Source organism: Bidens hawaiensis, unplaced genomic scaffold (assembly GCF_021521415.1).
Source record: "Bidens hawaiensis isolate Kalapana, Puna unplaced genomic scaffold, B.hawaiensis_p1.1 tig00041444_1, whole genome shotgun sequence".
Taxonomy (NCBI): domain Eukaryota; kingdom Viridiplantae; phylum Streptophyta; class Magnoliopsida; order Asterales; family Asteraceae; genus Bidens; species Bidens hawaiensis.
The window spans coordinates 10511-82599 of record NW_027497336.1 but is presented as its reverse complement, the minus strand read 5'-3'; the positions used below and the strand labels follow the sequence as shown (position 1 = coordinate 82599).

General features: G+C 33.8%; 2 protein-coding genes, 1 non-coding gene and 1 pseudogene across 4 annotated transcripts; 2 read left to right on the top strand and 2 right to left on the bottom strand.

The window, feature by feature from the left end:
- The first annotated feature begins 12655 nt into the window (after positions 1–12655).
- Positions 12656–18910, top strand: LOC143592933 (putative pectin methyltransferase QUA2; annotated as a pseudogene). The gene is made up of 9 exons (XR_013146012.1): positions 12656–12931; positions 13637–14320; positions 14859–14994; positions 15080–15319; positions 15411–15636; positions 16187–16362; positions 17351–17654; positions 17737–17875; positions 18352–18910. The product of XR_013146012.1 is annotated as a putative pectin methyltransferase QUA2 (transcript).
- A 5444-nt stretch (positions 18911–24354) lies between these two features.
- Positions 24355–24427, top strand: TRNAV-UAC (transfer RNA valine (anticodon UAC)). The gene has a single exon. It is a non-coding gene; the product is annotated as a tRNA-Val (tRNA).
- Positions 24428–25050: 623 nt separating this feature from the next.
- LOC143592930 (uncharacterized) lies at positions 25051–52594 on the bottom strand. The gene is made up of 6 exons (XM_077072708.1): positions 52372–52594; positions 49615–50112; positions 49384–49522; positions 48833–48873; positions 47420–47523; positions 25051–25668 (listed from the first exon to the last, which is right to left on the bottom strand). Exons 1-6 carry the CDS (start codon positions 52592–52594, stop codon positions 25051–25053), a joined length of 1623 nt encoding a protein of 540 aa, XP_076928823.1.
- A 13455-nt stretch (positions 52595–66049) lies between these two features.
- On the bottom strand, positions 66050–69979 carry LOC143592932 (putative protein phosphatase 2C 10). The gene is made up of 5 exons (XM_077072709.1): positions 69728–69979; positions 68347–68586; positions 67341–67617; positions 66513–66667; positions 66050–66401 (listed from the first exon to the last, which is right to left on the bottom strand). The coding sequence occupies exons 1-5, from the start codon at positions 69749–69751 to the stop codon at positions 66264–66266; spliced, it is 834 nt and encodes a 277-aa protein (XP_076928824.1). The 5' UTR covers positions 69752–69979; the 3' UTR covers positions 66050–66263.
- Positions 69980–72089: the final 2110 nt, after the last annotated feature.

Sequence of the window (72089 nt, the reverse complement as noted above, 5' to 3'; positions counted from 1 at the left end):
AGTGGTCCTAGCGGAGGGTGCGAAGCACCCGACGCGCACAGCGCACGCGCACGCGCTCGGGCGATGGGCGCAATGTGGCGCACTTTGCACGCTCGCATCGCTGCGAGCCGCTTGAGAGCCGCCTTAGTATTTTTAGACAATGGAAGTTAGGCCTAGAAATGACAAGCTATCAAAGACAAGGGACTGAAAATGAAAAATGGTATATAGGGACCCATCGCGCTACGTGATGAGTCCAAGAACACGGCCATCGCGGTATGCGATGACCCGTGATGACTCAGGGACACATGGCAGCAGGGAAGGACACGTGGCGCCCATGCAGAAATAGTGGCGTCGCGGTACGCGACGGCCCAAGAAGAGGACCATCGCGTACCGCGATGGGACCCAAAATCAGCCTATAAAGGGAGGGCTCACGGCTCATTCATTCTCACACCAAACTCTCTCTCTAGATTATCTCTCTAGAAATCACTCTCTCACTACCTCGGTTTCTGTGCCAATCCGACAATCGTCACCCCGTAATTCGTGCTATATACCGACGATACCTCGAAGTGCGTGCTACACGAGAATAACCCGACAATCTATATCGAAGTACGTGCACGACACGACGAACACCATATGTCGCCTCGTTTTGCGTGCCAACCTTGAAGTTCGTGCCAAGCTCTAAGGTTCCAACAGTCTAAGCTCTAGAACGCGATATATATCAATCAATCAATCATACCCAGTAAAATCCCACCGACAGCAAAGCTATAAGTAGGGTCTGGGGAGGGTGGGATGTAGGCACACCGTACCTCTATCCAAAGGAATAAAGAGGTGGCTTCCAGAGAGACCCTCGGCTCTAAGTACATGTGTATGAAGCAAAATAAAGGAAATCAAAGTTTAACAGCTATATAAAAACTACTACTAATTATAATAATATTAATAATAATATTAATAATAAGATCACAGTTTAACAGCTATATAAAAGCTAATAATAATTATAATAATAATAATATATGTAAGGGAAATACCATTATGGTATGTGACCTAAATAAGTTAAGTCTAAGCCCTAAGGTATTCAATTCTCTCTAAAAATCCTTAACTTTAATTCTACTTCTCCACGAATTCCTATCATTAACCATGTCCTCGGAGAGGTTTAGGTCTATCAAATCATGCCTAATCCTCTCATCCCAAGTCAATTTCGGTCGTCCTCTACCCCTCATTCCCTCTATAGTAATGTTGTCTACGGATCTAACAGGATTCGTCGTCAGTCTTCTCTTTACATGTCCAAACCATCTCAATCTCCACTCTCTTATCTTGTCTGCTATATTCGCCACCCCTAATCTCTCTCGAAACACAACGTTTCTTATTCGGTCTAGCCTTGTGTGCCCACACATCCAACGTAGCATTCTCATTTCTGCTACCTCCATCTTCCGCACTTGTGCCTTCTTGATGGCCCAACAATCTGTTCCATATAGCATTGCAGGTCTAACTGCCACCCTATAGAATTTTTCCTTTAGTTTAGTCGGGAAACTCTTGTCGCACAATATACCTGTGGCTGCTTTCCATCTACACCATCCTACCTGAACTCGGTGGGTCACATCACTGTCTAATTCCCCATCGCTCTGTACAAAAGATCCTAAATACTTGAACTTCGTTACCTGCGGGACTACCTGCCCTTCAATTGTGATCTGTGCGTCTTCATTGTCGTTTATCCCACCAAAATCACAGTGGAGGTACTCCGTCTTAGATCGGCTAATCTTTAAACCTTTTGTCTCTAAGGTTGTTCGCCACTCCTCAAGCCTCATGTTTAGATCTTGTTTTTTCTCAGCAAGTAACACAATATCGTCTGCGAACATCATGCACCACGGGAGAGTCCCCTGAATCGACTTTGACAGCTCATCCAAGACTACTGCAAAGAGAAACGGGCTCAACGCTGACCCCTGGTGAAGACCTACCTCTACAGGAAAGAAATCAGTATCCCCCACTGGCGCACGGACACTTGTTTCACTCCTGGTATACATATCCATAATTATCTCTATGTATTTCCTGGGCACTCTTCTACCCTCCAAGCACTCCCAGAGCACCTGTCGTGGCACACTGTCGTAGGCCTTTTCTAGGTCAATAAACACCATATGTAGATCACGCTTCTTCTCTCTATACTTTTCCATTAATCTTCTTATAAGGTGTATTGCCTCTGTGGTGGAACGCCCCGGCATGAAGCCAAATTGGTTGACCGTAACCTGAGTTTCTCGTCTAAGTCTAACCTCAATCACTCTTTCCCATAGCTTCATAGTATGACTTAGTAGTTTGATCCCTCGGTAGTTACCACAACATTGGGCGTCTCCTTTGTTCTTATAGATAGGAACTACAACGCTGCTCCTCCACTGGTCTGGCATCTTACCTGATTTGAGAATACTATTGAACAGAGTAGTTAACCACATGACTCCTTCCTCCCCCAGACACTTCCACACCTCGATGGGTATGTTGTCTGGGCCAACCGCCTTAGACCTTCCCATCCTCCTCAGTGCATCCTTCACCTCTTTTCGTGTGATCCGTCGGCAGTAGCAGTTATTCGATTGTTGTCGTTGAAAGTTTGTGTTGTCATGTTCTTCTTGGTAAGCTCTCCCATTGTTAAAAAGATTGTGGAAGTAGGTTTGCCATCTTAGCTTGATGTCTTGCTCCTTGACCAGTACATGTCCATCTGTATCCTTTATGAACTTCACCGGTCCTAGATCTAGAACGCGATAGAGAGTGGAAATGCTGCTCGTACAAACTTAGGTATCTAACTTCGAATACCCGTGTAAGGTAAGGGTTCTGACCTAAGTCATTATTATATTATATGGCTTAGACCATAGTCATGGGTATAGCCCAAATCTTGATCATAAATATGTTTACATAAGCTTTAACATACAAGGATTATAGTAATGTTTCTTTTCAATTAAGAAACGTATACTTTTCATTCATAAGGATATAGTCAAAATATAGTTTCTTCGCGATTAAGAAACATAGCATTCGTATACAAAGAATATAGTTAAAACATTGTTTCTTCATATGTAAGAAACATAAGATTTTACATGCATAACAGTCAATGAATGATTCTTCTTGAAGAAGAAACAGATTATAGATGTTTCTTCATGAAGAAGAAACTCATCATATGATTTGGAAAATAAACAGAAAGACTACGGGTCTAAATATTTTATTCAAACAAATGATCAATCAAGGTTTAAAGCTATTTAAACCAGACTAAAGGTCTATAGCCGGATCAAGAGACGTTCCGGATATTTATATACCTATTTTATTATAGGTCAATCAATCAGTCAATCATTCACAGTCAAGGTTTCAAACGCACACCGACGGACAGGTGAATACGTCAACCTTTTTAATCAGTCAAAACATATTATACTCAATGAGACGAACGGGAGTTTGTCATAGCGAGTCAATCAATGTTTACATGAGATCGAGTAATCTCTAAAACGTTATAATACAAAGTAGAGAATAAAATCAACTCAGACCGAATACACATGTGTCTGGATCCAAACATAACCGTTCAGCCTAATCATTTTAAGGCTACGTGGCCGCGGGTTAATGGTCATAACTAGTCTCCCGGAAAAAGGGCTACGTGGCTCGGGAACAATTGCGTGTGTAGGGCAGTGGTACATAGACCAGAAGTAGAAATGCTCCTGCTGAGCTTGTAAAGAAAACTATATTTGTATTATAATGTCATTCAAAATGTTTTATTGAGTCATATGTGTTCAACAGCATATAGCTGACGTTTTTTTTCCCCACATTTCAGGGAATACAGATTAGTACAGGTAGCAAGACATTCATGGAGTTAGATGCTCGCAAGGTAATGATGGCTCAGTTTTTAATTATTAAAATATTACAAATGGTATTTCAACAAGCTTTATAAATCAAACACCGGATATTTATTATCCGAGAAGTTTTCAAATAAATAAATATTCTATTCAACCAAAGTCTTCCGCTAAAATAACCCGCAACTCTGATGTATTTACAAAACAGGTACCAACTATTGGTCATACGCCTAGGCCCTAAGCCGGGGTGTGACAAAAACTCTTGATTTTCTTGATTTGATCACAACGAAGAAGCTGATGTGATTTTTTTAACGAACAACGAATAAAACACGGCTACTCGAAGTAACCCAATGGCAAAAGGCTACCCATATGCATGTGATCGTAGACAGCGCTGGCCGACCTACCATCTCATGTTCCATAGGAAAACCCACCGCCCAAATGCTCACTTTGATGAAACCCAATTGGGATCATACTCGAAAGTTGGGATCATACAGCCCCATTCCCAGATCTTCATTTCCCCTCCAGTAACAATTGAGCTAAAGTTCTTTGGCTGAGTTAACTAACATCAATTATGTCAATCTAACTGAATATTAATATACCGATAGTATAAACCTTATAGGTATCATATCCCCGATTATTGGTGGTTAAAGGCATGTTTTTATAAAATACAAGCGATGGATTGCTTTAAGTTGTAAATGACCTTAAATATTAAAATTTATCTAAATAAAGACCGTATACAACAGACAAATGCTTTAAAGAACGCGTTTGGAAACCAATAAAATGTCAAGGATTCAAGATATGGTTGTTTTGATCGTTTTGGATATATTTCATGAGGGAGATGACATGTTTACAAGTAAGTTTTAATTGTGAGAGTAGCAAAGCCCGAACACTATGTTTGTAGCCACAATGACCTAATGGTCATGTCTTAGTTTAAGAGTTATGCTATTTATCATCAAATTATGCTAACTAGGCTTGTATAATACATTTCATCATGGAATATTTATGACTCTTGATTTGACAAGCCAATAAGCAGATTGGATAGAGAATCTTTTAATGGAAACAACAAGTGTCAGCTTCCTATATTTTGTTTCACATGAAATTAACTATTGATATTGATACAAATAAAAGAAACACATCAATATAGACATGACATTGCACTATTGCAAACTAGTGAATGAATGGTCTCTTTTCACTATGTGAAGTATGAAAAAACCTTATCCACTTTAATATTTTGTAAATAGTAACAACTAGTAGTTTTAATTTAAACCATAAAGTTTTAACATATACAATGTAGTTAAATCTAAAACTTTTTAAGTTCAATCCTCAACTTGAAACTCGATCATTATGTATCATCCACTTGAATGCATTTTATTGAAACTATACATAAAACACAATTCGAAAGCACTTGAAAAACTATTAAAATCAAAACCCTATTCGGTTGTTAGACCAACATACATAGGCCCTCTAAATAACTCGGTTGGATGTACTTTTAGCGTAGGATACGTGGAACTCAAATTCTATTTTTGTGTAGATTTTAACGACCATTTGTAACAAATTCTTTAGACTTGATTTAAAATCCTTGAAAACTAGGGATGAGCAAATGTTACCAGTACCAAGGGTTTAAAAAAACCGGGACCAGGAAATTCGGGATCAGTATCGGTTGGCACATTCTTGGCACTTACTGGTAGGTTTTAAAGGAGTTTACAAAGGAATTTTAACTCAAATTACAACGCGGCACATGTTATTTAAAAGATATTTTAATGGACCTTACTCTAAAGGACTAAAAACAACGTACAAATTTATATAAAAGATAGTAACTGCAAGTTATTTCGATAAATGATGCATCCTATAATATATGATATTATAAAGGACATATATTTTAGTTTAGTGTTATCAACCCCTATTCTTTATTAGGGTTTTAGACCATCAATAATAAACTAAACTATTTGGAATAAAACCAAGCATGGAATCACAAATATGAATGACAACAAAGATCTTTTTATTTACATGTTTTGTGAAGGTTGCTCTTTATTACCATTAGTGGTTCAGAAGCTCTTTTACAGTTTATGATATAAGCTCAAAACCACTTTAGTGAATGTGATGGTTGCCCACATTCTATTTGATCTTTGAGTTGTCTTTCTTTAACATTCACAAATATCCAAGAATTGCACATGGCCAATAAAACCTACTTATCTTGTATTCTAGAACTTGTTTACTTTATCGGATAAACTAAATCTTTATTGAATTTTATTTTTCTATTGGAAGGGGCTCACACATGTTCTGCGGTACCCTTTATAAATACTTCGTCAGTATGTAAAGTTCTTAATGTTCGCACGTATCTCTGCCTAATCTAAGTATGTGGTTCTCTAAGTTATTGCCTTATTTTTATATGTTTCACTTCAAACCAAAGTTACCTAATTATACAAATATATACTTTATTTAACTAAACCATATATTTTATTTTAGTAGCAAATCATTAGTGGGGGGATTGTTGAAATAATATTTAATTTCAGACTTAATCTTCATATTAATAGTTGATTAATGGTGACTACCATTCCATCACTTCACCATATAAGCACATGGGTGGTTTCATCTTTAACAACATAGTACTATTTTGATAATGTTCAATATGACTCTGAATTTATGTAATATATGCAATAGATTATAACCTTATATAAACTCATTACTGCATTCACTTTGTATATACAATACATGATACCTACAAAGAGAGAAATTCTTTTTGTTTGTGTCACTTATGACCGCATTTTCGTTCGACATGGTTTTGGTAGATTTCAAGCCATCCAACACGACTCCACGAGTGCTCGTGTTAGTTAACCTATAGTGTAGTCGTATTGAAAGTCATTTTAAGGATAGTGATATCTTGACACAAGTTTTCATTTTAATAACTTATTTTTTAAACTTGCTTATCATGCACATCTATTCTATTGATGCATGCATTGCCAACAAACATATTCTTTCTTTTTTTTTCAAAAGAGCTAAAAGTTTAATTTTGGAATAAACTAACTATGTTTGTATTCTAACCTTATATATAGGCTAGTTTCTTATCAACATAAATACAATTAGTTATGAACAAATGACGAATCAAGGACGGGTCAAGAGGGTTTACAACTCCCCGACCATCAAAAATCACAAAAACTTGTTATATAAAAAGGTCGAGTGTTTTTTGGGAGGAACACATGAGTAGAACCCTCTTAATTATCATTAGCTTATAATACGCCGTTATTTACTTTTGAGGAAATAGATGAATTTACATGGCATGTTAAACTTTGCGAATTACCGGACATTTTAGAAGAAAAACTTAAGTATTTATTAAATGAAAACGTGGTTTTTTTCTTAAGACATCATATATGTGCGGTGTGCCGACTCTCTTAGTTAAAAGACTGATAAATAAGCAAAATAAAAAGAAGAAATACGTCCACCCCTTACTGATCTAATAAAAGAAACTCATATAACCAACTCTATTAGAATTCCATCCATCACTCGTTTATCATAAAAATGAATGAACTGACTGGTTTTCTCATCACTACAGTTAAGAATACCCTATAAAAGCCATCTATGTAACCCCGATTACATGACCTATAGCATTTTTTTAATATATATATATATATATATATATAGAGAGAGAGAGAGAGAGAGAGAGAGAAAAGATCCAATACATGCTTATCGTACAAATACGTACGCGAATTCCGTTTCGCGAATCGATCCATGAAATCACATCCAAATATCTCAGAATCTTCAATACATATCCAATTAATCATTGCTTCACCGAAAAAAACAGTTTTGGATGGTTAATCGATCAATTTTTATTTTTTTTCACAAAGACGGTTTTTGAGCGTTTAATGAGCGTTTAAGGTTTTGTGAGCGTTTTCTGAGTGTTTTAGGTTTTTGCCTTTGAGCGTCTTGCGTACCTATCGTACGTTAAGCATTAGCGTACAGTAACTGCACTATATATATATATAGGGTAAGGATCCTAAAAGAACCCTTTGCAAATTGAGAACTTTGAGAACCATTTTGGACCACTAAAAACACATTTGAAAAAAATATTTAAAAAATCATAAAACAAAAAATAACAAAAAATTTAAAAAAGTAAAAAAACCAAAATTCTTATATTTCATTCCGGTTTCATTAAAAAATAAAAAATAAATAAAAAAAACATCGTATTATACACATATGTATAATTTTATTTAATATTTAATTACGCAATATACACATATGTACAGTGTCATATATCTTAAATTATACACATGTGTATAAAAAATTCATGTAAATGTACATATATGTATATATTATACGTATGTGTATATAATTTGGCTAAGCCGATTTTTTTTAATGAAACTGGGATGTTAAAATAAGAATTTTGGTCTTTTTACTTTTTTCATTTTTGTGTTTTTTTATTTTATAATTTTTTTTATTTTTAGGTTTTTTGTGGTCTAAAATGATTCTCATGGTTTTCAATTTCAAAAAAGCTCTATCATGATCATGATCCTATATATATATATATATATATATATATATATATATAATTTTTGGAAAAAATCTCTTTATCACTGTTTTTGTTCATTTAGGAACAAAGTATATGATGTGACTGGGGCCGTCTATCTTGGACTTTTAAAATATGTTGTCTTTAACATGGAACTACAAATAAACATGGTTGACTCGTGTTCAAGTATTTTATATGGGATTGATTTGATTCTATTCGTATTGAATTGTATTAATATTAAATAAACTTTTGATACTTTATTTAATATATATAAATCTGACAATACACTATTGTTAGCCCGTGGGAATATTTTTCTTGGCTTGGTATATTTTTTAAAAAGTTGCAAAGTAAGACACAACATCTAATGATGTTTAAAACATATTTTTTTATTAAGGTAAACAGTTTTCAAAACAATTGTCAAACGCATTAACCGAATCTAGACACACTTAAAACTGTTTCGCGTCTTAAATCGACTCATTTAAAGTTCATTTGCGAATTGAGTCGTGTTTAATAACTTTGGGACAATTCAAATAAACATTTAACTCGATCTTTCGTCAACATTAACCTTTTTGTACTTGATATAAAACAAACTAAACGTATATATAGATTTATGTAAAAAGTAAATATTTTGGTGATTTACTATTACAATTTCTTAACATGGAAGTTACCACAAATTAAACAAATTAAAGTGAAAATAAAGATTCTTGCTACAAAAATGAAAATCAAAGCATAAACATAAAAGATTTATTCCACTTTTTATTAAATGCATTGCTTTAAGTATCATTAATAAGAAAATACTACTTAAGTGAACTTTTGTTTGTGCCCAACAGACATATACTTCAACTTTAGTCCGTTTTAATGTGTTTCATTACTAGCAGAGCATCTCTAATGGAGAAAAAAAATGTCTCATGTCGTCTCAACTTTAGTATCATTTCTTCTCTATTCTCTATCCCCTTTTATTTCTCACAAAAACGACTGACAATGTAGACAGTTTCCTCCTTTTATCTTTCATCTCTCTCTCTCAATTTTCGGACAGTGCCATATAGGCACCATTGGTGATGATGCTCTTAATGTTCAATATTCATCTTTAACAAACTTATTAAGCATCATAATACTTATATCACTTAAATGGTGTGACTATTTATTCGATTCACACACTTATAGCAAATGAATGTTTCTGTCGTTACCGATACACAAATGCGGCCAAAATATTATGTACATGTGTCACAATCGTTTAGATGATGAATATCTAACACTTAACTACCATGGAAGTGTCATTTTTAGATAACATACAAAATTGTAAATGATGAAAATACGTATGTATTACAATATTGGTGGACATAAGTGTGGAGCACATATGTATACATAACTATAAACATGACATATGTTTAAATTGACCATAACACCATCCGTTATGGTCCTTTGTTTGGGACGTTAAACGAGCCAAGCCAACATGCTTTGGCACCCACCACCATAACACCTTCAATCACATGTAGCTCTAGTGTCATCACGAGCATTGCCTAAATTTAAATGTCCTTCTAGCCAAATAGATTTAGCTACCTCATCACTTCATTTTTTAATTATCTAAACAAAAGTTCACTCACTCACGTACATTTCCCCATTTGCTAAGATGTTATATGTGTCACAAAAGACCCTTTCATCTTAACATAACAAGTGGTCTAAGGGTGCGATATATGCATCTTTTCTTTCCTAACGTAATATGAACTCTTTGTCATCTATATAAGGCGCAGTGTTGCAAAAATCCCGACTGGACGTCGATTAATCCTTAATTAATCGCTAGTTCCGACTTCACTAATTAATTTCGGGCTAATCGGTAAATTAATCGGTCAATTGTCAAATTCCAGCCAAATTAGCGATTTCCGACAAGATTCCAACCAAAATCAGCGGTTTTCAGTGAGATTCCGACCAAAATCAGCGGTTTTCGGCGAGATTCCAACAAAAACCAGCGGTTTCCAGCGAGATTCCAACCAATTTCCGCCCAAAATGTGTTTGTGTATGTGTAAAACTGAAACTTACATATAAAAATGTGTATATAAAGCTAAAAACTATACATTAAAATCTGATCCGATTAATCCTGATTATTCGCTAGTCCCCATCCCACCGCCCGACTAGCGATTTTACAACAGTGATATGTTATTTTTTTATTCATTTTTCCCATAACCTTAGCTTCCCTAAGGAGGCGGTGTGGTATACATCTTTCGACTTCTCAAAACCGTTAAAAATCCAAAAGCTAAAGCTTATATAAATTAAATTTTAAGTATAAATATTAATTGAAAGAATATATTCTAATGAGCTAGTGGTATGGTGATAAAGAAGAGACTGAGATTTGGTGGTTCATGTGACCCATGTTCAATTCATACCTTCAACATTTAGTTTCAAAGACGAGTATGTGTCTTTCACTAGTTAAATCCTTGAACTAAATGAGTTTGTCTCACCACACTGTCGTACCTTCGGGCGAGTGTTCACGGGCGTTGACATTATGTGAGGGTTTTTTCCCGAATTCAAAGACGAGTGTATCCCGATATAATAAATAAAGGATTCAGTGGTTGTTTAAAAAAGTTCAAATAATATAACTGTAAATATCATAAAAAGGGAAAAAAGTGATTTATTAAAAAAAAATAAAATTATATGAATAATATGATATATTGCCCCATATAGACCCATGGAAAGAGTAAAAATGAAAAGGCTGAAAATCCCTTTATCAAGATTTGGTACTAACATTATTATTAATTAAACCATCAAGTACCGATTTTCAGAACACGTACAATTTCTTTCTTTAACATTTACCACAGAATCAATAATTTCATATTCAACAACAAAAATTATTCAAATTTATTTTTCTTTCTTTCTTTCTAGGGTTTATTTATTTATATATGACGTGGCCGGAGGTTGTGATCATCCATCCTTCAATGCCACCGGTCTAATTATTATTATTTTTTATAATTAATATTAATATTATTATTAATATTAATATCATAACGTGTCTACATTTGCCGGTAATTCCGGTGGTAGATCCACTCGGTGATGTCTACCGACGGGGGCTCGAGGTAACACCTAATTCTATATTAATTCTAAGCTGTGCGGCGTAAACGAGTCGAACTGTTTTAAAGCCCAAGCTTGACTCGTGTTTTCAAGCTAGGTTTTTATATCATACGTTTTTTTTTATATATTTTTAATTACTTTAATAGTCATGATAAGCTAAAGCCCGACTCAAGCTTAGTTGTGCTTACATCATTACATTATTATACGGGAACTCAAATAGGTAAAACTTAAAGACACATCAGGCTCGAGCTTAGCTACTTTATTTGAGGTCCGAGCTCGAAAAAGCTCGCCTCGTTTTGAGTTTTATCATTTCGAGTTTTTATCGGTCTAATTTTGAGTAGCTCGCGAGTGGGTCGGCTCGTTTATTATTGATGAATTTATTTATACATGTTTTTAGTTATTTAATTAAGTTTGATAAAAATCGTAAATGAGGCTGAGCTCATGCAGTACTTAAACGAGCCAAAGCTCGGATCGAACTTAGTTATGTGGTGTGAAATTAATATGCAGAATTTCAAAAGATGTAAAACTTAAATAACACATAAAACCCGTTTAGGCTTGACAAGCCTAAACAAATTTCCCATACAAATATGAGCATTCCAGTGAATCCCCAAAAATCAAAGGCCCGAGTATAGTAGAAAAATAGACCCTGAAATATAACTTTATTAAACAAATTTTTTTAAACAGTTTTAAACTAAAAGACTAAAATTCCGGGGACCATGGAAAAGCGGGCCCAGGAAATTTTTTCACTTTGCCTACTTTTCTGACCTGTCGGTCCTGTATACAAGACTTGAGCTCAGACTCGATAACCAAGCGAGCTTTAGTTGAGACTCAGCTCAAAAAAACTCATCTCATTTTAAATTTTTTATTAATCCGATCTCGAGTCTCATTTGCGCCCCCTATCTCAGTCTAAGTGGTTAGCTAATTAACTAATCTGATGTGAATCACATTAATTAGCTTTCTAATAATATATATAGTTAATTAATTACAGCTTGCTAAACACATGTCCCATTAATGCTTGCTATGTGTTTGTTTGTAATTATGTGAAAGAGAGAATTTTTATTATTTTATTATTTTTATTTTATTTCCGCGTTAAATTTTGTTATTATTATCATTATTATTATTAATTTATTTATCCAAACTTCAAGAAAAAATGATATAATCTGTCACTCTCCATTGCGTGTTACAGTATGCATACATCACATACATACAAATCTGGTATCATTTATCTTTATATATTTAATATAAATAAATAATCTATATATATGTATATGTATATGTTCTCTCTCTCTCATCTTTCTCTATCTCTATCTTTGTTACTATATAGTTCAAATGAGTACTCACTAGTGTTCACAAGCTGCATACCTTATTTGTGATTGGATACACTCACAACTTCTGTTATTATTATTATTATTATTATTATTATTGTTATTATAAATTAAGTTTTAAATTCTGCAGAGTCTGTGTAACAAGATGACAAATTAGCTGTGAGGTTGCTGTATCAAACTATGGAGTTATTAATGATTGCAGAATAAGTGGCTGATATTCTGGATTTTGGTTGAATTTCTTGCATATATTCAAGGTAAAATTTTCAGTTTTTATTCCTTTTTAGCATCAAATTCAGCTGATTTTTGTTGGTTTCTTTATAATATTATTATTAAGTTTGCATCTTTATGTATGTGATATTCATAATATCTAATACCCTTTTGCTTTATTTATTTATTTATTTATTTATTTATTTTGGGGGTTTGGAGATCACTTTCTTGATATTGAATTTTTTTGCTTATAATCAAGATAAATTTTATAGCTTTTTAGTTTTTTAGCATCCAATTCAGCTAAATTTTGTTGTTTTTCATGTATGTGATATTTATTACTTCTAGTTTTTATTTTATTTTAATTTTTTAAGTTTATGGATTTGATGATCACTATCAAGAAATTGAATTTTGATTATGTTTAATGGATCTAGCTGACTAATTACATGAAAAGATCCTATTTTTATAATTTTTTGGGATCTTTTTGTTTTCAAATATAAATTGCAAATTCAAACGATTAAAATAAAGTGACAGGTAAACGGGCAACACGACAAATTACATGAAAAGATCCTATTATTATTATTTTTTGGGATCATTTTGTTTTCAAATATAAATTGCAAATTTAAACGATTATAATAAAGTGACAGGTAAACGGGCAACATACTGTTAATTCAAGCTAACAGATATGAAAAATTATGTATTTTGACATTTTTGTGGTGTTTTTTTTAACATTTTAGTGTGATATTTGAATGTAGGATAATGTCAAGACCACTGCATAGAGGTTTTTCAGGTGGTGGAAGATTATCAGGGAATATTCAAGATTACTTGGAAGATTCCCAGATGAAATTTAAACCCGAAAAAGAAGATTTTGATAAAAATAGATTATCTGTTTTTGCAATAAATTCACCATCAAAACAAAATGTTCAAGAAAAATGTTATACCGTTACCGATCCGTTCAGCCCGGTATCGTCAAGAAAACGATATAAACTAACTTTATTTTTGCTCAAGTTAAGTTTATTCTTGATCGTAATTCTCGCGCTAATGGGTTCGTTTTGGTGGGCATTATCGCTCACAACTGCGTCTAGAAGTCACACGTTTCGTGGGTACAGACGGCTTCAAGAACAACTTGTTTCGGATTTGTGGGACATTGGTGAACTCTCACTTGGTTCTTCCAGAATAAAAGAATCGGAATTTTGCTCGCTTGATGTTGAGAATTACATACCTTGTTTCAATGTTACTGAAAATCTTGAGTTGGGTTTGACCGAAGGTCAAGAACACGACCGCCATTGCGGGCCCACGTCAAAACTGAGTTGTTTAGTTCCTCCTCCTTCTGGATACAAGATTCCGCATAGATGGCCTACCGGACGAGACGTTATTTGGATTGATAATGTTAACATTAATGCACAACAAGTACTTTCATCTGGAAGTTTGACAAAAAGGTTTGTTTTAAATTCGATTGAATTTGAAAGAAAAAAAAATATGATTTTTAGACCAGTGTGGTATTTAGGGGTGTGCGTGGTGCGGTTCAGTTCGGTTTTAGGCTAAAACCAAACCAAAAACCAAAAATTTGGTTTTCTGGATTTTTGAAACCGTTCGGTTTCGGTTTTTAGCATTTGATCTTGAAAATATTGGCTAAAAAAAGTTAGCCGAAAATAATGAATTTAGTTATAAAACAATTTGGTTAATAATTAACTAATTGACTATTATACATTTAGCCAAAAATATATGAGCTACATATTTACTAAATTCTTATAAATTACTTAGAATATAAAATAAAAAAAAGATTTTAGAAATTCGGTACGGTTCGGTTTTTTCAGTTTTTATTACATGCAAAACCAAAACCGAACCGCAAGTTCGGTTTTTATAAAAACATAAAATCAAACCGTCGGTTTTTGTTCCGGTTTGGATTTTTCAGTTTCGGATCGGTTTTTCTGGTTTATTGCATATTAATGTAGAATTGTGTAAATGTGGATGCAGGATGATGTTGTTAGATGATGATCAAATTTCATTTGGTTTTGCATCTTCTATGGTTGATGATAGTATCGAAGATTATTCCCATCAAATCGCAGAAATGATCGGTTTACGAAACGAATCTTACCTTGTTCAAGCCGGAGTAAGTGAAAAAAAAAATACTAATAATTCTTGGAACGAATCTTATTGACACACTTTATAACATTTATTAAAAAAATCATTTTCAGGTGAGAACGGTATTGGATATAGGATGCGGTTTTGGTAGCTTCGGGGCACATTTATTTCAAAAGCAGATTTTAACTATGTGTGTCGCAAACTATGAGTCTTCCGGGAGTCAAGTCGAGATAACGCTTGAACGAGGTCTTCCTGCAATGGTTGCTTCTTTTACTGCTAAAAGTTACCGTTCCCGTCACTTTCGTTTGACATGGTTCATAGCGCGTGGGACGGGATTGTCTGGAATCACAAAGGTACCAATGACATATATTTTTTATAGCATTTATGTTAATCTTATTATTTACTAAAACTGAACATACAAGTTCTTTGGTTTTTATGTTGTAGACGGTATTCATTTGATTGAAGTTGACCGAGTTCTTAGACCTGGTGGATACTTTGTTTGGACCTCACCAATCGTTAACACACGGGCTTCGGTTAAGAACAAAGATTTATTAAAAAAGTGGGATTTTGTTCGTAATTTTGCCAAAGGTCTATGCTGGGATTTATTGTCGCAACAAGACAAAACGGTTGTATGGAAGAAGCCTAGTAGTAAAGATTGTTATGCTTCCAGGTAACAAACTTTAACCATTCTTTTAAATTGCATTTTCTATTTTCTTAAAAACTTATTGTTAGCATTTGATGGCATATCCATTTGTTATAGACGTCACAATTTTGACCCGTTTACTTTAAGGTGTGTGTTTTGGGGTTACATTTTATCTCATGAGGGTAAACATTAAATAATAATCTATTTTTTTATCGGATTTAGATTAATATCTTAGTAAAGTAGTTTTTCAAACGCATTTTTATTAATTGTGTTATGCAAATCATAGCAAAAGAACCAAAAAGTGTTGACGGGTCAACGTCGACCCGCCGTGTTTGATTCATATATAAAAGTTGCTATTATGGCATGACCCCTTACAAAAGCATCCCATCTTTCGACCTCTAATTTTTTGGCTGTTGTGGACCCCATCTTTAATTCTTGGATTAAAAAGTTGTAACTTTAGTGCATAATAGTATCATTGTTGGAGTTGCAAAAATATTAAATAGCTAAAAATAAATAGGACACAAGAGTCAAGACTTGCAATTATATTAATCTTATTGTGAGTTATTTTAATTAATAGGAGCCAAGGATCCGGTCCTTCGATCTGCAAAGTGGGCCGTGACGTTGAGTCCCCGTATTATCATCCGCTAGAGGCATGCATTGGAGGAACTCATAGTCGCCGTTGGATTCCGATTGAAAAAAGACCAAAATGGCCTTCTAGAGCCACATTGAGCTCCAAGGAACTCGCGATTCATGGTATTTATTTTCTTTAATTCTTAAATTTTATATTTTATTTTTACATTCGTGTTATATGAAATGTAGGACTAATTGCATTTGCATATAAGAACTAGCTAACTTATTTTAAGCAAGAAGAAAGCATCACAGGTTATTCTCACATAAAAAGTCAACATGGTCAAATGTCAACATAAATTATTATTTTTTTAAAGTTGGTCTGTTTTATTAAAAAGCATTTTGAACATTCATGGAGTTTTTTAGCCTAAAAAGTTGGTTACCTTTCTTTGTCATTTAGGTAAAACAACATTATGCAACATAAAATGGAACTTTAGTCAACAAAATGAAAAATTCATCTTTATGTGCGAAAAGTATTACGATAATTTATTATCGGGTATAATTGCATTTATTTTGGCTAATCAACTTATTTTGCGCAAGAAAAAACCATAAAACTCAACATGGTCAAAGTTACCAACACCTCAACCATGATCCGTCACGGGTCATATTACCATGAACTCAAACTTTTTTGAATGTCGGTGACTTTACATGACGCATGTTGACCCTCTCTTTTCTGGTCCAAACAAGTTGGTTACAATTACGGGTGTGAATTTTTGACATGACGCTAACCTAAGATGGATTTCACTAGTTTGGGTTTGGTATAAATGGGCTAGGGTCAGTTTCGGGCAGAACCTGTTAGCCCGTTTAGCTAAACGGGTCATGTTCGGGTCAGCAGATTCGCGTGTTGACCCGTTTAACTCATTTTTATTTTTTAAATATATTTTGTCTACTTAAAAAGAAATTAACATAAGATTTAATAATTAAAATGTCGGATGCATGTGTTTGACATGATTTTCTGGTCCGGGATCGTGCTAATTTTTCAGGTTCGTGTCGGGTTAGACCCGCCAACCTACGAACACGACCCGTTTAACACCCCTAGTTACCATTATGCTTAAAAGAATAATATGATTATACATTTTTTATCGTTATTATTATTATTATTATTAATTTTCAGGTGTACTTTATGATGATCTTATTGAAGATGGTCTCAACTGGAAATCAGCAGTCAGAAACTACTGGTCTCTACTCTCTCCACTTATATTTTCAGACCACCCGAAACGACCCGGGGTTGAGGACCCGGTTCCCCCTTATAACATGGTCAGAAACGTTCTCGACATGAATGCTCATTTTGGCGGTTTTAATTCCGCCTTATTGGAAGCTGGGAAATCCGTATGGGTTATGGACGTGGTCCCCACCAGCGGGCCCAACAACCTCCCGCTTATCCTAGACCGAGGCTTTCTTGGTGTGCTGCATGATTGGTATGTATATTATTCTAAACATGATTTTCGGCCCGTTTTGACCCGTACTAAGAAGTTTGACCTTTTGAACGAGCGCTTGTAGGTGTGAGGCGTTTCCGACATATCCTAGAACTTATGACTTGGTTCATGCTGAAGGGTTTTTATCGCTTGAAACCGCAAAGCAACGTCGGTGCAGCATAGTGGATGTATTTTATGAGATAGACCGGTTACTACGCCCCGAGGTAATTTAATTATTCGTCGATAATAATATTTTTAAATTCAAGGTATTATTGATAAAGTAACTAATCAATGCCTGTTATTACTGGTGAATATGAAATATCAAATTTACCCTTATGCTACTCAAGACTGTAACTTTATATTAGATTTATCTTTTGTTAAAAACAAATCACTTTTCTTCCTATCGGCTCGCTGTGTGTGAAATAATATTATTTTCATACTCTTCGATATTTTAAATTAAATATTTTATTATTGATTACTAAAGTAAATAGAACATAAATAAACAGGGAAATATTATTCATTTAAAAGTTTTATATATGTCATTTAATAGTTACTTATCGTTTACGACTCTTGAAATCATATTTGTTTAAAAAATTTAAACGGGGTTAAAAACTTAATGTACTTGAAAAGGGTAAAATGGTCATAAACTAATCTGAATTCTAAAATGTGAAAAAAAAAACTTATAATATTGAATTTGCAGGGTTGGGTGATACTACGTGACACGACTTTTTTAATAGAAACAGCAAGAACAATTGCTACGAGGTTAAAATGGGAAGCCCGAGTTGTAGAAATCGAGAGCAATAGCGACGAAAAGCTCCTCGTTTGCCAGAAACCTTTTGTAAAAAGACGATCATACCCTTCCTGAAAAAAAAAATAGTTTTATGATCTTGCAACACTTTACACGCGAAAACTGTTAAGTTTTACTATACAAAGAGACAAAAGACGGTTCGACAGACAAATACACAAGGATCAAAAGCAAATCCCGTGGGAGCCGTAAGGCAAACATGGGCACAAATGTAATTACACGGTGATTTACAGGTGCGAGATAATATTATTACTCGTTTTTTGTTATTTTTTTGTTTGTGGTGGTGTTATAAAGTATACGAAAGACGAGACGAATTTGATTATGATTATGGTTATAGGAATAAGCAGAAGTTAAACATTCATTGATGTTAGTTATATATATATACTCCTTAATATTAATATACAAAGGTTTGGATGATGAAGGGAATATTATGATTTGTTTATGTTCTTGGTCATATTATCATAATTTTAGTTTAAAATTTCATATTAAATCACGTATCTGAATCGCCAAATAACTAGGGACGGTTGAATACTACTTGGAAAAGTTGATTTTTTATTAAAATTTTGGACATTGCTGAAAAGTAAACAAAAAAAATTGCAAATAATCAACTTTTGGTTATTTTACTTAGGGTTGTTAGATTCAAATATTCTTGACTCCTACTATTTGGTCGGCAATAATCTCAACTAAAGAAATGTTACATGTCACTCTTAGCTGCCAAATTAAACTAACGGAACACTAACTCAGTTAGTTCTATTGCTGATGTGACATTATTGTTAATAATAAAAGAATTAAGAATGACTATTAGTCCCACAATCACTAACTCTTTCTTCTCCACCACTCACTACCTCCATAACCGCCACCATCACCGTCAACCTAGGAGCAAGTTTAATACATGTAATAGAGATGTAAAAAAACCGGTTTGGGACCAGTTCACTGCAAACCAACCCGAACTGGTTTGACAAGAGAATCAGTTTCACCCAAACCGACCCCGCCTGTAAGTTTTGGGACTGGTTCCCTTCTGAACTACCAAACCGGTGTTAATACCGGACCGGTTTGAGGAAAAATCGGTTTAAACCGGTTCGAACCCGAACCAAATCGAGTTGGACCAGTTCGACCTTTCTTGCTCCCAGACCGGTTTCTAAACCGAACCTGCTTGAGTCAACCGTTTTGGACCATGGTGTGACCAAACCGGTTTGGTTTGATAATTTAAACGGTTTTGTACACCTCTAGAAAAGAGTGTTTACCCCAATAAAATAGAAATGTTGATGGGCTTGGGCTTGGGCTTGGGCTTGGGCAAGAAAATGAGCAACTATCTAAAGAAAATGGTTTAAATAAAAGGATTATTGGATTTAAATAATCTCACATTTAATGTGTTGACCAATAATAATCTCACCTCGGTTATTTCCCTCTGGCAATCCCACATTTTCCATGTTTTTTGTTTTATGATCCCCCGTTAAAAAAAATAACGGGGTTAAGTTTTTGCTGATGTGGCTAATGACTTGGCATTTTTATTTTCCTACATGATTTTACCAAATTTCCAATTTCAATCTTTCTTTCTCCTTCATCAATCAAACCCAGAAAATTAACCCCGTTAATTTTTCCTCCTTCATCAATCAATAATCCTATATTTTTAACAATTATTTTCCTCATTCATCAATCAAAACAATCCTATATTTTTTCCCCTCTCTGATTAATTACTAAAATTTCAGCTACAATAAGCGTCGGTTGGATTTCAAGGCTTCCGGGTTGTGGAGGGATTTGGAGTCCTGGTTGGCGGATTCGAGTTGGGCTAGGGTTTGACGGATGGAGTTCATCTCCTGTTTGACTAGCTCGCCTTCGTGGAGGAAGTCGGTGAGGCGGTGATCGGGTTGCTGGATGGGTTGCATTTGGAGGTGGGGGCCGGGTCCGGATTTGAGGTCTCGGTCTCTCATGGTGGCTTTCTTGAGATCGACGTAGCTGGTGAAGGATTTAGTCAGCAGGTCGTTCATGGTGTGATTGGAATTGGAATTGGAATCTGGGTTTGATTGATGAAGGAGAAAGAAAGATTGAAATTGGAAATTGGGTAAAAGCCATGTAAGAAAATAAAAATATAGGTAAAAGCCATGTAGGAAAATAAAAATGTCAAGTCATTAGCCACATCAGCAAAAACTTAAACCCCGTTAATTTTTTTTAACAACATGGAAAATATGGGACTGCTAGAGAGAAATAACTGAGGTGAGATTATTATTGGCCAACACATTAAAGGTGTGATTATTTAAATCCAATAATCCTAAATAAAAAATCAAAGTTTTCTAAGAAGCGTAGAAGCTTAAATAAAGCCTTCCATATAAATTACATATTACACCTCTTAATCAGGACACTATATGTTTTTAGCACATTATAGATTTAAATAATTAACTACTTTTATCTAAATGCCCAAATATATTCTTAGGCTACTTAATAAACTATGTATACTTAGTTACTTACAATAATCCTACCCACGATCTAAAATAGTTGGAGTAAATACAATATGTGAACAAAACAATTAATTAAGTTAACTAGTATAAGAAGAAGTTTAAAATAAAGTCTTCTATGTAAATAGATATTATACCTCCTAAAGAGGATATTGCACGTTTTTAACACACTACAGATTTAAATCATTAACTACTTTGATTCAAAGGCCAAAAAATCTATTCCTAGGCATTTTAAGAAACTATGTATACTTAACTTACAGTAATCCTATCCATTATCTAAAATAGCTGGAATAAATACAAAATGTAAATTAAAAAAAATATTGATTTAGCTAGTAGGAAATGTAATTAAAAAACGTATTATCATAAAATTTTAAGGCTTACAATTTTTTATTTGACCCGAAAAACAACACAGATAAACATGTTTTAGGTTGATAAAACAATCACATTCGTGTCGACAATTTTGATTAAATAGTTTGCATTAAGGTTGACATGTCTAGCTCGTTTAGCTAAACAAATTGATCCGCTAACGTGTTTATGACTCATTTAACTCAATTATTACAGCTTGTCAAACCCGACTAACACGGTTGCATATCGTAAGAGTAAAAAGTATAAAATTACTAGGGGTTTGGAAGCATTAACCACAAAGTACGTATAGTAACACCCCGGCTTTAAGCGGAATATGTCCAGGTGCAACGTACAGATCACTCATAAGCTCGTAACACTATTAAAAGTGACAATATATTTATTTTATTTCATAATTTCACAAGTACACAAATAGTTTGATAATGAGACAAAAAGAACGTCACATCTAAATGAAGCAAATATTATTCATTGAAATAATCCTATGGTATAACTAATTTTCTTGTCCTGTCACTTCATCGTATCAACCCACAGCACGTTTAAAATAATATATTTTGTCAACAACATATGTTGGTGAGTTTTCATAAGTTTTTGCGTATATAAATATATATTAAATATGTGATTCAACAATCGTCATGCAATAAACATTCAAACATAATGTAAATGAAATCAAATAGTGTCGTCCTCCCTTTAATTCAGCCAAAGCCATAGAAGTCGGGGAAATGAGAACCACCTTACGTAAACAACCGAAGTCGTAACGTTAAACGGCGCAGGTACGTCCCGTCGGACCCTCCCACTATGTGTATGCGTTTGCGTTTGCGTAACTTCCGTCATAAAAACAATAAACATGTTGCAAGCAAGTTCACGTATAATCATAAACAATATGCAAGAATAATGTTAACATGTACGATAAATGTGAATCGTTTTTGTAAATAAGCGCATAACTAACGAAATAAAAACTTGTGACATGCTACACCCCAAAAATATTAAAAGAGTTAAAAGGGGTTATGAAAAACTCACTTGTTAAGTAAGGAAGTCGAGAGCGAAAAATGCCTTTAAACGAGTGAACCGACAAAGTTCGGTTCAACGAACGGCCCTAGATAAATAAACAGCTAGGCTTAAAAATAAGTTGCGTAAAGAAAATAATTTGGCGAGGAAGTTCGGTTTATGGCAAAGCAATTTATAAGAAATATATATATATATATATATATATATATATATATATATATATATATATATATATATATATATATATATATATTTTGGGTTTATAAAAAAAGGCTTTTGGTTATTTGATTTGTTAAGTTAATTTATCTTAGTCTTAGAAAAACAAAAGGGTTATAATAAATATTAATTAATTTAGATGAGTCCGATTTTTTCCAACCGAACAATTAATTAAGAAAACTAGTTTAACGAGTGGTTCGTTTTTTGGTCGGACACGAACCCGGTTATTGAGTCGGGCTTGTGAGTAACATAATTTGAAAAATATGAAGTAGTATGTTAAAAAAAATGTTTGTTCTTGATTATTAGTTTGTAAAAATAAAACTTGACTTTTAAACATAAAATTCATAAACCGAACATAAGCAAGCCAATTACGCAGGATGATATGTCTTCATGAATGTCGTTTGGGTTGTCATCATGGAAACAATCGTTATGCGTAATGACAAGAAATAAATATTACCCGGGGATTGTATCACAAAAGAAGAAGAAAATAATAATTCTTGAGCAATTGTCTTTTGAAAGTCAAACTTGAGACTTGGGAGAAATTGACAAGCATGAATAATTTTGAGTGTAAATTAGTTGTGCCAAGAATGTAGAGAATGAGTGAGCTTTATATAGGCTCAAAATCGTTAATAACAAGGTCATGTGAGTTAATTTGATGGCTAGTCATAAGGCTTGGAATCATGGATTTTAACAAATTGAATGTTTAAACCCATTAAATGTCTTTGACTCAATTGATTAAAGAAAGATAATATAATACTTAGAATTAAATTTGTAACATCAAAAATAATAAAACAACAATAGAAACCTAAACAACATCATGAACATAAATACAAAAACAATTCACCATTTTATTAATAAATGAAGATCCGAAAGATGTCGAAATTTTAAAATGGGTCAGATTTTTGGCTTTCAAAAATGACAAATGTCACACATATTTACCAATTTCTCAATGGTCATGGCTATTTTAGTTATGCATGATTTAATACTTGAGACTCATTGAGTTAAAACATTATAATAAATCATATAAGTGGTTTAAATGTTTTGGTTAATATCATACCTTTGATATATAAAAGTTACATAAGTGTGTGAAATTAACAAAGAACAACGATTTTTTTAGCAAACTCGTACGATTTTTTTCAACAGTGACAAACTATTATAGATCAAAATATACTTCTTAGGCGTGACGGTTTTTGGAGTAAATACCGGAGGTGTGGTCTTTTTCATGATAAAGATAAGGATGAAATCGGTACTGTAGTGGTATCAAAAATACCAATACTCAATTTCTGAAAAGTGGTAACCGAATACCGTATCGAATATATTGGTACTCTAGTTAGGTCTTAGCCATCATTTTCTCTTTTCTTTTACTTTTTAACTACTCACTTTTTTATTTATTATATCTTTTGTATTATTGTGGTTTCTATATTTCATATATCTTTGTAGTAGCAGTTAGTCACACTTTATGTATAATATATACATAAGGTCTTCATGATAAAACTAAGTGATACTAACCAATTACAAGAACATGATAAAAGTAAGATTTCAGAGTTAGTTAGTTGATAGTTATTAGAAAACAAGAACTAAGGTGACTTCGATACATATGATTACACAAACTCAACAAGATGACTATGAGAAACTACATAAACACGTGTATACCTTTTGCTTAAAATGTGATGCATAAGACAGTTATGTAACGTCTATCGCACTCACGTCACATGTCAAGCGCCACATGCAAGTGCATTATATATTTGTTGTGATTTTTACCTGTTTTAAAAGTTATATACGTTAAAACAACATATCAATAAAAATATAAAACTACAAAGCTGAGTTTAAATAAAACAGATCTCATGTAAATTACATAACAGCTGCTGTGGTGTAGTGGTTATCACGTTTGCTTTACACGCAAAAGGTCTCCGGTTCGAACCCGGGCAGCAGCATCATTTTTTATCTATGTCTGTCAACAGTTTATTTATAGCCCAAAGTTAACAGAGCCATTAGGATTAAGCCCAACACCCTCTCGTAAATACAATGCTGATGCAAACTATTGCGATAGTTACGCAAGGGTCAAGGAAGATTCACAAGGCTTGTTTGCAAATCGTCCCAATCTTCTAAAATACGAAACTTTTAAGATACCTTGCGAAACCGTCTACTTTCACTCTTTGTAATTTACTTTATGTTAATTAGCAAAACTAGAAAGATTCGCATAAACTCTATGCAAATCTTATTTCCTATAAATAGGCTCGTTTAGCACTTCATTTATAATCATTTTTAATACACTACACCATTACGCTGCCTATTTGTTCCCGTGAGTCTGTAATTGTTGGTAGGAGATTAATACATTCAAAACGGAGTAACTAATTTTAAACAACGTTTACAAATTAACAAAAGAAACATTTTAGAACTGAATATTTACTAAATAAAGTAACAACCGGGAGTTGGCACGTCAATGCTACACATAATTTAAACAAGTAGCTTAACGATCAACACTAAATGAAAAACAATAAAAAGTAATTGTTGAAGTACAAGAACCATGGAGAAAAACAAACGTTACAATGATTATTTAAGAGTAAAGAGTACGCTTATTAGTGCGCTTAAAGAGACGTTTAGCTTGATATGCAGCCTTAAAAACATCCATGAAAAGACCTTGATGCAGAATGACATAGAGAGTAACGGGAATGTCGGCCAAACATGTGATAGTGATTGGTATCCATTCGAGTTTTTTATTGTAAAGTACAAAGAAACTCGCACTGAATGCAATCATCATAGTTACAATAGAGAGGAATAATGTTGCAATACCATTCACTAGCTTTCTTGGTAACGATTCCAAGAAATCATCTTCGGCATAACGAGATGTGAGGATTGACAGGAACATAAGAATTGAGGTAGATGAACATATTAATGAAACAGCATCCGAAATCACAAAAATAATGAGGGATGGTTCTTTGCGGAAAAAAGGAATGCCGGTGTTTTGGTTGTATCCACCCGGAAGTGTAAAAGCCGCTGCAAATACAATGGTGGCTATAAGAGTTGCAACCACCATACATTGAGATGATGTATGCCTCATCCACTCCCCTCCTTTTAGTAACCTTTCATGTGTCTCGGTGAACAATTCTTGTGGTGTTTGACCACCTTTATTCTTCTTTTGTTTTAATTTCGGCGGGACCATTTTCTCCACCTCCTGTAACACACACACACACACACACACACACACACATATATATATATATATATTATATCATATCATATCATATTAATTATCAAATCTGTTTAATTGGTTTGCGTAAAAAAGCAATGCTTTGATAACTAGTCTAGTAATGCGGTTTTCTCTGGGCGTGTGGGGGGGGGGGGCTCATGGGGCGGCTTTGGGTTTGAACACCGATGAGGGGCGCTAACTTAGGGGTGGCGCTATGGGGTGAATATGTGGTCCCTCTCCCCCCCCCCCCCCTCTCTCTCTCACGCACACAAACAAATACATATAAAGGTTTATTGAATATTGTGAAAAGCTTGATTTACATTGCAAATACAAGGCTTTTTAAATAAGCCATTTACAACAGAAACTCTAATGGAAAGGAGTTGATCTAGGCTACAATTGTGGGAGTCAATAACAAACTTAATAATATCTAAAAATACAAATGAAATATACATGGAAATAGTTAATTATGATTATCCTTAATATTGCCCCCGCAAGATGGAGGATCCATCGGAGACTCCAATCTTGGACCGTAATCTACAGAAAGGTCCTCGGCTCAACGGTTTTGTAAGAACATCCGCTAGTTGATCCGCTGAGTGTATATGTTTTACCCTTAAGGAACCATTTGCTATTTTTTCGCGAACAAAATGATAGTCTAGAGCCACATGTTTCATACGTGAGTGGTAAACCGATTTGCACATAAGTAAGTGGCTCCCGCATTGTCGCAAAATAATATAGGGGATTTTGGCATAGATAGACCAAGTTCAGACAGTAGATTCTGGACCCAAGAAAGTTCAGCTGCACCATTTGCTAATGCCTTATACTCGGCTTCGGTTGATGAACGGGAGACCGAATTTTGACGAGCCGATCGCCATGAGAGAATGTTGGACCCGAGATAGACAATATACGCAGTTGTGGAACGCCCCCCATCAGCAATTCCACCCCAATCTGAGTCCGTGAAAGCTCGTAGGTCGAGCGGAGAACCACGATTAAGAAATAACCCATGGTGAAGAGTACCTTTGAGATACCTTAGGACCTGTTTTAACGCTTGCCAGTGAAGTTGAGTTGGTGCATGCATATACTGAGATAACTTATTGACAGCAAAAGATACATCGGGTCGAGTGAAAGCAAGGTATTGTAGAGAGCCGACATGTTGACGATAAGGTGTAGGATCTATCTTAGATGAGCCATCAACAAGTGATAGCGTCTCAGGTGAACTAAGAGGTGTAGTGACCGGTTTAGCTCCGTCCATTTTGAATTTGGTGAGTACGTTTTGGATATGAGCATGTTGGGATAAAAATAAGCCATTAGTCGTGAAGATAGATTCTATCCCCAGAAAATGATGTAACCTGCCAAGGTCTTTAATTGAGTATTTTACGGATAAATCATGAATGACCTGATTGACAAAAGAATTGTTGTTACCGGTCAAAACAATGTCGTCAACATAAACCAAAAAATAGACCACATTTCCACCTTGATTATAGATAAATAATGATGGGTCAGCTAATGATTTTTTGAATCCAAGTGTGAGAAGAAAGGTGGCAGGTTCTAAATACCAAGCACGAGGTGCTTGTTTTAGATCGTATAGGGATTTTCGAAGGCGACAAAGATGAGTGGGAAAGTCAGGATGAAGATACCCCGGTGGTTGAGTCATGTAGACGTCCATGCAAGGTACCATGCAAGAAGGCGTTATTTACATCAAGTTGACGAATCAACCAATTTTGAGACAGGGCAATCGCAAGCACCGTGCGAATGGTGACGGGTTTAGTGACCGGACTAAATGTTTCAAAATAGTCTTTGCCATGTTCTTGAAGGAATCCCTTCGCCACAAGACGGGCTTTATATTTGTCAATTGACCCATCCGGACGTCGTTTAATACGGAATATCCACTTGCATCCTATTGGTTTGTGTTGTGACGGAGGGACAAGTTCCCACGTGGCATTTTTTAAAAGCGCATTGAACTCGTTATCCATTGCTTTGCGCCACTCAGGATCTTTCATAGCCTGTGCGGGAGTGGTCGGTTCGACGGGGACAGGTAGCGGGTGAAGGGTAGTGTGATTGACAAACTTAGAGTTAAAATATTTTGGATTCCGTTTGCGTTTACGCGGAGGTAGTGATGAGGTGGAAGGAACGGAAGGGGAGGGGGCTGGAGATTGGGAGAGATCAGAGTTGTTGTTGGTTGAAACACCATCTGGAGATGATGAATCTGTGTTAGTAGAGGGAGTGGATAACGAAACAGGTGAGGGTGGGTCTTGTTGAGTTGAGTGGGTAGGGACCGTGGTGAAGACAGTGGAAGTAGAGGAGTATAAATTGGCTGGGTTGGGATGTTGAGTAGAAATCGATGGGCTTGTAGGCCCATTAGAGTGAACAGGGGGTTTTGACGGGTGAGATGGCTTGGAAATGGGTTGTGAATGTTGAGAATTATTATTTGGTGTAATGGAGTTGCCTAGAAACATGTCAACACTGGGTATACGAATGTGAGAATTTTGAAGTGAATGATACGGAAATTGATTTTCAATAAACTCAACATGCCTTGAGTGATATAAGCGTCGTGTTGTCATGTCCAAGCATTTGTATGCGGATTTTGACGACGAATAACCCAAGAAGACGCATTTTTTCGAACGTGGGTGAATTTTTGATTTTGCGTATGGGCGAAGCCATGGATAACACAAGCAACCAAAGGGTTTAAGTTTTCTGTAGGTGGGGTTTTTGTGATAAAGAATGGAATATGGGGTTTGTAGATCAAGCGTCGGAGTGGGTAATCGGTTGATTAAATAAACCGCGGTTTGAAATGCATGTGTCCAAAAATTTAGTGGAAGACACACAGGATTCAAATAACGTAAGCAGATCTGGACCATTTTGACCCAATAAACATGAAATTGATGTTGGATCTCCAAACGAGTCATCAACTCAAACATCAATCCATATACTTTTCTCCGAATCATCAAATAATTTCAAAACCCCCAAAAATAATTTCAACGAACTTCATCGTTTAACGTCCATGGTGGATTCAAGAGCGAAATGAATCTGTTCAGCAGTTAGTCTGAACGATTCGGTAACCCAGGCTCTGATACCAATTGTGAGTGTCCCACTTTTATGGTCGATTCGGCTCGGATCTTTAATCAATCATGTCATAACTCACACAAAATTAATCGTGTTGACAAGAGAGTTAATGACGGGTTACTATATTTAGAAAGATGACCGTTTGTTAAAGGCGGAATCAATAACAAACATACGGTTGCAATGAATATTCAAAGATAGAAGACACACACAGGATTCACTCAAAAGATTTCCATTTATATACTGTTAGTCATACAAAAGGAGTAATCGATTTAGGGTTTATAAGGAATCCTCGGACAGCCGTTACACACACAAAATATTCTCAATTAATGTGTCGTGTGTATTCTGTCTCTCTGTCTCTCTCGGCGGCGTGCCCTAATTATTCTATTTATAGGCCTGCCAACCTAAGACAGCTGTCATTCCTTCTAGAAACCCTATCCGATAGTACATATTCAAATTACATATTCAAAAATAAAACTAAGTGTAAAACAAGTCTTCCGGGTAGGCTTTTCATTAAACTTCAGTCTCCGAGTACGCAGTGTACTCGGCCTTCCTTCAGACTTGGTAAACATAGAAGTGTACTCGGAATCAGTTTCCGGGTAGACTTTACTTAAAGAATATTTTACCAAGTAAAATATTCACCGAGTAGACTTCAATCTTCTTGGACTTATCAAACTTTGCCCGACAAATCCTTACGAGCAACCTTGTTCTTCTATGGTCCTGTTCGGCTCATTGTCATTGAATAACTTATTGATAAGGCGTACTCGAGAATACATACCTTACTTGAGCAGAACCTTACTCGATATAACTTAGAGATATTCCATTAACTCATCAAGTATACTTGGACCATAATTATTAAAGAATACCTTGCCCGGTCTTCCAATTACTTGGCTTCTTGGACTTGGTTGACCATACCTTACTCGGAAGAGTAAAATACTTGGTCTTGAAGAACAATCCTGCTTGACAAAGTGAACCTTGCTCGGATATGCCAAATCAATGATCCTTACTCGGAAAATCAATAAAAAGCATACCTTGCTCGGATATCCACTTAAGAAGTCTATTTGAAGTAAACCTTGCCCGGGAGGAAAAATCTCGTACTCGGCTAAGTAAAAGCTTACTCGAAGGTCCAAGGTGTGCTCGGATTCAATACTTAGCAGTTTCTGAGGAGGTTGAGAAGATTCCAATCTTCCATATTCTTCGTTTTCGGTCAAATCTCCTCATTTGGGTCAAATTCTTGACCCAACAATCTCCCCCTAGATTGGAACACCTCAGCTGACCCAAAACACTCTGTGGTTACATACACTTAGCAAAATACACATCAAATTAAAAGTCAAATTTCATAATCAAATTACATAAGCAAAAGTTGCATAAGCAAATCCTAAACATTCTTCAATTTAGCCAAAGATGCTTGTTTAGGCATGGAAAGTCCAATTTTTGCTGCTCTCTCAAGAATCCCAGCAACTCTGATTGCATACCACTTGTAGGCCTTTGCCTTTCCTTGGAATCAGAGAGATGCAGTGCTGCAAGCACATTCAATTGCCATAGATTGAATTTTCTGAAGTCAATCTTAGAGAAGATCTTCACAATCTCTCCATTTTCCATCATAACATTCAGATGTTCAGTCCTAGAATCACAGAATATTCCACTTGGCATAACATTGTGGTTGACAGAAGGATTTTTGCCTTTTGCAACAACCTTGTCAGGGGTTTTATCCATCTTCAAGTGCATCTGCATTAGTTTTTCCTGAGTATCCACAGATATCTTCCTTTTCTTTGTTTTGTTTTGTTTTGAAAGCAAGGATGTTGTCTGTTTGCAGAATTCCTCTACATTGAATTTCCCTTTCACTGTCATCCTTGATAGATCATCCATCTTTTTGGACATTCCATTGTTCTTACCAACCAGAGACTGAGCGGCTCCCTTCTTCAAGTTCAGCTGTTGTCCTTTCATTTTCTTGAAGTTGCTCAAAATCTCTTTTCTTGTCATTAATTTTACATATTCAAAAGGAATTCCATTCTTAATCAAAAATTTTGGTTTACCACCATATTTGCTTAAGAATTTTTGAATTTCCACTTCTTGTTCCAAATCATCTTTTAATTTCAAACCTTTTAGTTCATTGTCTTGAGTATTCTTTTCTTTGCTTAAAGCCATTGAAATCATGCCAATGACAGTGTCTAGTTTCTCTTTCACTTCTGTCTCGGGTTCTTCTTGTTTAATCAACTTGAGTAGAGATACTAGCACACAATTTGGAATTTCTTTATCATTTAAGCAGTTGTCAATTACTTCTTGTAGGACTTCTCTCTGTTTATTTATCACTTCATCTCTTAGCCTTTTCTCATCTTCAAACATTTTCAACAAATTTTCTTGTTCTTCAAAGTCTTTGTCAGACAACATTTGACTCAGAAATTCTCTGTCATGAATTTCTGTCATTCTTTGCTCATAGACTCTTTTGGCTTCTGATTCAGATTCGTTCAGTTCAGAGTCCATTGTATTCATTTCAAAGTCCATTTTCTTAATTTCAACATCCTCTTGTGCAATTTCTTTTTCTTTTAATTTCCTTCTTTCCTCACGATCCTTCCTTTCATTTTCTGGAACATTGTCAGCTTCATCATCTGAGCTGTCCTTTTCATAAATTGAGAGAAGCTTCAGCGAATTCTCCCCCTGATTCAGTACTTTCTCCCCCTGTTTTGGGGCAGCTGATAGCTTCTCAACCTCAGACATTAGGGTTTGAAAGATGATGTTTGTAGGAATTGGAATTACTTGGAGTTGGATCCATTGCTGATTTTCTGTTACATCAATGAACACACAATTATCAGTTAGATCTGAAAGTAAAAAGAAATTAAGGTAAAAATAATATTTCAATTCAAACCGTTGTCTTGAATAATATTGTAATCTGCACAAAAACACAAATGTGAGTTACTCTTGAAATGTGAATTTTGAAATTTTAAATAGCATATACAGGTCTTCTTTTAAAGAGAGTTAAGTCAAAAGTAAGGTACATATCTGTAGCTTTATCAGAAAAGAGTTATGAATAAAGGTCTGCATATTTTGCTTTTTTTTTAGCATGTCAGATAAAGTGAGAATCTTTAAATTGTTTTGTCTTTTATCACATAACTTTCTTATCAATGGTTTCCTTATCTATTTAAAAGTGTGTCCAAAAATGGTAAAGTATGTAAAGATAAAGTTTCTCAAGCATTTCTCAATTTCAAATTAAAACTTATCTAGCATGAACCCTAATAAGAATCATAATCAATTTTATCATATTAACTAACATATTCAATCAACGCATTCATTCAAGTATGAATCTAAACAATTTCATCATACCATCTTACATATTCAATCAACGCATTCATTCAAGTATGCTTGTATACATAGTGTGTTCGAGCACTCTTTCAAATGTAAAGTGTGTTCGGACAACAATCTTATGTAAAGTATACCCGAATAACTTTCATATAGTACAAAGTGTGCTCGAAAAGAAATTCTAGCAGACAGTGTACTCGGAAAGTTAAAGTTTGAAATTACCAAGTATATTGAAGGAACACAAATGTACCCGAAATATAAAGTGTGCTCGGAAAACAAAGTTTGCCCGAAAACACTTGTAATTTCAAAGAAATCATAACCACAAATATCACAGAGCATGCTCGAAATGAAATTAAACACATAAACATTTAAGTGTGCTATAGTCTAAAATTTCATAGAGCTTGCTCGAAAATCCTAATTTAGCACTGAGCTCGCTAGGATAAACACATTCAATCATCAGGTATGTCCTTACTCGAGGAAACTCAACATTTCAAACCATACCCGAAACATGACAAACTTAAACAGTAACATCTAAGCGTGCCCGGAAAGATTAACAAGCCTTTCCTAACAACATATTCACACAAAGCTTACTCGGTGTACTTACTCAAGTTCACAAAGTTTGCTTGGAAACACAATCAGCATATAACATGCATAGCTTACTCGAAACTAGCATATAACATGCATAGCTTGCTCGAAACAAGAATTTCTTGTTAAAAGACAGCTATTTTAACACATAATCATCTCAAGACTTCAAGCTTACTCGGGAAAATGAGTGCAACAGTGTACTCTACCCGAAAAGTGTAAACACTTCAAAGTATGCTCGAAAATCATAAAGTTAGTCAGAAATGACTAAGCTTACTCGGAAAGGTTGAGATTTTTCAAACCTTACCCTAAACAACATATTCACACATAGACAACTGTTTTGTACTCGAAAAGGTTAAACCTTACCCGAAAATACATATTCAAACAGTTTGTGCTCGAGAAGGTTATAAATCATCAAACCTTACTCGAACTTACATATTCACACATAATCAACTGTTTTGTACTCGGAAAGGTTAAACCTTACCCGAAAATACATATTCAAACAGTTTGTGCTCGAGAAGGTTATAAATCATCAAACCTTACTCGAACTTACATATTCAACCTATTTTAGGCAAAATGCAACACTTTTTGACTTAAACCACTTGTCAAAGACATTTCTAAGTTATGTATCATTTCAGAACATAGTTTAAGTGCAAATGGTGCATTTAGAGATCAAATTTCAGTTATAATTCATTTTAAAACAATATCTTTATTAAACTGAAAAGATCTCAGGAATGGGATCTTATTGACTAAGCAGCTATCTCATTACTTCACTCTCAGCATTATTATGACAACTTAGATAGGTTAACAACAGGTATAAACTTAGCATGATTTTCATCTCTTTGGTGATATGATTAAAGTTCAATTTGAGCATAATGCAATAATGGTCAACACTGTGCTATGATGCCTCATATCTCTTCTCAAAGCTTATTTGGCTTTCCCCAGATCACCCCAATTTGACTCCAACCTCCTGTATTTGGTCAAAAATAGTTTTTGTATGACTAAACTTATTGTATTTTTTTGTATTTTTTAGATTTAAACATATATAGAGGTTGAACGTTGGACTTACAGTTAGCAACATGCCTTTCATTCAAGATGAGACAGATTTTGCCAACATCTTTGTAGTTCTTGTTGTAACCCTCTTGTTTGATAAAATATTTAAAACACTTATCAACTTTTGGTTGATTTATTCATTCTTCCCCTTGTTTTTGATATATTCTCAAATTTTCTTAAGCATGTTCTTTGTCATATTTAAAGATGTTTCATTTTGGTTGACCAAATAACAACAGGCTCGTGTATGACTGGGTAATCACTTTTCTGCCATATCATTCGGAGAGATCTATCTTGAGACATGCAAAACAACTATGCATCTCCACATAAAGATTAGCATATTCATTATGTTTATATCATCTTAGATTTTACATCATCATGGGAAAGTAACCATACATGTTAATGACTATACTAAGGCCTTTTTTTTGCCTAATAATTCCATATGAGCAGCTAAGTAGTCAATGTACTATCATTTCTCACTAACACAGATTAATATTCAATCACCCCAATATCTCTTTCTTATCAGGTTAATGGCTATCCTGTTTTGACCAAAAGTGGTCAACAGGACCAAACATACATGTGAATATATGTCATGTCAAAGTCAGAGTTATTGACATAGTTTTAAGTGAAGAAATAAGAAACAAGTCATAATTGCCCCAAATGCATTCAGTTTTCAGGTCAATGGCTATCCTTTGAATCTGTAGAGAGTTAAGGACCAAACATACACAAGTGCATGTCCTTCTAACTGGGCAAATGACATAATTTTCAGCAAAAATAACTACTTGAGACTTTCCCTTTTTAAAAAATCCTTCTTTTAAGCTTCTTAAAAGCTTGAACTGAATAATCTTATCATATCTCTTCACCATTAATCAACTTGCTCATGTTTTGACCAAAATATAGTATTTATGCAAAATTCATTATAAAATTCAATGAATCACTTAATTTTGACATAAAACTCATTTTGACACAAACAGTTGCATCACATACTTAAATCTTAATCATTCTTAACATCATCAAGAAACACAGACTGTACTAACATTCAATGTCTATCCTATCTTAACAATTTCAGAAGATCAGATTAAGAACATATTCAAGTAACCATAAACATGTGATTACTCATGACATCATATAAGCATTCAGTTTCACCTAAACAGATCAAACTACTTATCATAACATCAGATCAGTTAACATGATAGTCAAGAATTACCATCAATTTCAAGCAAATTGCACAGATAGTTACTCAAGCACCTATCAGTTAACATCAAAACAGTGACATAATCAAAACATATTAAATTATATTTAGTTGAAACATATTCAATATGTGTAATCTCTAATAAAATAATCAGTTATCACAGAGATACACATATAGAAATAGTTAAGTCACATAACATTTAACATACTCAGTAACATATTCAGCAACATATTCAGCAAGTGTAACCTCTAATAAAATATTCAAGTAGCACATAGAGGTACCCAACCAAGCATACATCCTTAATCAGATTTCATCAGACTTGATCATCCCCAGGGCTTTCAAAAGAAAGTTGAATCTGAATCTATCAAGTGGTTTGGTGAATAGGTCAGCCAAATTATCACTTGTATCAAACCTTTTTTGCATTTCAATCAAACCTTTTTCACTGCAATCTCTGATGAAGTGATGTCTGATTTCAATGTGCTTAGTCTTAGAATGTTGCACAGGATTCTTAACAGTAAAATATGCAGCAGTATTATCAATCAGAATAGGGGTGTTTCGAAAATTCAAACCATAGCCCAGCATCTGATTTTGAATCCAGAGAACTTGTGCACAGCAGGCAGATGCAGCAACATATTCAGCTTCTGCAATGGAGATTGATACTGTAGTCTGTTTCTTGCATTGCCATGACACTAGCCTTTCTCCCAAAAACTGGCATCCCCCTGATGTTGACTTTCTACTCATATTGCATCCATCATAATCACTGTCTGTATATGCAATCAGATCAAAGGATTGGTTCTTTGGATACCAAATCCCTAAGTCTGGTCTTCCCTTCAGGTATCTGAATATTCTTTTAACAGCATTCATGTGGGAGACTTTTGGATTTGACTGGAACCTAGTACACACACACACAGCAAACATGATATATGGTCTTGTTGCAGTCAGATACATCAGAGATCCAATCTTGGCTCTGTATTCATGCTCATCAACTGACTCCCCCTTTTCATCAGCTATCATCTTTTCTTTGGTGTCCATTGGAGTTGAAGCAGTCTTGTAAGCATAACAGTTGAACTTATTCAAAATGTCCTGCACATACTTAGTTTGATGAATGAAGATCCCTTCAGCCTTTTGTTGAACTTGTATCCCCAAAAAGATGTTCATTTCACCCATGGAACTCATGCTGTACTTGGACTTCATCACCTCTTCAAACTCCAAACACATATTTTCATTTGTTGATCCAAAGATGATATCATCAACATAGACTTGTAAAAGCAGCAAATCTGACTCTTTTCTTTTGTAGAAGAGTGTCTTGTCAATGGCTCCCCTTGTGAAACCATTTTCAAGTAAATGATTTGATAGCTCATCATACCATGCTCTAGGAGCCTGATGCAATCCATAAAGGGCTTTGTTTAACTTATACACCCTGTTTGGATACATGGGATCCTCAAAACCTGGTGGTTGAGCCACATACACTTCTTCATCAATCTTTCCATTTAGGAATGCAGATTTAACATCAAGCTGGAATACTCTTATGTTCTTTGAGGCAGCATATGCAAGGAAAATTCTTATGGCTTCCAGTCTTGCAACTGGTGCAAATACTTCCTCAAAGTCTATCCCTTCTTCTTGAAGACATCCCAGTGCTACAAGTCTTGCTTTGTTCTTAATCACCAAACCCCTTTCATCCCTTTTGTTTCTGAACACCCATTTGGTTCCAATTGCATATATGTCATGTGGCTTGTCTACAAGATCCCATACATGTAAATCTCTAAACTGGGCCAATTCCTCTTGCATAGCCTCTACCCAACTGTTGTCTTTTAATGCTTGAGCAATATTCTTTGGTTCTAATTGGGATAGAAAGCAAGAGTAAAGACAGATGTTTGCTATCTCAGAATGACTCCTTGTTACTCTTTCATGCAAGTCACCAATGATATTTTCAGCAGGATGATTCTTTTCAACAGTAGGAGTTTGTATTATCATATTTGTAGACAAATTTGTGTCAAGATTTGATTCATTAAGTTCAGGTTCTTCAATGATCAAATCAGCTTCTGCATCATGAAACTCTGGTGCTTCATCATTGTTTTGTCCTGAAGTAGATGCACCATTGTTTCCCAGATTCAAGCTTTGAAACAAGTCTTGAAATCTTGCTGTTGTTGCAGCTTCATCTTCATTTGATTGGTTGCCTGTGTCACTCCCATTCTGAACATGATCATTTTGTACATTAGGACTGTCTTGACTTGTTATCTCCAGATCTTGTTCAATTGCATTGCTTGAGGAGCTCTTCACAAAAGTGTATTCCTTTTCTTTTCTAGCAAACTTCTTCCACAATTCTTCCAAGTCCAGTTCTTTCTTCTTATTCTCTTCAATCACACTGGTCTTGTAGAATGAATCATCAAAGTCTTCAGAATAAATCTTGAATGACTTTATTAGTCTCTCATGATCAAACAGCCATGTTGCACCACTGACTGTATTGAATTGATTTTCATTAAAAATGATGTCAGATGACTCTAACACACTCATGTGATCTTTCACATAAACTCTGTATGCCTTTGAGTGAGTAGAATACCAACAAAGAAACAATCTAGTGACTTAGTTTGAAACTTGTTCAAATAATCTCTAGTGTTCAATAGAAAACATTTGCAACCAAAGGGCTTGAAAAACTTGATGTAAGGCTTTCTGTTATTGAAAATTTCATATGGAGTCTTGTTATGCCTTTTGTTTACAAGTACCCTGTTCTGAACATAACATGCTGTATTGATTGCTTCATCCCAAAAAGTGACAGGCAGATTTGCATCAGTCAACATGGTTCTGGCAGCTTCTATCAAAGTTCTGTTTCTTCTTTCTGCCACACCATTTTGTTCAGGAGTTCTAGGAGCTGAGAATTGTTGAAATATTCCTTTCTTTGTGCAGAATTCTTCCATAACTCCATTTTTGAACTCTGTACCATTGTCACTTCTCATCATTTTGACTTTCTTATTCAGCTTGTTCTCAATCATTGTAACACAACCCATAATCAACTCAGCAGACTCATCCTTGGTACTTAGGAAATAGACCCAAGTATATCTTGAATAGTTATCAATGATCACCAGACAATATCTTTTCTTTCCAATACTTGGCACACTCACAGGACCAAAAAGATCCATGTGAAGTAACTCAAGTGGTTGATCAATTGAATTGATGAGCTTTGTCTTATGAGTAGACTTGTGTTGCTTGCCCTTTTGACATGAATCACAGTGATCATCAAACTTAAATTCTCTTTTAGGTAAACCAATCACATGTTCACCCTTGACCAGTCTATCCATGTTCTTTAAGTTTACATGACACAATTTCCTATGCCACAATTTTGATTCATTTTCAGTGGCTTTGGAAACAAAACATGCACCACCTCTTGAAATGGCTTCTTTTATATTCAACTCATATAAGTTGCCATTTCTGGGTGCCATCATCATAATCATCTCAGGTGGAATCACAAATTCAGGTTTTAAGATGAAGCAATGAGAATCATCAAAACTAACTTTGTAACCTTTATCACACATCTGTGATATGCTCAGAAGATTGTATTGAAGTCCCTCAACATGAAACACATTATCAAATGACACCTTTCCATTTGTCAAAATTCCTTTACCCACAATCTTTCCACTATTTTCATCACTCCCAAAGGCAACAGGACCTTCATATTTCTCTTCATAGTTCACAAGTGACCTCTTGTCACAAGTCATGTGCCTAGAACAACCACTATCCATATACCATATGTCATTCAATGGAGTGGCCTGTTCCTGTACAAAGAGAAATTTGATTAGTTAAGTGATGAGGTGCAAGTTTCATCAACTTGCAACTTATCAGTGTCAATTTCAGTGACATCCTGGGAAGTGAGTGTTGTAGATTCAGGATCTGCATGAGTGATTTCCAGATTATCAGAATGATCAGTTTCATAGCCACATTCTCTTGGTGTTTTGAAAAGTGAAACTGAACATTGAGGCTCAACTAGTCGGTGACATTTTCTTTCAAGACATAGTCCTTTGTTTCTGAGTAGTCTCTTACATCAGCCACAGCTTTAATTTTAGTTTCTGCTTTGGGTTTCCAAGTGAAACCTTGTGGTTCATATCCATGTTTCATCAAGAACTTCTCATCACCAGTAAGCTCAGTTGATTTCATTCTCTGATAAGTATCTTTTCTTCTTGTCTTTTCACTGTTTGATGATCCATATGATTCATCAGACTTAACTGATTGAATGTCTTGATTAATCTTCAGTGACTGATTTTTCTTCTTTGTCATCTTCTTGTGCTTCTGTGGTGACTTACTTCTTCTTGCACACTCAGTCACATGTTTCTTTCCTTTGATTTCAACATTCTCTTCATTAATTGTCTTCTTTCCACAGGCATTCCCTTTTCCCAAATACATTTCATATTTCTGTTTGTACAATGCAAAGTCTTAACCATACATTTTTCCATCTGGTACATGAAATGGTTTGAGTTTGAATCTTTCATGACATGAATCTGTGTGGTGACCATATTCATCACATTTTCTGCACCAAACCTTTCCTTTGAAGACTTCATGTTCTTTTGGTTTCTTGAATCTTTCACTTGGCTTAGGTGTATTGACTCCTAAAGTCTTCTAATTCTTCAAACCATCAAAGTCAATTGAAAAAGGAACAAATTCCTCAATCTTGATGTCTTGTCTTTTAACATTGCTTTTGACAAAGACAATCTTCTTCATAATCATAGGTTCTTCATTACTGCTTTCTCTAACCCTTGACTGTCTTTTCTCATATTCTTCCATTGTCTCCACCTCTCCAACATCCAACACTTCATGACTAGAAAAGATTGGATAAACTGGGATAAAGATTTCTGTATTAGTCTTTTCATTCACCTTCTTCTTCTTGTTGTTCTGCTTTATCCTATTCAATACAGTCTTGTTTGGAGGTCTGACTGCATTGTAGTTTATCTTTCTCCTTTCACATATATCAAAAGAGACATGTTCCCTTTTAATGTTATCATTTTGTTTCTTTGATTTTGGTGGGATTGGTGGATACTTTAGAAGCTTATCAACAGATTCAGGTTTTTTATACTTTCTTCCTTTTTCAGCAACTTGAATTTCCTTTTCAGTGATTTGATCTCTCAAATCACTCAGATCATCTTGATCCAACTTATCTGAATCAAAGTCATCCTTAGAGACTTGAACTCCAATTGACTTTTCCATTTTCACTTCTTTCTTAATCACAAACTCTCCATCTTCATTCACTTCTACCTTTTTGTATAAATCAACAAATTCTTCCCTGTCTTGAAAGACATCTTTGAATTGTTGTAAGTATGCATCTCTTTTCTCTTTGTCAACCTTTGGCATAAAGTTGTTGTTGAATGGAGGTGGAACTGTCTTGTATTTGTCCTGTTCTTTCACTTGATTCAGTATTCCACAAATGTTCCCAGTTGAGACCAAATTCTTAAGAAATTCAGTTTCAACCTTTAGTCTTGTGTTTTGCACCTTTTCTTCAATCAACATCTTCTTTAGACCATCAATCTCAGTGATGTATCTTGTTTGAGATCTATTAATGATCATACAATCATCTTCAAGGCTCTTAATCTTTTCATCACTTATCATTTCACTTGCCTCATACTCATTTATGATACTTTGCTTTCTAAAACACTCACCTTCCAGCTTGCCTACTTTTGTTTTTAGTTCACTAATAAGTTCATTCAAATCAACTGTAGGAGCAGAGTGTACCTGAGAGGAGGTTCCATTTTCTTTCTCAATTATGGCCATGAATGCCACATTTGCCTTTCTGATGTCATCAGCAATATCCTCCTCATGACTGCTCCAATCAAAACTTCCTTCATGTTGTGTAGTCACTGCTACATTTCCTTGATTTCTGATCTGATTTTGATTTGCTGGAACAGTGTTGTTTTGACTATTTTGAGTTCCTTGAAGGTTTTGATTATGATTCATTTGAGGCTGAAATCCTTGACTCTGTTGCATGTTCTGTTGTTGATTGTTCATTTGAGACTGAAAGTTATTGAAGTTTGGATTGAAGTTTGGATTGTAACTGCTGTTGTTGTTGAAATTGTTCATCTGATTGCTGTTGTTGTTGAATCTTGGCTGATTTTGCTGGTAATGCTGGTGACCTCTAGATTGATTGTTTTGATATTGAGGTTGACCTCCTGGTTGTTGATTCTGAAATTGATTCATCTGAAAATTTCTTTGTTGATTGCATTCTCTAGCAAAATGACCAGGTTGCTGACAATTGTAGCATATTGCTTTTGACTTGTCAAACCCAATCCTGTCATTTGGACCAGAAACCAGAGATCTACCAGTTCTATTGTACAGCCTTCTACTTCTCAATCCCAACATAGCAGCTTGCCATTTCAAATCCATATCTTCTAAGTCATCTGCATCAATTTGTTCCAAATCATCTTGAACCACACTTGTGTGAATCATGTTCTTTGCAACAAAGGCATTATATGACTCAGTAAACATCGAAAACAAAGCTTGTGTCTCATTGCTTTGAACATGTCCTGTTCCAGGGTTAGGAACATTTCTATTAGACACAGAGGCAGAGTCAGAATTATCAATCAATTGCACTTTGAAGCTTTGCTGATTTCCTTGAGTGCTTGTGCTACCCCCAATAAAAGATTTTGGAGTCACAACATTATGTTCAGCTGGTTCTTCTATTATGGGAATTTGCTGTTGGTTATTGATGGACAGATTTCCCATTGGTGCAATCAAAGCATTTGAAACATGAAAACTTGGTCTATCTTCCTTGATCATCTCATTCTCAATCATTTCAAGTTCAGCAACTTGAAGAAAACATACCACATCATCCAATTTCAATTCATTGAAATTTTGCTTTTGAAGGATGAATTTACAAGCAGTATACCATTCTTTTGGCATTGAGTTGAGCAACTTTGTATTCAAATCAAAGTCAGTCATTACATAATCAGTTGTTCTCAACTCATTCACAATACTCAGAAAACGTTCTAGTATTGACTTCAACCTTTCTCCATCTCTATACTTGAACCTTTCCAACTGTTGCTTCAGTCTTTGCTTCTTAATGTTCTTCAATTCAGTGTTCCCTTCATACATCTCAAGGATGGCATTATACATTTGTTTGGCAGTTGTGTGATGAGCCACCTTGGTCAGAATTTCCCTAGACAAACCTAGCTTAATCATAGCCAAGGCTTTGTCATCCACCTTTCTCATCTTTTCTCTTATAGCAGCAGTTGCAGTAGCATTTGCACCTTCTTCAACAGTAGTTTGTGGACCATTCTTGATGGAGTTCCACATGTCAATGTCATTGTGGCATACGGCTGCTTCAAAGAGTACCTTCCATTTGATAAAGTTTTCATGTCCATACAACCTAGGTATCTTGTTAGTAGACACCTCTTGTTCCTCATATCCAGACATTTTGAGAAAACAAATATCAGTTTCTTATAAAAAGTTTTCAAAATAATCAGATCTGAAACCAGAATGCTCAGATCTGATGCGTCTGATGTGATTAGAACAAGATTTAGATATAAAGATTAAAACTTTAAATGAAACAAGGAAGAGAAAACACCGGAAAATTGTAGATCTGAAAGAAAAATGAAAAACAGGGCAGCTGACGTCACAAATCAATCGAACAGTGCTCTGCTTACGTTATTCTTCTTCAAATCTTCAATCAGCAACAATCTTTCTAAAAAATAGCAGTAACCAGCTCTGATACCACTAGTCAGGTCCCACTTTTATAGTCGATTCGGCTCGGATCTTTAATCACTCATGTCATAACACACACAAAATTAATCGTGTTGACAAGAGAGTTAATGACAGGTTACTATATTTAGAAAGATGATCGTTTGTTAAAGGCGGAATCAATAACAAACATACGGTTGCAATGAATATTCAAAGATAGAAGACACACACAGGATTCACTCAAAAGATTTCCATTTATATACTGTTAGTCATACAAAAGAAGTAATCGATTTAGGGTTTATAAGGAATCCTCGGACAGCCGTTACACACACAAAATATTCTCAATTAATGTGTCGTGTGTATTCTGTCTCTCTGTCTCTCTCGGCGGCGTGCCCTAATTATTCTATTTATAGGCCTGCCAACCTAAGACAGCTGTCATTCCTTCTAGAAACCCTATCCGATAGTACATATTCAAATTACATATTCAAAAATAAAACTAAGTGTAAAACAAGTCTTCCGGGTAGGCTTTTCATTAAACTTCAGTCTCCGAGTACGCAGTGTACTCGACCTTCCTTCAGACTTGGTAAACATAGAAGTGTACTCGGAATCAGTTTCCGGGTAGACTTTACTTAAAGAATATTTTACCAAGTAAAATATTCACCGAGTAGACTTCAATCTTCTTGGACTTATCAAACTTTGCCCGACAAATCCTTACGATCAACCTTGTTCTTCTATGGTCCTGTTCGGCTCATTGTCATTGAATAACTTATTGATAAGGCGTACTCGAGAATACATACCTTACTTGAGCAGAACCTTACTCGATATAACTTAGAGATATTCCATTAACTCATCAAGTATACTCGGACCATAATTATTAAAGAACACCTTGCCCGGTCTTCCAATTACTTGGCTTCTTGGACTTGGTTGACCATACCTTACTCGGAAGAGTAAAATACTTGGTCTTGAAGAACAATCCTGCTTGACAAAGTGAACCTTGCTCGGATATGCCAAATCAATGATCCTTACTCGGAAAATCAATAAAAAGCATACCTTGCTCGGATATCCACTTAAGAAGTCTATTTGAAGTAAACCTTGCCCGGGAGGCAAAATCTCGTACTCGGCTAAGTAAAAGCTTACTCGAAGGTCCAAGGTGTGCTCGGATTCAATACTTAGCAGTTTCTGAGGAGGTTGAAAAGATTCCAATCTTCCATATTCTTCGTTTTCGGTCAAATCTCCTCATTTGGGTCAAATTCTTGACCCAACAACAGGCATGGTGTAGAAGCGATAAGCCGGTTTCCACAATGTGACGATGACGCCTTTCCGCAAAACCATTTTGTTCCGGGGTATGCGGTGGGGTGGTGAAGTGAGAAATACCTTGAGATTGTAGATATGAAGTAAGACCAATGTATTCACCACCATTATCGGTGAAAAGCGAAACTAGTGGTGTTTGATAAAATTTTTCCACTAGTAGTTTGAATTGAGGAAATAAGATGGAGACATCGGACTTGTTTTTCATCGGATATAACCAAATATACTTAGTGTGATAATCAACAAAGAGCACGTAATAGGTGAAACCATCAATTGACTTTTCTACCGGTCCCCAAACATCCGAATATATTAATTGTAAGGGCTTGGTAGTGGTAAACGAATTCATGCCAAACGAATCTTTATGACTTTTATTGATGGAACACGAATTACAATGAAAGTTTTCAAATTTAAAATGTAAACCTAAGCATTTGGTTATTTTCTTGAGAATCCGAATCGATGGATGACCCAATTTATGATGCCAATCAAGAAGTGAGGTGGTTGACACAGCATTAATTTGAGGCGATGATGGAAGTTTTGCATAGTAGAGATCAAGGTAATTCTCGCCCCGCATTAGACGTGCCCCCGTTCGAAGATCCTTGACAAAAAAATGAGTTGGAAAAAATTCCACAGAAACATGATTAGTCTTACACAATTTTGCAACAGAGATGAGTTTATTTTAAATTGTGGAACACATAGAACGTCCTTTAACGAAAGTGTGCCTTTGGACTTTCGTAGATGTGTTTGACCAACATGAGTAATGGAAAGAGTGTTACCATTGCCAAGAAGGATCTCATCGGGTCCACCATATTCAGAGAGAGAGTGGAGCGAGGAACGATCCGGGTCGATATGATGGGAAGCGCCGGTGTCAAACATATACGAAGAAGTGGTGACATTAGCGGTTGGTGGAGCCTTGTTTTGGGTCATTGAATTTCCTGTGAGGACTTGGTTTTCCCGAAGGAAGCGTGCAAGTTTCCGACATTCTTTAGCTTCATGCCCTGCAAAATTACAATATTGGCAATATATAGTGGTTCGGTTTTCGCGATTACCACCATTTGAGGACGAGGCACTTGACCACTGTTGGCGAGATTGGTTGGTGAAATTTCCTTGATGATTGCGGCGGTCAGTTCCGGATCTGAATCCGGACCTGTTTTGTTTTTTAGTGTAGTTCACAATTGCCATCATAGTTGGTGTTTGAACTAATGTGAGAGTAAGTTCTCTTTCAAAATCAACCAATTTTTCAAAGAGTTCTGGGAATGTAATTTTGGACTGAAGCATGCGAAGTGAGGTTACTATGTTTTTAAAATCATCCCCTAACTGACAGAGAATATGTACCATAAGGTCTTCATCCTTGATGGGTTCTTGAACCAAAGCAAGTTCATCGGCTATCGACTTCATCTCACGAAGATATTCGGCTACCGGACGAGTTCCTTTCGGATTGGAAGCAAGCTTGGTCTTGAGAGATATGATTCTGGACCGAGACGAGTTTGCAAAGCTGGTTGTTAAGAGAATCCAGGCGTCACGCGAGGTGTCTGCGGACGCAATTATTGGCTGAATCGTTGGCGAGCAACTGCCGAGAAGGGCTGCTAGAATTACTTGATCTTGACGGTACCAGGGGTAAAATTCTGGGTTTGGTTTTGTACCTTCGGCGTCTAGGAATTCCATCGGAACGGGTTTTGATCCGGTCACGAAGTGAACCAAATCCATCCCGATTAAGGTGGAGTATACTACTTTACGCCAGACGGTAAAGTTATCATTAGTGAGTATGGTGGTAAAATTAGCGGATGCGGTGATTTGGATGATTGGGGTTGATGCCATGGTGAAAAAATTGGCAGGAGGATCGTGACTCGTTTGAGTGTAGAAGCTCTTGATACCATATAAAGGTTTATTGAATATTGTGAAAAGCTTGATTTACATTGCAAATACAAGGCTTCTTAAATAAGTCATTTACAACATAAACTCTAATGGAAAGGAGTTGATCTAGGCTACAATTGTGGGAGTCAATAACAAACTTAATAATATCTAAAAATACAAATGAAATATACATGGAAAATAGTTAATTATGATTATCCTTAATAATACATGCATACATACATACGTACGTACATACAACATGGTAAATGGGGCATTAAATCATAGAGGGACGTTATGAAGAGGGGCAACAACCCTACATGGCGATCCACTATGGAGGGGCTTTAAAGCCCCTTCCATAGTCCATAGTGGGCAGCCTAATGAAACCAACCCTTTTACTAGTTTATTACTTGAACTTTTAGATCAAATTTAGTAAACCGGTAACTATAATATTAAAGTTATGACAAAGACGAATCCAATTTAATGCTCTATTTTACGGAAGCCAATTCTTTGTGTTTGCAAAGGGGCCTTAACTTCTGACAGGTTGTTTAACAAAATGATTGTCATTGCGCATTTACAAGGATGTTGGACTAGGGGTATATCACCGGAGATACACCTTTCTTGTCAAGACTTTTTGATTGTGTCAAGTTTAACATACCATGATTAATAGCCAGAAAGGCAAAACAAACCTTTAATTTCAAACCTGCCCATTTGTATGTTAATGTTATTTGAGTGTGGTCTTATCACTTTTTATATCTATATTTACGATTATAATTTTGAAAATTAGTTATTACGCATATATATATTTTTACACATATGTAAATTTGTTATTACATAAATTTTACACATGTGTAAACTTGTGATTTACATATGTAATAAAAATTTATTTTAAAAATATAGCAAAACTACTCTCTAACAATAATATATATATATATATATTAAAAAAAATAGTTGGTTGTTAAGAGTTCTTAAGCTTTTTAAAGTTCTCTCTCTCTCTCTCTCTCTCTATATATATATATATATATATATATATATATAGGGGAGGGATATTTTGAGAACTTGATGAGTTGTAAGAACTTTAAGAACTCAATTTTGGACCACACATTTAATTAAATGATATGAAATATGTGGTTAAGATTAAATTTAATTAAAAAATAAATCAGGAGAGAGAATAAGTATTTTTAATGATTACATAAGTTTAAATGTTAGTTATACATGTATAATAAGTCGATTCGGTGTGTAAAAAAATACTGTATTTTTTTGTACATTACTTACACTTACGTATTACACATGTGTAAAAAAATTCAAAAAAAAAACTTGTTACGTTGAGTTCTTTCGAGTTCTTTAAACTCAAAGCGGTTCTCAAAAGAAATCAATCATATATATATATATATATATATATATATATATATATAGAAAAGGGTTTAAATAAAAAGAAATAGTTTCCTAGGAATGGTAAGAACCAATAGATTTTTGACATGTGGCATTACAACATAAGGTGAAAGAACAAATCTAGGAAACTATGTCGGTTATAATGGTAAAAGAGAAATTCTAGGAAACTATGACGGTTTTGATAATTTTAAATTTCAACCATTGATTAACATGATCAATTGTCTATGATTTATTTTTATTCTTTCTAGAAAACTACTTGTTTTCAGGATAACTCTTTCATATATATATATATATATATATGGAGAAAGTATAGATGATGCATTAGCTTGTAAACAAATATATATATATATATACCTTATACCATAATAACTCTCTTTGCATTTGGAAAGCAGCTCCAGACACATGTTGAAGTCTTTTTTGCTTAAATTTCTTCCCAACCATATGCAACATGTTATTGCCTTTATAAATAGCTGCTCATCTTCAGCTTCTTCTTCTTCTTTAGTTACGGTTTCCACCTTCAGAGGTTGCCCTTGAAGTATATCATCAATTTCTCTCTTAGGCATTATGACTTTTTTTTCCCAAATTTTTCTTAGAAATTGCATGGCTTCAGCATCTTTTTCTTGGAGCCTTACTTTCACATTAAACACTGCAAAAACGGAAAACAACCTATATATTATAACAAGGGTTTATGTGCTAAAAGTATAATATATATAGTTTAGATCAAGTATAAATTATGTGCTAATTGTGCGAATCAAGTAGTGTAAATTGTGTATCTATAGCGTAGTGTAATTACACTACTATGTAATTCCATTATTACACTATTCATATATATAATTACATTACTTGATTTGCACATTTGGCACGTTTTTTAGTTTATATAGAGGTGGAATCCGGTACAAATGAAATTAATTTAATAAACATGCAAATAACTAGAGTAATAACATTTTTGAACTAGAGTAATTATGTTAAAAAATTTAAATAATGTAATAATAATTACTCTAGGTTAAAAGTTATAGAGTAATAACAATTTCACTGGTGTTAACATAATTACTCTAGTTATTTGTTTGGTCCAAATTAATACTATATATAGAGAGAGAGAAAGAGAAGTCGATAAAACTAGATAACTCATAAATAATTGTTATTAACTTAAAAAAAATTGTAATTTGTTTTTCTTTCATCCTTGTAATTAGTTCATAATGTCCCTAAAAAAACTGTCGATTTAGTGCACATGTGGGATAGTGTGCATTGCATATGTACAATAGTTTTTTATTGCATATAATACAACACAATTACATTATACAATACATAGTATTAAATATATGCAAATACAACACTATTGTCTATATGCAATACACACTATTGCATATATATAATACATCACTAATGGACATATGCACTATACAATTTTTAATTTTTGCATACAATATAGCACTATATTACACATATACAATACAAACAATTGCATATATGATATTCAACATTATTGCACAAATAAAATACACACTAATGCACATATGCAATAAAAATAAGTTGATTTATTGCATATGTGCACTGCAACGAGTTTTTTTAATTATTTTTTTTAGTGAAGAATAATAACATATAAGAATGATGAAAGAAAAAAATTGAAAAATATTTTTTTTAATTAAATTAAAAATATTTCTTTATTAGTTCTCTAGTTCTCTCTTGATCCTTTTCATATATATATATATGTGTGTGTGTGTGTGTGTGTTGGTGAAGATCCTAAGAGAATCTTTTAAAAATGAGAACTTTGAGAATCATTTTGAACCACAAAAAGAAACCGCTCAAAACTATATTAAAAAAATTATAAAACGAAAAAAGCCGAAAATTTTGAAAAGGTAAAAAAATCAAAATTTTTATTTTTCATCCTGATTTCATTAAAAAAAACTAATTATACACATATGTATATTTTCATTCAATCTCGATTTACATAATGTACACATATGTACATTATCATGTATCTTATGTGTACATATGTGTATAAAGAATAACATGTATAAAAAAAATAAGTATTAAACATATATGTATAATTTTGTTAAACCGATAATTTTGTTTTAACTTTTTTTATGAAACCGGGACGAAAAATAACTTTTTTTTATTTTTTTGTTTTTTTTATTTACGTTTTTTGTTTTGTTTTATATTTTTTTTTATTTTTCTTAAAAAGAGTTTTTATTGTGGTCAAAAATGGTTCTTAAAGTTCTCAATTTTAAAATGGTTTTCATGTGATCCCAATGCACTCTCTGTGTGTGGTGGTGGGGGTGGGGGTGGGGGTGGGGGGATATTAAGTAGCTAAAACTTACTTGACATTATGCTTTTGGACACGTGTTTCTTTTTTTTCAAATGCCTGAGTGTTATGAGCCAAAGCTAAGAGTACATTGCTAAGTACCTTCTTCTTAAAAGGTAGGCTGGGGTAATCATCAACTATTTTTAAAGCAACATCTACATAAGAATTTACAAACAAGAAAACTCGTTATAATTAGCAAATAAGTGCATGCAATAAAAATACCAACTTGTAAGAACGAACTACTTACCAAAGATTTTAGCTTCAACACATTTTTGTAGGACCCAACCCCGGTTTTCATTATCCCAACAATCACCTCTCATATGGTTAGAATAGTTATGCAGATAACGCACCATATCAGGTTTTGCAAATAAAGCAGCCATATAGAGTGGCGTAATTTTATTGTCATTAGCGATTTCAGGCAATAGTGGATTCTTTTCGATCATTATCTTTGTTGTTTCTAAATTTCCCGCTTGTGCTGCTAAACTGAGTGCAGTATCATAACTCCTATTTTGTAGCTCCAAATCATTCCTTTCCATTAAATTTACTAGATTTTCCACAAAATTTTCCACAGCCTTGGTGCTTTCTGCTGAGGCCGCAATGTGAAGCAGTGTTTCCTTGTTTTCAGTGATCGCATAACGTACCAGCTCTTGCCAATTTTCAAGAATGGGTTTGGCAGCCTTCCAATCTCCTTTGATTGCTGCTTGAAATAGTGGAATACCAATATTGATACAGTCTTCTCTACTTCCTTCAATTCAAACAATGTAGTCAAACGCAGTTCCTTTTAATTTTTAACTATGAGAGTCTGTTTGGTATGAGGTAATGGAATGAGTGATGAAATGGAATGAGCAAATGAATGGAATGGACGAGGTAACGGAATGAACCATTACCATTCCACTGAGATGTTTGGTTACCACGTGAAAATGAAATGGATTATTACTTTGTGTTGTTTGGTATGCTAATAAAATCCAGAATAAAATAAAAATGGTGGTGGTGGGTGGTGACGGGGGTGGCGTTGGACGGGAGCTAGGAGTGATGGTTGGTGGCGACGGGTGGATAGGTGGTGGTGGGTGGCGGGTGGCGGTGGCGATGGACGGGGGCTGGGAGTGATGTTTGGTGGCGACAGGTGGCTAGGTGGTGGTGTGCGGGGGTTGGTGGTGGGTGGGTGGTGGCGGTGGTGAGTGGCGGCGGCGATAGACGGGAGCTGGGGTGATGGTTGGTGGTGGGTAGTGGCAGGTGGTGGTGGGCGGCGAGTGGTGGTACGTGGTGGTGGCGATAAGCAATGGTGGTAATGACCAAAAGCGATGGTTGGTGGCGGTGGTGGCGGGTTGATGATGGTGGTGGGTGGTGGGTGGCGACGATGATGGTAGGTGGTGGTGGGTGGGTGGTGCAGCGGCGGTGGGTGGTGGTGGCGGGTGGTGGTGGTTGCAGCGGCGGTGGGTGGTGGTGGCGTGGGTGGAGGCGGCGGTGGCGGGTGCGGCGACGGTGAGTGGTGGTGGTGGTGAGAGTGCAATGGGTGGTGGTGGTGGTGGGAGGGTGTTGGAGGTGATATAGTGTGAGGAGGGGTGGAATGAAAAAAAACACGGGTGATGGATGGAATTTCATTCTCTCACAATGGTTCACATTACGTCTCTCATTCCAGCATACCAAACGCTACCTAAATTTTAAGCACTTTGTATATATATACCAGTTTTTATCCCTTGTATTAGGGAGGTTATTTTACATTATTCGTTTCAATATTTATATATTTTTGGGATTTTAATTTTATTTATTGTAAAAAAGTTAATAATATACTTAAAGTTTGATGATGACAGGGTTTTACAAATAAATAAGATGTTATAACTCGGTTTAAAAGGTATATGGGTTTGGTGAAACTCATGACTCGCTTATTTTTTTACTATGAAATTGTTTCTTAATTATAAATAATATCTTGTTTTAATCGGATATTAATTTTTAGTATATCCCTATTTTATAGGATTTGCATATCAAATATTTGGTGAGATGTTATAACCCGTTTAAGGGTTATCTGGGTTTGGTGATACCAATACCCGTGAATTTGGGTTAAATGCATGAGAAACCTTCGTTTACATATAAAACAATATGGTGGCTTGAAAAAATATAGGGAGCAACCAGAGAGTTTTTAAAGGTTTCGTTTATATATATTAATTTAATATATATACACACACGCACACATATACTAGTTTTTATCTTCTGTATTACGGTGGTTATTTTACATATTTCGTTTCTAATATTGTGAATATATTTTTTTCTGGATTTTAAATTTATTTATTGTAAGAAAGTTAATAATATACTTAGGGTTTGATGATGAAAGACTTTCATAAATTAATGAAATATTATAACCTATTTAAAAGCTATATGGGTTTGATGAGACTCATGATCTGCTTATTTTTTTAGTATATAATTGTTTTCTTTAATTTATAAATAATATCTTTTAAAAAAAATCAGATATTAATTTTTAGTATATCTTTATTTTATAGGATTTGCATATGCAATCTTTTAGTGAGATTAAACTTTAATTTAATGAGATGTTATAACCCGTTTAAGGGCTATCTGGATTTGGTTATACCAATACCATGGATTCGGGTCAAATGAATGAGAAACCTTCATTTACAAATAAAGCAATCCGATGGCTTGAGAGGGAGTGAGAAGCGACCAGATAATTTTTATAGGTTTCGTTTATATATAGTTAAGATTAAGAGCATTCACAATCTGTCCATCAAATTTAGTGAGTGGTGTTTTTATAATATAGAGGGTAGTTCAGGATGTTGTGAGTGGATGAGATAGGAAACGCAGTTACTTTTTAGTATGTTTGAAAAGTTGTTGGGGTGCTCTAAATTTTTTAATATTTTTTGAAAGTGGTTGTTAGTGAATGAGAGAGAAAATATAATGATAAATATATAAAAAAATATTATTTAATTGAAAAAGAAAGAGAAAATCTATTGTGTTTTAGTGTAGTGAAGGACATATCAATCAGTTGAGAAATTACCTTCGAGTAGATCCAAACTAGGCAGGTTCGGTGGTGGTGGTGGTGGTGGTTGTGGTTGTTGTGGTGGTGGTGGTGGTTGTTGTGGTCGTGGTAGTGGTGGTGGTTGTTGTGGTTGTGATGGTGGTTGTTGTGGTGGTGGTTGTGGTTGTGGAGGAATCAAAATAGTAGTATGGTTGTTGGGTGTGACCGGAACTTGATGATGATAGCTAGTTGGGTAACTCATCCTTTAGGCTGCAATGTTAGTTATATCAGTTAGTAAATTATATATGTGTTCGATCTTTCAAATGGATGGATATCTCAAGTGGTTACACATAAACTTATAGACGTGAACTTAAGTCAACGTGACAAAGTCCATAAATAACTATTATTTAAAGAATCTGATGACAGGCAAACAAATTTGTTAACAAGCAATAGATTGAACATGACATGCAACTTGTAGCATTAATCAAAATGATTTGTTAACATCCAAAATCCAAATGATTTTAAAATTATTTGGAGTTTACTTTTTGTATTTGTTTATGCTATGCATGGATAACGTCACCGATTTTATAATGGGTGACGTCACATTTTATAAATTTTCGATCTAATGATATCAAATCCAGATTTTACCTTCTGTTTCTTCTATGTAAACACCGAGTTGATGATCCATTTTGAAAGTCAACCATGAACCTAATACATGGATTATTATTATTATTATTATTATTATTATAGCTAATACGTGGATTAATAAATTCAATATTTGGAAGTCAACCATGAACCTAATACATGGATTATTATTATTATTATTATTATTATTATTATTATTATTTAACAGCTAATACTTGGATTATCAAATTCATTATTGGTTAATGATTTAAAAAATATTAGAGGCATTTTAAACTATAGCTATTGTTATAAATAAGCTAAATATGTAACTAGTACCTGGTGCATTGCGCTGGGACAAGTCGGTAAAACCTGGGCGTGGGAATATCCAAGCGTTGAGACGGTAAGTCGACGTCAATTCAATCGGCTTCAGTTACGTGCGTTATCTTACCGGAACTAAAACAAAAAAAACATATATTTAAGGTTGACCAATATGGTGGCGTTGATCGTTAAAACTCGATCGTTGGTAAAAAAAACCCGACTGTTGTTGATCCTGGGTGTTGAGGCGGTCAGTTTACACAAGTTCGGTAAGCATTTGTCACGTTTGTTATGGTAAATAGCATTCGGTCGGTTTACTATTATAATATGTAACACTAATAAAAAAAGGAATGCATCAAAAAGAAAACCAAATACGACAAAAAAAAGCCGGAGAAATAGACATGGGGCGTATATTGCACCTCTTGCGTAGCTTACGCCCCCTACCGGCTGTGAATTCATCTGCTTTTGCCGTAGCTTACGCCCCCTACCGGCTGTGAATTCATCTGCTTTTACCGTAGCTTACGCACCTAGCATAGCACAATAACTCATTTTAAATAAATCTTTGTCCCTTTCGTTCAATCCTGGCTTCTAGTACCTGTTTTTAATCATCATAAACACATCATATGGTTTTCACCTATCATGCATATCGATACCCCAGTTCTTTTACCATTTGAACTAGTCACAAGTCAAAATTCTAATATTCCATATTCAACTAAACAAATAAAAGAAATATGAGGCCATACGCCCATACGTTAAATAATAACAGTTTTCAAGTAAAAATACTGGCTGCTGTAAAGCAGACAATTCTGGCCGTAACCCTGCCAGGCCTGTAACCGACGGCTTCCTGGCCGTAGTACGGCCAACACCGGGCAAAAACTAAAGATTTAGATTTTTGAAGCAAGTAGTGTAGCATTTATAAATTTCGACTAACATGATTTTATCGTGAGACGCGTGACATACCAGGATCTAGCCACTTGCCATATTGAACAACCATTTAATAATGAAACAATGTATCAATAATGAGAAAATACAAGTACGGTATAAATTGCATTTGCAGAAGCGTAATACAAGTATAAGTTTTAAAATCACTAGTTCACACTTAAATACACAGACACTACAATTTATAATGCCCAAAACAAGGCTTAGTTGTTTGAGGAAAACCATGCAATCATCATGCATCCTAACTCGTGATGTGCATGTTAGTGACCAGCTGAGAAAGACATGTTAAAAAATGTCAGCACAAAGGTTGGTGAGTTCACAAGTTTGTAAATAAGTAGTGTTCAAGTAATACCGATAATGTAAACAAAGTAAATATGTAAACCTCCAGTCTAGCTGCCTGCTACTTACAACATTCGCAGCCGAAGCTGACTGTAAAGCATGCCTCCACCATGTCTTACCGTAACAATGGTAATGTTGTTCAGGACAATTCATACCCGTTTCTATGAACTCCAGACATGCTAGCGCGACTAACCCGAGTAGGGTTTGTCAAACCCAGTAGCACAACTCAAAGCTCCTCACTATATCTCCTATATACTAATTGTTCCAAAGAATATGACCTACTAGTTCGGTAAATATATGTACTATTGCAATATGTAAAAGAAATGTTTGTATACATGTTTTCTTCCCCAAAAGGAAAAGTATGTATAAGATAAGGGACGTGAAACTCACTTTAGAGTTACGTGCTAAGAGTAAACCACAAGTATTAACCAGACGTCCCCGGTTAATGTAAACTATAAGTGTGTGTTCATGCATTCCCGACGAAGCCTAAGTTTCTAACAATCTCTATATCCTAATGACACTCTTAGGGTCGGATATAAAAAATTTCTGATTGGTTTAACGGTTTCAGTTCAGTTCAATAATCAAATTTAAAATTCCTGATTGGTTTGAAATTCCTTTCGTATGTTTGGAACTCATAGCCATAATCACCCACAACTTTTAAGTAGCATATAACTTGAGCTAAAATAAACAAAAAAGGTAAACACCAGGAAGAGACAAGAATCGAATTCGGGACCTCGAAGTAAACAACTAATAACCACTACACAAGTTGTTTGGTATTGTTATGGGTTACTCCAATTTTATAAGAGAGTTCACTCTAGTTTTTCTATATAACAATAATATCGTTTCTAAATGAGCCTTAAAATATAAACTTAATAACTTCTATATAAAAAGTATATAATATGAGAAGTTATCCTTTCATATTTTATAAAAATGAAAATAATACAACTATTAAGATGAAGTCTAGTAAGAATTAGGCTCACGATATAGATTCTACTAATAATGATAAGAGTAATGGGCCCTATACTTACATTAAATAAATAGAAACCAAAAAATAGAGAAAATAAAATAATTGAGTAACACAATATTTGAACTTAGGCAAAGACAACTCACTTGGAAACAGTGTGTTCTACTTAGACGTGCACAAAAAACCGGTTCCGGAACCTAACTGGTGGAACCGAACCGGAACCGGTTCCAGTTCCAACACGGTTGGAACAATACCCGGTTTGGGTATTTTTGTACCCGAAAATCGTACCCGGTTCTCCTATTTGTATGTCAGTACCAGTTCCAACCCGGTTCCTACCCGGTTCTTAATTGGAACCGGTTCGGTTCGTACCCGGAAAAACCGGTTCCGACGGGTTTTTTAGACACCAATTAGCCGTTGGAACCGGTTCCAACGGTAATATAGCCGTTGGAACCGGTTTTTTTAGACACCAATTAGCCGTTGGAACCGGTTCCAACGGTAATATAGCCGTTGGAACCGGTTTTTGAGACAATAGATCCGTTGGAACCGGTTCCAAAGGTAATATAGCCGTTGGAACCGGTTTTTGATGCCCAAACCTATATATAACTTGTTTCCATTACTTGTTTCACCACCAAACTCAAAAACAAACTAAAATACTACTCCTTTAGCAAACCCGTTCCTTTACCCGACCATCCAACTAAATATTATTATGGCACCCATTAAAAAAACTAACAACAAGGCTAAGAAGAGTGTTTTTGTTGCCCCCGTTCCTGTTACGGAGGACCCAAGGGTTGTTACGGTAGTCAACCATAACCGCAACCAAGACATATGGAAGAATTGGGATTTGATTGTGGATGACGAAGGTTATCAAAAGGCTCGTTGCAAACTATGTGGTTCAATATTAAAGCACGATTCCAACTCTACTTTGAGAAAGCACATCGAGAAGCCATATTGCAAGGCGTTGAAAGGGATTGGCGCGACCGATCAAATTGACTTGGGTAAAGATGGTACACTATTTCGTTACAACACGACTCAAGTTTAAGATAGAATGGCAAAGTTCGTTATTCAACGAGGTTTGCCGTTTAACCACTTTGATGACCCGGAGTTGACGTCGTTGATTCGCGAAACTCTACAACCGAGATACACACATGTAAGTCGTACTACCTTAAGACGTCATTGTATCAGGTTGTGGGAGTGTGCTAAAAAAGAGTTAATCGAGTTTTTTCATTCTTTAGAAGCCATGGTTAGTTTAACTACTGATGTTTGGTCGGCACCACACGGGTTGCCCGAATCATACATATGTGTCACCGCTCATTGGGTTGATCCGGTGACATGGCAATTGATGAAACGCACCATCGCTTTTGAAAACTTCCCGTTCCCACATACCGCCGAAAAATTGTTTGAATTACTTGATGAAGTTATAACGACTTACAACTTGAGAAATAAAATATTTTCGATTTCGTTTGACAACGCTTCAAACAATACTAAGGCGGCTGAAAAATTTATCATTAAATATTCACCACCTTGTTTCGGGGATTTTTTTCATGTCCGATGTGTTGCACATATCATCAACTTGGTTGTTCAAATAGGTCTTGACAATGAACACATTTGTGATGATTTAAAATACTTTAGACTTATGTTACAAGATGTCTTCAAAAGTGGTAAAAGAAGACATCTTGAATATAAGAACTATTGCAAGTCGGTTGAAAGAAAGTATTTGGGGCCGAATTGGGACGTTCCAACCCGTTGGAACTCAACTTGTCATATGTTAAAGTGTGCTTTTGCCCAACGCCAAACTTTACAAGCTTTTCATAACAATCTTGTTGAAGAACGCGAGGCCGATATGTTTCCGGAAAGTGTTTGAGTCCAAGTCGGTTATTTGTTGGAGTATCTTGATGTGTTCAAAAAGTCAACAACAAAATTATCGGGAGTCTATTACCCTACTAGTTGTTGGGTTTTGCAAGAATTGTACTATATGTCTTGTGTTTTTAAAAGCTTTGCGGAGAAGAACAAACTCTTCGAAAATATTGTTGCGGTGATGAAAGAAAAGTTCATAAAATATTTTGAAATCATACCGCCGGTCTTTACTTGTGCCGCCGCATTAAACCCCTATTGGAATGTTAATGGGGTTGAAACAACGATTGAGGAAATATTCGACAACTTAGGTATGCACGAGATTGACCCGAAGTTGTCGACGGAAGCGAATGACAAGTTCAACAAAAACCTTCAAGACCTTTATGACCATTATTTTCAAATGTATGGTCCAAGCACGAGATCGTCTTTTGTGAAAAAAACAACTGGTAGGCCGTGCAATGACCCACTTATAAACTTGATGAATGGGATTCGTGAATCGGCATCTAAGAGGCAAAGAGGAAACACACCAAGTAGCGAACTTGGTCGATATAGTGGAGCAAACTATATTGAGGGCGCAACGGTCGACGAAATTCGCAATATTGATTTGTTGGCTTGGTGGAAAGGTAAACAAAACGAATTTCCCATTCTATCCGCCATGGCTCGTGATTTGCTTGCCGTACAAGCCTCAACGGTTGCTTCCGAATCGGTTTTTTCTCTTAGTGGGAGGGTGTTATCTATGCGAAGAACAAAACTAACTCCCGAGTCTCTAGAGGTTTGCATTTGCCTAAAGGACCATTTGGATGCGGTGGATCGTGTACAACACAAGGCGAACTTTGAAGACGAAATACCAATAGAGCGTCATATTCATGATGAGGATGCGGAGGACGGGGTTTCTTCCGATAACGAAGACGAGGGTGAAGACGAGAATGAAGACGAAGAAGAGTTGTAATTATTTGTTTTGGTAAAATTATTTGTAACTTGTTCAACTAATATTTAGTTTTGATTTGTTTTATTATAATTACTTTTGTTACTCATGATTAATTTTTGTTACTTTTTTAATAACGACGAACATTTTATTTATTTAAAAACTAACTATTACAAACATTATTAAAACATAAACGATACTAAACATAACAACTAAAACATAAAAAACAAAGTCCGTCGTTTTAATCCGGGAATACTTATTTTTGGGTTGTAGAGCCGGACGACTCTCCCACTTCCGTTTTTTTAGCTTCCAATCTTCTTTTCTCTCGACAATACTTATTCGTATGTTTTCGTAATGTCGAGTTGGACCCTGCTTTAAGAAACTTCGAGCAATATTTGCAACGTGCCAACTCATGTGAGTCGGTCATGAGACACAAATCGTAATGAACCCAAACATCGGGGCATCTTGATGTTTCGATCACCATAACAACGTCATCATTGGTTGCCATTTGTTGTCGGTTTAAGGTTAATTGTGGTTTGGAGTGTGTTTTATAGTTTTGGAAGTGGTTTAACAAGTAAACAAACAAACCTTGCTACTCATAGTAAGAAAATAACCTATTTATAGTTAAAAAACCGGTTCCAACGGTCAAAAACGGCTATATAGCCGTTGGAACCGGTTCCTAACGGCTCTAATTTTTAAATTTCAAAAAAAACCGGTGGAACCGGTTTTTACGTAAAAACCGGTTCCGGTTCATACCCTACCCGGTTCTTAAAAGTTCGCATATCTAGGCATCGGTTCGGGTCGGGAACCGAACCGGTTCTTGATTGGAACCGGTGCCATTTTACAACCCGGTGTAAAAAAACCAGTTTGGAACCGGTTCGGGTTTTCCATTTGAACCCGATTTGTGCACCTCTAGTTCTACTAGTAACTAGTTGAGCTAAAAACTTTCTTGGGCTTTAAAAAACTATTGGGCCTTAGGCTGTAGCCCTCCTTGCCTACACCATGAGCCGGGTCAATAATAACATTACGCTATAATTTTGAAATCCGTCCCAGATGAGTGTTTATTGAAAACACTTAACGGAATCAGATACTAAAAATCCACAAAAAATATTCAGTTTTTATAAATATAGAATAAAAAAGTTGAAAAATTGGAATCAAACTTTAGCCATAAAAATCAATGGGTAAGTGCCAAACAAGATATTGATTGTGGCTAGAGATTAAATAAGTGGTGGCAAGAGTGATAGCTGCGGTGGTGGACGGTGGTAGATGGTGGAAGAAAGTAGTGTATTATTATTACTATTATTAATATTATTATTATTATTAATATTATTATTATTGGTGCTTAATTTGACAAAAACATGTCACATTCTAATTCAATTGGTGTTTATTAGTTGTATATGATACGTGTTTAAATTTATCATTACAACTAGGTTTTAATCCGTGTACGACACGGGTGGAAATATTGATATTTTCGAACAAACACATGTCATTTGAAAGAACATAAGTTGTAATATGTTATTCGGGACGACAACATACTTAAAGTTGTAAATGATATTGGTACGAAAACAAATGATTGTGAAACACAAAGATAAACCCAAATAACATTTAAATTACAATATTTGAAAACATAATCAAAGGTTAAAAATGTAAAATTTATAAGCTACAAAAAAAACTTCCTTTTTAACCATGTTTATTCTTCATTTGTAACTCTGTCTTCCTTGTTTAATATAAGAATTTTAACACCACTCTTCGATCTTGATAAAGCTACATAGAGTTGTCTATGTGTAAACACCGGGTCTTTGAAATATATGCCAACTTTTGCTAGAGATTGACCTTGATTTTTGTTAATGTTCATTGCAAAACAAACTACAACTGGAAAAAACTATATTCTCTTCAATTTAAACGAAAGTTTCTTATCTGAAGGTGTTAGGCCACAATGAATTATATAAGTGTGATAACCAGTATTAGTACCTGAAATAACTTTTACTTCAACAAAACGTCTACCCAAATTAATTACTCGCAATTCAGTTTCATTACACAAACCGTTATTCTGATCCATATTGCTTAGTAACATTATTGGCACACAGAATTTTAAAACCAATCTATGAGTCAAAATAATTTCGGTCTTTTTGATTTTATTTAGCTAATGTGTTTATGAAAGTTTTAGTTCAAATTAAAATATAAAAAATAATTGGTATGATCTTATTTAAAAACCAAAAAACTGTTTTTTTATATAGACCACAACTAAATTTGTGAATTTTATTGCTAAGTTTGGAAATAATATAAATTGAGTAAACCAAATATAATAGAGAAATATCTTTGCGCCTCTAATTAACATAAATTGATTCGTATACACATCTTAATTAAAACACATATTTTTATTGGTTTATAAGAAAATAAAATAGTATTGGATAACTGAAAATTATGTTTCGTATCATTTCTAAAAAAGAAAATAGAAAAAAGAAAAGTGTAAACATACATTCAGTGTTATTAAAACTTTGTTTATCAAATTTGGTATAATGTAGTTAATAATAAATATATTAAAAATCATTTATAAGTTTCTGTTACAAGTGTCTAATTTTTAGTTAATAACAAATTAATATTTATTTACTATATTGTAGTTAATAAAAAAATTATATTAATACAATATAGTGTATTAACACGTTTAAAATAAAATGTTACCGTACAAAATGCTAATAAGTAGTTCTCTTGGTGTTGAAGCTGAACGTTTAGAAAAAATGCATTCTTAAAAAACATTTAAAGGGTAACTAAAAAAAATATTAAAATGACTAACCGTTTGAATAACTTCTCTTATTGGAAGACGTTGATTGGCCCCAAAAATTCCATTTTCTTTAATTTTGAACAAATCTATAATATAATATAATATGGTTAGCATATGAAAACGATGAACAACATAAATATAAAAACGGAATTTTATAGAGCATGATGTTTCAATTTTGCTGACTTATGAAGGATTTTAATACATGAAACAGAAAAATTAGAAAACTCGGAAACCAAATACTATTAACTTTAGTGACAATTATAGGTTATTTATATTTGGTGTTCATAAAGATATTAAAGACGTTGAAATTAAAAATATTACATAAGAAACAACAATAACACAACTTACTTTACAAAATATGTAGACTATCGGCTAACTTGAATCGACATAAATGATCAGAAATTCATTTATGTAAAAGTATCTAACCCACCAATATATTTCTAGAATAGTAGCTCATGTTAGACATGGGTTGAAAACATATAAACAACCATAAAATTTCATAACTAACATTTTAAACCAACACAAATAGTTAACATAAGTTTGTAACCAAAATATTAAGCATTCAACTTATGTACATAAAAAGTTAATACTTACACAAACTTACTATACACCTAAATTAAAAAGCCAAACGAAGACATGAACATGTTATAATCATATTAGCCTACCATCAACTTCTTCGATATTTCACAAAAAAAAAAATTCATTTTGCTTCACAATCTAAAAAACAAAATAAACCATAGCAACCTGATTAAATATACAATTAAAGTCTTAAGGTATTATGAGTTTCATTTCAACATTAATAAATAAATAAAGGTATTTTTTTATTATAAATTATTTTGTAATTAAACTTTTTTTTATTTCGATTCAAAGACTTTTTAGTTAAATGTATTAAGTTAAATCGAAACAATAAATTTTTATTCTACTAATTTCACTAATTAAGTATAATTAAAATAATATATAGATAATTAAAATTAAACCGGTTAATTTTAATTTTATTACATAGAGGTCATTCCTTAATTAAAATTTAATTAAAGTGACTGCAATCTGCAGTAAATTATGTTTCAAACTCTTTAACATCATTACTTTATTTAAAATCAATTTCATTATATAATTCTTTTTTCAACTGTATACTTAATCTTGACATTTATGCGTAATTAAAAATTGGTTAAATATAAAAGATGGAAAGTTTGATGACATTGAATATTATTAAGAACTACAAAAAATTGTTGCAAAAGTCGTCAATTTCGGTTTTGTAAAAACATAAATAAATAAATGTAAATATTATTATAAAAAACTTTACATTTTTCTTGAAAATTCAGTAACTAAACAATATACTATTAATTTTTTTAATTATCACGAAATTATTGTCAACACTTTAGCATCATTACCTTGTTTAACAATAAATTCATTTAATAATTATTTTTCCAATTTTATACATTAATCTTGACATTTATGCCTAATTAAAAATTGGTCAAATATAAAATATGGAAAGTTTTTATTTTCTATTTAGTTTATTAGTTTATTTTTTAATTTGGCAGGAACAATTTAGACGAATCGGTAATTCTTGACATTTATGCATAATTAAAAATTGGTCAAATATAAAAGATGTAAAGTTTATTGAGATAGAAGAATATTAAGCTAAAAAAGAGTGATCATATTCGGTTCTTAAAAACAAAAATAAATTAATGTATAAATGATTGAAATGTATCATTAAAATTAAAGATGTGAATATTTTAAAATAAATAAGCAATTATAGTAAGTATCTAAGATTTTTTAAATATAAATTTGAAATAAGTAATACACCACGTATTAAATTGATTAAATAAATTAATGAGTTTTTAATACAAAACTTATTAACTTTCGAGTATAATCAAAAGGAAATTATTTAAAATTTTCAACTACATTAAATTTGTCATTTATGCTAATTAAAATTTGATCAAATATAAAAGATAGAAAGTTAGTTCAGACTGAATACTACTAAAAACTACAAAAGATTGTTGCAATAGTAGTCAGCTTTGAATTTTAAAAACAAAAATAAATAATTGTAAACATTATTATAAAAAAAAGGTTCCATTTTTTTGGAAGTTCAATAACTAATTGTTAAAACTTTCAAGATAAGATTAAAAAATTTTAACCCAGAAAATAAAGATTGTCATTTATATAAAAATGAATTAATTTACAAGAATTGTCTAAGCTACATAAAATAAAAAATGATAGAAAATTAACAACTAAAATACATTCGTAATGACCAGAACAAACATAATCAACCTAATCTCCATCAAATACTTTTTCCATGCAATTAGCCAATCTACCAAGTTGCGTGGCCATAAATTGAAATTACTAAAAGTAAATTAATGTTAGATACACTGAACTATTAAAAAAAATAGTAAGAATTATTAATGGATGTAATCGGAATAATTATCATAATAATTTCGATAAAGAAATAAATCAACAATAATTTCGCATATTTCAAAACCTTCAACATGTCTATTGAATCTTGGAAGGAGCATGTGGAACTTTGGTGACCTAGTCCTACCATGGCTATAGTTAGTTTCCAAATGGTTCTTAAACTGTAAATACGAATACAGGGAGCTCTCAACATATAAAAATAAAACTGTAAATATGAATTTCAAGAAATCTTACATCAATCAGAACAAGCATTTGGTGACCATGTCCTACCATGGCTCGAGCTAGTCTCCGAATGGTCCTCAAAGTTCATGATCTGACCTACCTAAGTAACAGCAAGAGTCTTCAACATATAAGATGAACTTCAAATAATACCAACAATTCAAATAATTAAGTTTCATTCAAGGTACACCAGCAACATAAACAAAAGAAATATATTTAAGTAGCACTGACAATACGGAAATTTTAACATGAATCATTCACCTAACCTGTTTGCATGCATCCAATTCTCAAGCTAACCTGCCTGCATAAGTTTGAACATTCATTGTGTTAGTTTCGGTTTAAGTTTGAAATTTAAATTTGAATATTAAAATTGTCGGTTTTAGCTAAAAGTTAGTTTATAGATGATTTAAATATCTTAGTATGTGGATTAATTGTGAGTTATTGATTAATTTAATTAATTTTTGAATTATTTAATTGTTAAGAAAATCATAAAAGTGATTGTTATATATGAAAACAATAGAATTTATTAAATAAAACTCATTTGTTTTAATATATATATTGATAATAATAGAAAAACGTTTCAAGAAAACGTCTATCCCTATCTACTCTATCTATTTAAATACAAATTATTGAACGAAAAAAGGTTAAAAGAATTAAAACTGACACAGACGCACACCAAAATAAATGGGATTTATAATTTGGAATTAAGCGAACACAAACACACACACCAAGATTTTTAGGTGTGTACTATTGTTATGTATGATGTTGATGCTTCAAATAAAGCTGAAAGTTGTTGAGTGTTTCGATAAAGTATAAACTTACAAACAATTTTGTTAGACAGAGCATCTCCAACAGTGTCCACATGACACCATTAGAAGTTTCAAACAGAAGCCGACAAATAAGTTTATCCATTGGAGTGATATCGTTTCACAAGAATTGTTTATGGACAAGAACCAACGGTTGAGATGGGCCTCCTCACATTTAAATCAATTTAAATAAAATACTCCATAGATGACGAAATTTGTTTTCACTTTAACGGTGGTTTTTTTTCTTACAAAAATAGTTAATAAATTACTTTTTATTTTCTTTAACTTATTAGTCCACTAGTTATCACGTATGTTTTTTTTTCTACTTATCAAAAGCTATAAGTTTTTAAACTTTTTACTGTAGTTGTGTTTTTTAGAAATGTTGTATGTTTTAAATATAATTTTAAAGTGTGTTTTTATCTAGTACTTGTTTTTTTATTATTTAATTTATTATGTATATACACAACATAAAATAATTCATTATAAATTATATAAAATGTTATAAGTTAAATAAGGGGAAAAGTAGGTAATGAATTACAAACGGTTAAAATCACACCACATTGGTTTGTTGTTCTTCAAAATTACTTATGATAAAGCTGTTGGTTTGTTGTTCTCATGTATGATGTTGACGCTTCAAATAAAGTTGCAGGTTGTTGAGTGTTCCAGTAAGCTTTTTAAGTTGCAACTTCAAAAAAAAGCTGCAAGTTGTTGAGTGTTCCTGTAAATTTTTTAAGCTTGTATTATTCTTATATATGATGTTGACGCTTCAAATAAAGTTGCGGTTGTTGAGTGTTCCAGTAAGATTTGTATGTTGCGGCTTCAAATAAAAGTTGCTGGTTGTTGAGTATTCCAGTAAAAGTTTAAGTTTGTATTATTCTTATGTATGATATTGACGCTTCAAATAAGTTTATCCATTGGAGTGATGTTGTTTGAACGGTAGAGATGTCCGCACTCGCGTAAATCAATTTAAATAAAATTATGACGAAATTTGCTTCCACTTTAACGGTGTCTTTATTTACTAATAATAATAGTTATCAAAATTGCCTTTCTTTTTCTTTAACTTAATCTACTAATTACCACTTAGTGTTTTTTACTTTCTATTTATCAAAAGTTGTACATTTTTAAAATTTTTATTGTAGGTGTGTTTTTTAGAAATGCTTTATGTTTTCAATTTAATTTAAAGTGTGTTTGTATCTAGTAATTGTTTTTTTCTTTTTGTAATATTATGTGTGTTTTATTATTTTAATTTATTTTGTATATACATAATATAAAATAGTTTAATATACAATATATAAATTGTTATAAATTAAATAAGGGGAAAAGTAGGTAATGGAGTACAACCCGTTATCAATTTGGTTTGTTGTTCTTCAAAACTACGTCTGATAAATAATTTTCATAAAAACCAGCCGAACCTGATAGCGAAACCAAACGCTATCCAAAAATAGGGATTTTTCATTCCAAGATCCAAATAAGCTATAACCAATCTCTTCATAATATTGCAATAATCAAGTCAACAAAACACCAATAAAGGTCAAATGTACATAACATATCAACTATTCAACTATATTTTCTTCACCAATCTAGCAAACTCACAACTCGGGTTTATTTTCTCGTCGTCATTATTTAAGTTCTTCTTTACATAGAATTCATGCAATTATTTTCTAATTTTCATTTCACGGTCCGTTTGCAGTGATCAAACAGACCCACAAAATGAAATTAAAAAAAGATAGAAAACGATTAAATATACAAAAGAATCTCTCACCTGAATCTAACCACCACACACGATATGTCATCTTTACTGTCTCGTTTCAAAGCTTCCGCTACTAACCGCTTAGCAGCCTTCTGAGGGTCCCGAATTTTTCTTGCAATATCTATTGCTTCTTGATTGTTCATAACCTCGATTCATCAATAAAACAATAATTAATAATCATATAAATGATATTAAAGAATGTGGACATGATATGTTAAATATCATTGAAAATTTTGCATTAATAATCAAATTGTTACCTTCCAAAGACCGTCACTTGCCAACACAAGAAGATCGGTTTTGGTATCTACAAGCGTATCTTGAATTGCAGGGTCGGATCTCAAATGGGATTTTAGGCTTTTGTCTCCAAATGCGCGCGATACTGCTAGTTGTCCGTTCACTCGAGGGACATCACCTGAAAAAAGTCAAAAACGATAAAACAAAAATATATATGCAAATATAAAGAATACTAAAAAGAAAGAAATAAAACTAATAAAGAAACATTAAAACAACGACTTTCTTTTTTGTGTTTAGGCCACCGCACTCCCTAAATTGGAGAGCTCGGTTAACCCACTCTGGCCTGACTATGTTGTCTTAACCGGACCCACGTTGGCTTCAGAGTATAGTTACCCATGTTGTTTAATATATTACTAATATAATTACTATTGTAATTATATATATATTAAATAGAGGATTTTCTCCCCCTCACATATCTACTATTCATTTTACTATTCAATATTTTAATATTTTATTAATTACTATAACTACTTAATCATTAACCATAATTCCATAAATAAAAATAATGGTTTTTATTTTCTTTATTTTAATTTTTTTTTCAACTAACTAAAATATTTAACAAACTATATTTTTAAACACAAAACTTGGGCAAGTGTGGGCTTTACATGTTTTATTTGTCGGTTGAACATAATTATTATTCTTATTTAATAACTATTTAAAAACATAAGTTCTTAAAATCATAGTTTCTTCAGACTTGTTCATAATTATTATTTTTACATAATCAAAATTTTGAAATTGTGACATCTTATATGTCATCAAAGACAATCAAGAAAAAGTCAACAAAGTCAAACCTGGCATATTCGAGACAAACCCGCCTTTATGCTCAATACTGACTCTTTCTGTACTCGGTGCATGATCTGTACTCAATTGTATAGCTTCACCGCCTTTCGAAATAACAGCTCTAGAATCACCTAGATTTGCAACCCATAACCGTTGACCGTTTATAAGAACGGTTGTCACTGAGGTTGACCCGCCTCGTCCCAAGTCAGAATCGTGTGAAAGAATTGACGCATCCGTTTTCTCATATGCTTTAGATATCGCTCTCTTTGGGTCAACCCAAAACTCGCTCTGTAACATTAATTCGAAGTCAAACATATGAATCATCTCCAAAACCGCTCGGTTTTGCATAACGTATCTATTTTCGAAAACACAAGAATGATAACTTGTTTACAACTATAAGCCAAATTAGTTAACTTGAAAACTTATTTCTCGTGCGATATTAAAGGCTCTAAAAGCTCGAATCGACCCAAGCTAAAAATAAACTTGTTTAGTAACAAGTCTGAGCCCGGGCTTCACTTATCAAGCTTGAGCTAACGAGCTTATTATTTATATATTATGTTATATAAGAATTTATAATAAAAATATACTTAAAAATAATTAAGAAATGTATATAAATTAATTGATAAATAATAAACAAGTTGAGCTCAAGCTTAAAAAACTACTCACGCGCCGAGTTCGAGCCTATTCGAGCTTGGGCTCGGCTAGGCTTGTTTACACCACATATGTTGATCCGGTTACTTATAAATGAGTTGATTTGAGTTGCATTCTCTTTGATAAGTCAAACACGTAAAATAAAAAATATATACCAAAGGTAAACGGATCAAGAGTTTAAACGAGCTTAAAGTCATTCAAAGTGTATTTTAGAATTTAGATACATAAAAACCCCTAATTCATTTTTTTTTAAAATAAGATCACATTCCACTTATATATATATATATATATATATATATATATTAAAAATAAAAAAAAAAAACTGTTGGGCCACTATAAAATCACACATTAGTAACAAGTACCAACCTCGGCCAAGATGTTATCGAATAAATGTTTTTGAAGATAAGAAGGCACGCGATCTCCCGAATGGCCATCGTAAATGGCAAAAAGCCCGAGTTCGTGCTCATCTATTTCCACAAACCTAGCAACATGATAATCCTCCATTGGATGATTAGCTTTTCCTTTGACTAACTCAAACCCGAACTTGATACCACCCTCATTGTTCTTCCCCTTACCGGAGCTATATGATGGCGGGCCTCTTCGAAACTATGTACCCAAACACAAACCAAATATCATAATTTTCAGATTATTATTATTATTATTATTATTATTATTGGTAAAAAAACTAAAAATAACTAACAAATTCTGCAAAACCATGGTTTAAAAAGTCAACAAAAGTCACTCTTCAAGATAAGGTTTTGATCATCCAAATGATTTATTAATAAAAATGATATGTACAAATAAATCAAGTAATCATCAAGCAAACTCATCATGGAATTACATTTAAAACACATAAAGATACAAACTTTCCAACAATTGATCATCTAAAAACTATGTAACAAGAACAATCAACTGTTAAAATACTTACTGCAAACAGCATAAGTTTTCCATCAAATAATCTGCAGACATGAAACGATCTTTAACATCCATCAAACAAAGAGCATAAGTTTTCGAACTAAATAATCGGAACCTTGTTATTACTATTGGTAAAAAATCTAAAAATAACTAACTAATAATTTCTTCAAAATCCAATCATTGTTACAGAATAAAACATTTTTTACAAGAATATGATCAGTGTTCAATTAGCAGAAACCATGGTTTAAAAAGTCAACAAAAAGTCAATAAAAGTCACTCTTCAAGATAACCTTTCAATGGTTACAAGAATTCAAGAAACACAACTATTTTTTGATCATCTAAATGACTTATTAATAAAAAATGATATATACAACTAAGTCAATTAATGATCAAGCAAACCCATGTTTAAATAATACTTAAAGCACATAAAAATACAAACTTTACAACAATTAATCATCTAAAAACTATGCAACAAGAACAATTAACTGTTAAAAAAATTACCTGCAAAATCCAATCATAGTTACAAAATATAGCATCTTTTTACAAGAAGATGATCAGTGTACAATTTAGCAGACAACCATGTTTTAAAAAGTCAATCTTCAAGATAAGCTTTTAATGGTTACTAAGAATTCAAGAAACACAGCTACTTTTGATCATCTAAATGACTTTATTAATAAAAATGATATATACAAATAAATCAAGTAATGATCAAGCAAACCCATGTTTGAATTATACTTAAAACACATAAAAGTACAAACTTTACAACAATTAATCATCTAAAAACTATGTAACAAGAACAATTAACTTTAAAAAAAATAAAATAAATAAATACCTGCAAACAGCATAAGCTTTCCATCAAATAATCTTTCAGACACTTTGAAGCTGAACCCAGTAATAAAAAACTAAACTTTATCAAATTTACCAATTAAATAATAAAAATACCAAATTTTATAAAAATCCTAAATAGTTTCAAGATTTCAAGAAATTGTTTGCTTCCAAGAAACAATTATGATAAAGAAAGGATGGTGTCAATTTTGTAGTCAATATTAATTCAAGATTTGAGGGTTAATTTGGGAATAATAAATAAATAAACAAATAATTAATTATTATAAAAAGTTTCAGTTTTTCTATATGCATTCATTGTAGAAGACCAATTCTAGCTTGACTTCAGATGTTTGTTGACCAATTCCGCGTGAAATGTTTTTTTGTATAATTACCATTTTGACCTTTCTTTATTTAGGGTTTGTAGAGTCGTAACGAACCGAGCCCGAGCATGACTAGGCTCGATTGCTGCTTATTTTGACTTACCAGAGCTCGAACTTGAGTTTTCTCGTTTGGACTCTTTTTTTTTAAAGTTTGAGCTCGGCTCGTAGTCGTTTACTCATTTTAATCTCGGGGTTGGCTCAGGGGATTTATTATTTATTTAATTACAATTATATACATTTTTATTATTTATTTAATTACAATTATATACATTTTTATTTATTTTTATATTGAAAGAAAAAACTCGAACGAATATAAGCTCGACTATGGCTCGTGTATAGTATTTTAAACGAGACAAAACTCGGCTCGAGGGCTGTGCTATCAGTGAAGGACCAGGAAAAAAATTAACAGAGGTCGGAAGAGAGTCAGTGCCAAAATTTTATATGGGTCAATCAAGATTTTAACATATATACCTTAAATTTGCTTTTTATGGGGATAAGCCGACACATACATCTTTGGTCTGGGTCCCACTGTGTGCAGTGTGAAACAATATATAGAAGTCCAAAGGAGTTAAAACCTATAAATACTCTTGTTAAGGCTTGACAAGCCTAAACAATATTCACATACAAGGCTTGAGCTCGGAATCGATAACTAAGCGGGTTTTATATAAGGCTCGAGCTCGGTTTATTTCGAGCTTTTTATTGATCAAATCTCAAGTAGCTCACGAGCGGCTCGACCTAGGAGCATTGTTGGGCTTAGATGATTGCTAATATATTATATCTCAATTTTAATAATCTTATAAAATACTTGATTGGATTATAGATAGATATATGAAAAACATTGCATATGGTTACGACCAAACTGAAGAATAAATGAAAAGATCGGATCGAATAATTAATTTGGTTATATGAAGACTATTTAGCTTAACTTATACCTAATAATAGATATACCAATAAATAAATTAAATTAATTATAGTAAATATGTGAGTTATTTGTAATAGATAGTAGTGACTCAAGTTGAAATTTAAATGATTAAGGGGGTGTTTGTTTGCCTCTGAATGAGGCTATTAAGAGGAGATGTCTAGTTCGCTCAGATATGAGGATGTTTGGTTTGCTTAAGAGAGATTTACAATCGGTATAAATCAAGCTATAAACATGTTAAACATGTTGTTGTGTTGTGAAAGATACGCTAACGAGTTAACAAGTTGACCGGTTTAACCGAACATGCTCATTTTAGATAACGGATAAGACATAACAACCTAAAAACTAATTATTTTAGTATCGTGTTACAAAAATGTCAAAATCATCCAATTTCGCAATGGACTTCTCCGTTGTTAGTTTCTAGTTTTTGTTTAATAATAAGTGTAAATTAGGGTTAATTCTCAGTTTTAAGCTTTTTTTATTTGCCGCTTCAGTCGAAGACACTAACACCATTATAATTATGTTGTTAACTTGTTATGTGTGTATGAATTTACAAAACAAGATCATAAAACTTGAAAGTTAAGCCATAAAAGATAAGGGTTGTCATTTGTTTAATTAGAGTTAGAGTTGATCACATTTTTAGTCTCTTGTGTTTTTTTTTTGTAAGTTATGAAAATGATTTAAAATTTTGGAGGATAGGAAAAATGTTCCAATGGTATATATGGGATTATCTTTTAGAGGAAGTTATTATTTCCATAACATTGTTAATCTTTATAGGTCAGACGATCTCATATGTCTCTTAATCATTTTAGTTTTCATAGTTCTACCATCACCCAAAAAAAATGTATCTCTCTCTTATGTGCTCTCCATGTTTATCTATCAACTATTATCTATCTCTAAGTCTCTAGATCTACTTCACTTAAAGGTTATGATTACTGATTTACTTACATGAGAAAATAATTATTAGTTTGGTCATTGGCCTAATGATTAAATCATAAAGAGAGTAAGTTTGTGAACATTTATAAAGAGAGGAATATAGTGCCATATGCTATAAAAAGTGTATGGATGTC

Coding starts and splice junctions, on each gene's coding strand:
- LOC143592932 (XM_077072709.1), bottom strand. CDS start 69,751: ATGGAAAGCTTATGCTGTTTGCAG. Junction 67,618..68,346: donor TCGATAACATCTTGGCCGAG/GTTGGTACTTGT, acceptor TTAATGTTACAG/AGCGAGTTTTGGGTTGACCC. Junction 66,668..67,340: donor GTTTGTCTCGAATATGCCAG/GTTTGACTTTGT, acceptor GACTTTTTTCAG/GTGATGTCCCTCGAGTGAAC.
- LOC143592930 (XM_077072708.1), bottom strand. CDS start 52,594: ATGAGTTACCCAACTAGCTATCATCATCAAGTTCCGGTCACACCCAAC. Junction 48,874..49,383: donor GTCCAAAAGCATAATGTCAA/GTAAGTTTTAGC, acceptor TTTTTAATATAG/TTTTGAGCGGTTTCTTTTTG. Junction 47,524..48,832: donor GGTTCAAAATGATTCTCAAA/GTTCTCATTTTT, acceptor CTATTTATAAAG/GCAATAACATGTTGCATATG.